Source organism: Phyllostomus hastatus, unplaced genomic scaffold (genome assembly GCF_019186645.2).
Source record: "Phyllostomus hastatus isolate PE091 unplaced genomic scaffold, TTU_PhHast_1.1 phas_contig_40, whole genome shotgun sequence".
NCBI lineage: Eukaryota > Metazoa > Chordata > Mammalia > Chiroptera > Phyllostomidae > Phyllostomus > Phyllostomus hastatus.
In genome coordinates, this window is record NW_025333872.1 from 56,891,124 (window position 1) to 56,944,340 (window position 53,217).

Sequence of the window (53,217 nt, forward strand, 5' to 3'; positions counted from 1 at the left end):
CATGCCTTCATTCCATTCCTTTTTCTTTTTAAGCTGGCAGTATTTCTGATGGTAAAAATCCCATTTCTATTTCTGTCTTTTGATGAGGTGGCTGATTAGATCCATGGCTTACACCCACATTAATCTCTTTATCAGAGTGTTGTTCAGCCACACCGTTAGCGTTTTCATCAGAATGCCATCATTTTTTGCAATGTGGGTAAGCTGAGAATTTTCCAAATATTTAAGTTTTGATTCTTTTTTGCTTAAGGATGACTTCTTCAACTTATCTCTCACCTCTTTTTTTTTCTTTCAGTTTTATTTTGTATTAGTTTCAGTTAGAGAGCTTAGGGGTTAGACAATCATATACTTTACATAGTGTTCCTGCCAAAATTTCCAGCAGCCCAACTGGCACCGTACATAGTTATCATCATCTCTTACCCTTTGCATTTTACTATAAGCAAGGAGGAAGACTAAAGCCACACCTCCAATACTTTGCTTAGACATCTCCTCTGCTAAATATCTAATTTCACTGTTCAGAAGTTCAACCATCCACAAAACACTAGAATACAGTTCAGCCAAGTTCCTTGCCACTTTATAACAAGGATCAACTTTCCTCCAGCTTTGAACAATCTGTTCCTCGTTTCTACTTGAGATCTCACCAGAATAGCCTTTAACATCCCTAATTCTGCCAACATTCTCTTATGGGTATTTATGTATTTCCTAAGAAGATGGGGGTTTTCTCTCTAGCTCTCCTCTTTTCTTTCTGAACCCTCACCAGGATCACCTTTTACATCCATGTTTCTACCTACATCCCTTCATGGCACTATAGACTTTTTCCAGCACACACCTCAGAACCCTTCTAGCCTCTATCCACTTCCCAGTTTCCAAGCCACTTCCATATATTTAGATATTTGTTGCAGCAGCACCCCACTTCTCGGTACCAAAATCTGCATCTGTCAGTGTTCTCCAGATAATTAGAGCCAACAAGATGTATGTCTCTACAGAAGGAGATTCATTACAAGGAATTCACTCACATGATTATGGAGGCTGACAAGTCCCAAGACCTGCAGTCAGCAAGATGGACCCAGGAGAGTCAGTGATGTAGTTCTGGCCCAAAGACTCAAGGCCCAAGAAGAGCTAATGTTTCAGTTCAAGCCCAAAGGCAGAAAAAACCTCATGTACCAGTTCAAAGGCAGTAAGGCAGGAAAAGTTGCCTCTAACTCAACCTTTTTGTTTTATTCAGGCCTTCATCTGATTGGATGAGGCCCACCCACATTAGGGAGAGCAATCTGCTTTACTCCATCTATGGATTTAAATGTTCATTTCATTCACATATACCCTCACAGACACATCCAGAATAATGTTTGACCAGATGTCTGGGCACCCCACAGCCCAGTCAAGTTGACACGCAAAATTAACCATCACAGTTCTCAACCTAATACATCACCTTAGGTTCATAAGGTGGATTAGAATTCCACCTTCTAAATTTTAGAATTCCCTGGGGAACTTGAAAAACAAACCACAGTGTGGACTTACCCCCAGAAATCCTTGTGTAATTGTTTAAGATGTAGTTCATCTTGGGAGTCTTAAAAGCTCCTGGGGTTATTCTAACATGCAAAGAAGGTGACCAGGCAACCTCAATAAGCAAATTTAACAGGACAGAGAGGTCACATGGGAGCATTTAATGTGACTCAGCCCAGAGCTACCACCAACTAACCACTAAGAGTCTCCCAACTCATTAGCTGAGGGCCCTGGGCTAACTGCAACAGCAAAGCAAGATCCAGTGTTCAGGCAACACAGGCACCAAGTGCACACGATGAAACCAAAACCAAAGGCACAAGGCCTCTGGGGGCAATAGAGGTCCTTTAGATATAGGAATGGTGAGGTTTTATTTTAAACTTTGGTGTTGGTGACACACAGCCTTGGTTTATGTTTCATAATTTGTGTAATTTTGATTTCATGCACTTTTAATCATTTAGCTGATTTTTGATGTTCACTACTTTTTTTTTTGTCTGGGAAGTGGGGGATACATCACTCTCACTTCTCCCAGTGCTGTGGGCACCCCCAGGAGAGGAGAAATGATGCCTGACTTAAAGAGGTTTCTGGCAGGGCCTCTGTGGCAGCTGCTGTCCCAGAGCCCAGACCTAGGCCACGGAGTTGGCCTCCTGTGGGGAGGGGAGGAGGGAGAAGGCTGGATGGCAGGAGACAGAAATGCCTCTCCAACCTGGCCAAGGAGGCAAACTAGAGCCTGGGTGTGGGCGGACAAGACTTTATGTATTTGGAATAGTAGTTCTGGTCTTATTAGTGAGGCTCAGGGCTGACAGCCACATCTCCCTCTTCTCTGAGGGGCAGCAACTCTTGCCCACTCTGCCACGGGGTCCATAAGGCAAGCCAAAATGACAATTTACTGTCTGAGTAAGGTTTTTGTACAGTATTTGTTTAATTAGAATCTAGTCAGAGACAAAAGAACCTAGAACTGTCTTGCATGATAAAGAAGGACTGCATTATATCAAACCAACCTCTTAAAAGATACTGACTCCTTAAAGAGGATTTACTGGTAACCTGAAAACCGGTAGGACCAACCTTGCAATGTAGATTTATAAACGAGTCCCACAACACAGTGTCAATTTGTGAAAGGGGATAGTGGTGACAGTTGTACGGTGGAATGTACTTAATGCCACTGTACTGAACACTTAGAAATGTTTTTGTTAAAGTTCCACATTAAAAAATAAGGCATTTCAGCCCTGGCTGGTGTGGCTCGGTGGATTGAGTGCCAGCCTGTGAACTAGGGGTCGCTGGATCCATTCCCGGTCAGGGCACATGCCTGGGTTGCTGGCTGGTCCCAAGTGGGGGGCACGTGAGAGGCAACCACACATTGATGTTTCTCTCCCTCTCTTTCTCCCCCCTTTCCCCTCTCTTTAAAGGTAAATAAAATCTTTTTTTAAAAAAGGCATTTCATATTCAGAATTAATACCATCTTTAAATATGTCATATCGAAATTGAAACCCCCCAAAGCTTTAGTAATTGTGCATCAGAAACTCTAGGTTCAAATACCAGAAGGAGAAAGATGCCATTACGTAATGGCAGAGAGGTTGTGTCTGCACAACCTCCCACAAACACCCAGACTTGCTCTTCGCTGGGTAGTTCTCAAGATGGCAAGGAGCTAATCAGACTGAAATTTTCCCTTAGAGTTGAGCTGGTGTTTTAGTGGCAGAGCATGCACAGGAAGGGAGGGAGGCAGGGAGAAATCTTCCTCCTCAAAGCAATGAAAAAATGCTGGGCTGCCAACCAGGGCAGGACCGCCACCCCCACCCGGAGCAGCCCACCCAAAGGCCAGATGGCCTTCGCCTTCTCCGCCGCAGGGGCCCCGGGTTTGGCTGTAGAGCCAGCGCTGCGCTGCGGAGACCGCGTCTCGGCCGGAGCAGCCCACCCCGCGGGCCGCGCTCATAACTCCCAGGGCCTCCTGTGACTGCGAGGCGGGAGCGGCAGCTTCGCCCTCCTCCCTCCAGCTCCCTCGGCCTCCAGGTTCAATAGGATTACATCATGGAGCAAGTATGCGGGGCAGCCTGAGAATCAAAGCCATCACAATCAGCGGCTGGTTAACTGTAATGTTGCTGAAATACATCCTTCCCACCCACCCCCTCTCCTGTCTCTCCACCCCAGCCCTCTGCTTTTGGTACCATTAAGGGTAGCATTATTGGGGAAAGGAAAATCTGATCAAAACTGTCGACCGCCAACGGCAGATTTTTCTATGGATTCTATAAAGGCCACCTTAACGATTTCCCTAATTAATGGATGACATCTTTGGCTGAAGGAGAGGCGATGGATTCGACTCTGTCTTCGTCTTTGTTAACCTTCTAATTAACTTTCGTAGGTCACCCAGGTCTCCCAAACCTAAAAAGTGAAGAGGCCCATTGTGCTAGGAGCAGTAAACTTACTTTTTCTGCTGGGGTACTTAAAAGGGAGAATGATTATAGGCTGAGAAAAATAACTCCATTTAAAAGCTTTGTGGCCCAAGAGAATGCATAGGTCCCTCCCTTAGAAAATAATTGAAACACCTTTTATACTAATATTTCTATGCATAATAAAATAAATCAGCAAAATGCACCTAAATTTGGCTTTCAAACTACTTTTTTTTTTAATGTAAGCCTCTGCAAGTCAACAAAAGGAGTGGGGTTCAGAGAGAAAATTGCAGCTGCCACAGCTACCACCCTTTCCGCAGAGTGAGCACAGGACAGGGCCAGCGGCTCAGATGCCAAGTCACCTCCCCAGGAAATCTTCCAAGTATACCTACCGCCCTTGCCCAGGCCGGGGATGAACTGCCTCCCGGACCCAAACACTATCAGCAAATGAACAGATCTTTTTCTGGATAGAGTGGTTTGGGGGTGGGGAGGTTCAGAAATATTTTATATCTCTGAGGTCTCAGTGAAAAACAGAAACCATGATGGTAGAAGGTCAGAAAGTAAGGTGAAACCCCGCTGTGCTCAGGGAAATTGGTAAACCAGAACAATTTTTTTTAAAAAGTAAGGCATAATTTATGTGCAGGAATTTTAGTTTTGGTAGATTTGCCAGATTGTACAAATGAGTTGTGGCTGCATCTCCAGCTCCTTGGCATCTCCGACCACGCAAAGGAGACACCCAGTGGAAGAGCAGGTGCTCAGCCTGAAACAGAGAAGAGATGGAGGCCCCTTTAAAGCAGGGTTTCGCTGAAAGGGAGCTCCTCTGAGAGTCCCACCCCAAGGACAAAGGCAGCAGTGATTTGGGTATTGTTTTCTGATTATAAACACATCCAGAGCTAATTGTAAAAAAGCATGAAAACATTACATACTGTCAAGATTTTAATTATGCCTTTCCATTTTTTCTATGCACCCCAACATTTTTACACAGTTCAGATTTGTATCATTCTGATTGTTCCTTTAATATCATATGATGAATATTTCTCTGTGTCATTAAAAGTGGGAACAAGATCCTTTTGGGGTCCTGATCACACACCCAGGTTTAAAGTGCAGGGGGCAACTCTATGACATCTCTCTTCTGGAAAGCTCCCACTTGTGGGAAAACAAGTGCTCACATGTATTGCTTTGGTGGGCTAAATTGCTACCATCTCTCTGGAATAGATGGCAATTGGCATTATTTATCAAATTACAAAACATACATCTTTTTTTAATCCTCACCCAAGAATATGTTTATTGATTTTAGGGAGAGAGGAAGGAGAAGGGAGAGAGAGAAACATAGATGTGACAGAGAAACATCAATAGGCTGCCTCTGGTACATGCCCTGACACCCCTGAGACCTTGAACCAGAAACCTAGGTATGTGCCCTGACCGGGAATCAAACCCACAACCTTTTGGTGCAAGGGACAATGCTCCAACCAACTGAGCCACCCAACCAGAGCCAAAACTTACATCTTTTGATGTAGCAATTCCTCTCTAGAAATGTTCTCTAGAGATATACTTGCACATGTACACAATAACATATGTATAAAGTTTTTCTTTGTAGTACAGTAGAGGGAAAGCACTATAAATGTCCACAGATAGGAACTGGTTAAAGATCCTATATTTAGAATCTTTCCTAAGATCCTAAGTGGCACATTCACACAGTGGACTATTATGCAGCCATAAAAAGAGATGAGGATGCTCATTATATACCAATTTGGAATGGCATCCAAAATAGCCTGTGAGGTAAAAAACAAACCAACAACAACATGAAGAAGGAGCAGAACAGGACGTAAAGTATGCTAACATTTGTAAGGAGAGGTGTGCTTTGAACATTCATACACATTCTCTTTTAGTTGCAGTCATCTTGGAACAAGATCTGGGTGGCTGAGGAAAAGCTGTGAGAGGGAGACTCAGCATATACCTTTTATATGCTGAACTTGTGCTGTGTGAATGTGTTACCTATTCAAAAAACCCCTAAATTTAAAATTTTGAAAGAGAAAGTTTGCCATTTTCTAATTTGCTTTGGGCACAGTTCTGTACAATCCAAGGGTAGCCCAGTCTTAAAATTACTCTATTCATTTCCATATCCTTGTTTGAGATTTCTCAGAGTCTGCCTAGATGAAAAGACACCCTTAAAATGGAAGGTACACAGTCACTCTCTCTTTGGAATCTTTAAATGTTTTTTTAATGAAAACAGAATAATGCATTCTGTGATTTAATTGTTGAAAATTAAAATTCAGCAAACTGTTAAGTCTGTATAAATAAAACATTCACAGGCTTCATCAGCACGTGCATCAGGACAAATGCTTTGGGCCTTGGAATTGCGGAAATATTTCCTAACATTTGAGATGTGCCAAGAAAGACATAAAGAAATCAAATAAGATCTCGTATTACACAAATTCTTCCTGCTCACAAGAGTCTGATTTACTTGTATCAATCAATTGAAGTGATGCACAATTTATGAGCTATTTTAAGTGATTGAACTGAAACCTGGAGCCACATTATCCTCTCCTCACTCTTCAGCCTAATCTGTCAAAATGGCATGGGAAATTATTAGGTCAAGCCATACAAAATTAGTGTTGCATCAATGGTCCAAAAGCAGCAATTCCAAGATTCAACCTAATATTTTTTATTATCATGATGCCGTAACCTGTAGCTGCATAACAGAGACACTGTTAGTTGCCTGTCCAGCATCTATTTCTTTCTTCTCTCCCATTAGCAGAACTGCCATCTAATAATCACTTAGGGAGGCAGTAAATCTCACTCCAACTAAACCACATACATGGAATTCCCATCTATTTTGCTTATGATTGCTTTAGATTTGGGCCAATGAGATATAAGAAAAGACAGCTAAAATCTTCTGAGAAGGATTTCTCTTCCACTGGATATTTTCAGGTCCCGCAGGACTACCCAGAATTCCAGTAGTCATCTTGTTACTCCAAAGAAAGCAAGCGTGCAGACAAAATGAGCATGTTAGTTAGTAGGAAAAAAGGAAGTTGTGTATTCATGATAGTCCTAAGTGCTTGATAACTCTTTTCCTTGACCTTGTACTTCTCATTGTGTGAAATAATAATTTTCCTTATTGTTTAAGCCATTTTGAAGTGCTTTTCTATTACATTCCAAATATCAATAGACCATCCTGGCAAATATTTTCACCACTTTAAGTGGTGTGAAGCCCAGGTGGTTTCCTGTAAAAGCTCCTCAAGTAGTTCTGTTGTGCTCCTTTAGTCAAGATTATTTTAAATCCGAAAAATAAATTCCTCCTCAACCTCTTTAGTCCTTAAGAAAATGCAAATGAAAACCACAATGAGATACCACTTCATACTACTAAATGGCTATAATCAAAAAGATGGGCAATAACAAGTGTTAATAATGATGTGGAGAGATTGGAACCCTTGTGCATTGCTGATGAAAATGAAATGGTACAATCACTTTGGAAAACAGTTTGGCATTTCTTCAAAAAGTTAAATATAGAGTTATTGTATAACCCAATAATTCTACTCATAGATATATATCCAAGAGAACTAAACACATACATTCACAAAAAAAACTTAGACAGGAACATTCATAGCAGCATTATTCGTAATAGCCAAAATGCAGAAACAACTCAAATGTCTACCAACCGGTAAATGAATAAATAAAATGTGGCATATCTATACAACAGATAGTATTTAGTGATAAGAAGAAATGAAGTACTGACATGTGCTACGACAGGGCCTTGAAAACACGCTAAGTGAAAGAAGCCAGGCACAAAGGACTAAGTAGCGTGTGATTTCACTGCTGTGAAATGTCCAGAACATGCAAATCCATAGACACAGAAAGTAAGTCGGCGGTTTCTGGGGGCTGGTGGGAGGGGGAAATGGGAAGCAACTACTAATGGAAATGGAGTTTCTTTTTGAGGGTGACAAAAATATTCTGGAATTTGAGAGTGTTAATGGATGCACAACTCTGAATATACTTAAAACTACTGAACTGTACACTTTAAGACAGTGAACTTTATGGTATATCAATTATATCTCAGTAAAGCTGTTATGAAAAATTAAAAAAAAATGTCTTCCACAATTATAATTGTCTTAAAAGGTCCCAGAATTGCCCTGGCTGGTGTAGCTCAGTGGATTGAGCATGGGCTGTGAACCAAAGCATCGCAGGTTTGATTCCCAGTCAGGACACATGCTGGGGTTGCAGGCCACGGCCCCCAGCAACCGCACATTGATGTTTCTCTCTCTATCTTTTTCCCTCCCTTCCCTCTCTAAAAATAAATAAATAAAATCTTTTTTAAAAATCCCAGAGTTGTCATATAACTAAAAGCCAACCTTCGAAAATATATATGACCAATTCATTAAAAGAAATACTATTTTTTACCTTATTGGATCTGCAGTTTTGCAGCCATTTAAGCAAAAACTGATTGAAGATTCCCCAGTAGACTGTACTTCATGAGGGCAAGGTCCACACCTGTGTCTCAGTGCCAGCGTGTCCAGCTGGGTAGCGCATGCTACAAAATGAGTGAATGAATGGATCTTGGTGCATTTTCTTGTGAAAACTCCTGGGTTTAGTCCCTAAAATAGCCCTCTGTTAACTTACCTGTAAAATGACACTGCAGCAGTAACTGCCTTATAGGATGGGTTAAATGAGATAAGGGGGCTAGACTGCAAAATTCTTGGAACATATAAGAGTCAATAAAAGGTAGTCACTGCTGTCTTGTTTTGTTGTTGTTGTTGTTGTTGTTGTTGTTATTATTGTATTTTGGGACCTTATGTCTGCTCATCACAAGAGATAGAAATTTTTCCTGGCTGGTCTGGCTCAGTGAATTGAGCTTTGGCCTGAGAGCTGAAAGGTTGCTGGTTCCACTCCTGGTCAGGGCACATGTCTGGGTTGTGGGCCAGGTCCCCAGTTGGGGGTTTACAAGAGGCCACCAGTTGATGTTTCTCTCCCTCTCTTTCTCCTTCCCTTCTCTCTCTCTAAAAAATAAATAAATAAATAAAATATTTTTTAAAAGGTAGAGATTTCTTACCAAAATATCAAATGATTACTTTTTAAATATATATTTATTCTTTTTTAGAAAAATATTTTATTTCTTTATTTTTCCAAGAGAGGAGAAGGGATGGAGAAAGAGAGGGAGAGAAACATCAAAGTGTGGTTGCCTCTCACATGGCCCCCACTGGAGGAGACCTGGCCTGCAACCCAGGCATGTGCCCTGACTGGGAATTGAACCAGCAACCCTTTGGTTCACAACCTGCGCTCAATTCACTGAGCTATACCAGCCAGGGCAATATATATTTATTCTTATCACAAAGTTGAAGAATGGATTAGCAATTTTCAGATTCTGAAATTAAAATAATTAGAAATTTGGATTCATTAATCACAAGATTTTACAACAGTCTATGAGTACATGAAAAATATCCACTAAGCTATAACAGATTAGAATTTCTATAAATGATTTAGAAACATCATTTTCCCAAACTTCTACTATTTTTTGTTATTCCATTAAGCTTAAAATACCAAAGGCCTTTTAGTTAACTGGTCAGCTTTCAGCCCGTGTTTACAAGTTTTTAAATTGTCTCCCTCATCCTCCCCTCTCTCCACTTACCAATTTGTAACATGCACCTTTGAATAAGGCAATATTTTTCACTTTGTGAGAAGTTTAACATACACCGCTAAGATATGAATTGAGTCAAAAATTGTTTTGAGGTAGGTGGGGGTGTACCAGTGGCCAAACTTTGGTCCTCCCAGCTCAGTGTAGGTAAAGGATTTATCCCGCATCCTTTAACCTGTTCATAGGACTTTGAAGGGAAAGCCCAGGACAAGTTGCTCTTTTTGCTGTTGCTACAGCACACAGAGCCCCTCTATCACATAACACATGGGCAGGCAGAGGACAAGCAGCAAATCATCCTCCACTAGCCATGACACCAAGTATTATGAGAAATGGCAAGCATAGAGAAAATGGAAAGTGCATGGTTTTCCAGTGCATTCTTCCAGGTTTTGATCCAGATTTTGAGCATTTATGGTCACAAGTTTCCATTAGATCAATATGCTTTACCAGTCTTCCTGTTTGTTCTTTTGAAAATAAAAATACAATCAATGGCCAGGAAGAAGTGGGAAAGAGATGAACAAGTGAGTGATTTGGAGAGATTAGGAAACCTGTTAGAATCAATTCTGTGTCTTCACACCAACCACCCAGACACCCCTCACCTCACCTCACACAAATAGAGGGAACAGAGGGTGGGACAGAAGTAAGAGAGTCTTCTAATACCAGGCATTAATAGAGCTAGATATCACCACCCTGGACCAGAAATAATGATGACAGCCTCACTGTGGCACGCCATCCCTAGTGTCAATGCCTTATTCTTTGTTCTCAATATCAGTAAAACCCACCCATAAGAGGGAAGATTTCTTCCCAGTGTGAAGTCACTTCCTAACAACTAAGAAAGGGAATGTTTTCCCTGCTGAAAGGTTACATCTTATTTATGGGTTGGGTTCTCTATCCTAAAATGGGGAGAGGGGCTCTGTGAAGATGTATTATGCCCCATCCCTCCCAGTTTAATCTCCTCATTCAGTTCACAGTTTCTAATCTTCCCCCTTTACCTAATTTTCACATTCCTCTCTTGTCTCTTCCATTTTATTCCTCTTAACTCTCCTCCCCTTCTTTTTTTATCACATTCATCTTTTTTCCAGTTTTTATTTTTTTAAAAAGTTTTCATTTACAGTTTACATTCCATATTACTTTGCATTAGTTTCGGGTATGCAGCATAGTGGTTAGACAATCATAGACTGCAAAGTATATTTCTCATATCTACCTGGCACCTTACACATCGCTATTACAATATTATTGACTATATTCCCTGTGCTGCACTTCCATCCCCACGACAATTTTCTAACTGCCAATCTGTACTTCTCAGTCCCTTCACCCTTTTCGCCCAATCCCCCAACCCCCTCCCCTCTGGCAACCATCAGTCGGTTCTCTGTACCTATGAGTCTGTTTCTGTTTCATTTCTTCATTTATATTGCTCTTTAGAGTCCATATATCATAAATCTTTAGTTGTATATTTGTTTCTCACCAAAGTGACAAAATCTTGATTCTGAAATTCTAAAGTCTTAACTCTGAATTTTGTTTTACCTGATGAAACATCAGTTTAGTGTTGAGAACTACAGGTGGTCCAGCATTCCTCCTTACATTCATGCACCAAACAAGGAGTTTACATGCGTAACAAGAGATATTTTGTAGAGCTTAAGTCACTATACAGGCGATTTGTGTATGCATATACATTAAAGAATTTTCTGGATCTTTGTAGGGTACTTTGAAGTCGCTTCTGCATGCTAATTTCCCTCCTAATCCAGATGCCACTGCTCTTTGTGACATTTCAGAGAGGTCACTGAGCACCATCCTTATAACCCTTCAGAGAAGAACAATGGAATGTCAGTGCAGTACCACTTTTTTTTATTACCTAACCTTTTAGTATTCTTTTTTCTTTTCAAGAAAAGCCAGTCAAGTCCTAGGAGGTCTTACCACTGATGCTAATTTCTCTCTGCTCAGTGAGTCCTTGCCCTCTGCAGAGAAACTTACCAATGTATCTGTGCTCACAGATTTACACATTTCCTGTTTTATGTGATTACTCCCCAGAAGGAACTACCATGAGTCTTTCTGCTCTAAGCTGATCTGTCTGGCCTTTCCATGATTTTGTAGTTCAACGAATCACAGTTTTTACAAATGAGCTTGCCTCCTGATTTGGAATTCTAAGAACCCTAACTATAGTTAACCTGAATATAGAGTATATGAGTTTGAAAGAAGTAACAAATGTTAGAGACTGCAGCCTTTTAAGCTATAAATTTCATAAACAAGATGCCAGCTTAAGTTAGAAGCTGGAAAAATATTTGTTTCAGTAAAGCAGATTTTAAAAATCTGCTAATAAAGTAAAAATTTAATAAATTCTGGGGAAATTCATCTAAAATGTTAACCAATTTATCAAAAAATCTGAATGTGTTACCATTTGGTGAGTTTTAATTTTGCTAGGATGAAAATAAGTTTTTCAACACTGGAGTAACTTACGTGGATGTAGCTTTATACAGTATAAAAGGTTAGTACTATACACTGTGCATAAGGAAAATCCATTTGAGTTTAAAATGTAAATTCCTCAAGATATTTTAGGTTCTTGCTCTATAAAGTATATTTAAAGATAATTTACATTTGAGTATAAAGTTATTTGTGTTTATTGTAGAAACTTTGAAAAATATGCAGGAATATAAAGATGAAAATAATTTAGAATTCCACCATCCAGATAACCACTGTCCATTTTTCTTCCAGGCTCTTCGCTATGCATCTATTTTGAAATTGCTTTTTTTGGACTTTCATTGTTCTGTTTTAAGCAATAATGCTTCATGCTGAGTCATGGTTTGACTTTTCATGACCCAGAGAAAAAAATTAAGAGAGAGGGAGAAAAAAAATAAGAGAGAGAGAGAGACATTGAGAAAGAACAGGAAGGCTGCAGGATTCTCTTGCTCCCTCTCCTCCTGGCTGTTTCCTCTCCTCCCCCACACCTTCCTCTCCCAGAGGCATCCCCCAAATTCTCAGATAGAACAACAACAACAACAAAAAGCATTTCCAGCATTACCAGTGAGCTTACTGCTCCTCACTGTGAAGAAAATATCAACATTCTGTATGTGGACAGCTAGGTGATTAGGTAATTTGTGGATTTTTGCATCTCTATCATCATCTGTTTCTAGGCTTCTAAGAAATCATGAATAATGGTGGCCAGATGGGAGGGGCAGGTGAAGAGGTGAAGGGATTAAGAACTACAAATAGGTAGTTACAGAATAGCCATGGGGATGTAAGGTAGAGTATAGGAAATGGGGCAGCCAAATAACTTATACACATGACCCATGGACACGAACAATGGTGGGGGGATTGTCTGAGGGAGTGGGGGGTGTTGGGTGGGGGGAAGGGGAGAAGTTGGGACAACTGTAATAGCATAATCAATAAAGTATAATTTTAAAAATCAGGAATATGTAGGAAAGAAGAAGGAGGAGGAGGGGGAGGAGAGGACAGGAAGCGAAAGGAGGGGAGAAGATAGAGAATCTTTTTAATCACTTAAAAACACCCTTTAGATTCTAAAACTGGAATGACCATTATTCCTTCTCCCCTGCAATATAGTAGTTACTCTCCTCAGTTTGTCCATCTTTATATTTTTAGTTTAAATACTAATAAACTTTGGGCAGTTTGAGTAAACGATACAACTTTTTAGAACAGCTTGTGTTATTATGGCCTAGAACTTAAGGCAACTAAATGTTTTCTCCTTTTCCTGTAATTTTGTACAGAAGAGCACGTTTGTCACAACTTACAGTACCCACGATAAGCAGCAGACTATGAGAACAGAACAGTCTGTCGGCCTGCTAAGAGGATGTTCAGTGTCTCTGTAGAACTATTTTCACCGAAGCCTCTAAGCATGGCATTATTGTGCCCTTAGGTTGTGCTATCATTTCACCATGAGAAATTACAGCTCTGGCTTCTGTTTCTAGCACTTGGGTAAATTACATGTTGCAGTGGTTAATTATATGTGGCAACTTGGCGAGGCTATGGTGCCAATGTTTGGTCACACACCAGTCTAGATGTTGCTGTGAAGGTATTTCCTAGATGTGGTTAAAGTAGGTTTTTTGTGAAGCAGATTACTCTCCATAATGTGGGTGGGCCTAATCCACTCAATTGAAAGCCTTAAGAGAAGAGACTGAGGTCCTCTGAAGAGGAAGAAATTCTGCCTCCAGACCTGCCTTTGAACTGAAGACTGAAACATCAACTCTTGTTGGAATTTCCAGCCTGCAGGCCTGACCTGTGGATTTTGGAGTTGCCAGCCCCCACAATTCCATGGGCCAATTCCTTAGAATCTCTCTCTCTCTCTCCACACACACACACACTCTGAATGACATTCTCAACTAAAATGCTTATAACATATTCTTAAAACATATGTTTAAATATAGCACTGGCACAAAAGGGAGGTATGTTCAGATCCCGAAATATAAGTGAAATCCGGAACACCAGTAGGCAAGCAAGTCCCAAAGCCAGCTTTCACCCTGAGAGTTTCTGGCAGACTCCGAAGACCCTAAATCTCAACTCAGAGATGATGGCCAAGAATTGCCCACGGTGGGAGGCCTGGTAGGAGAACCCTTAAAGTTAAAACACAAAGGGCCACATCCTCAGTGTCAAGATATGTTTTAAAAATAAACCCTGCCCTAAGGAGGAGCCATAGCAAGGACATGTGCCTATCTTAATGTTGATGCCGGGAGGATAAAAAAAAACTTGCTTAAGAGTTAGAAGCACAACTAGACCCTACACAGTTTTTCTATCTGGATTCACACCACATGAAATTTTTAAACAATAATAATGGAGTATTTCACCCTGACTGGTGTGGCTCAGTGGGTTGGACCTAGCCACAAACCTAAAGGTCACCAGTTCTCTTCCGAATCAGGGCACATGTCTGGGTTGCGGGCCAGGTCCCCAGTTGGGGGCGTGCGAGAGGCGATGGATAGATGTTACTCTCTCTTGCACATAGATGTTTCTTTTCCTCTTTCTCCCTCCCTTGCCCTCTCTCTCTAAAGATAAAGAAAATCTTTAAAAAGTAATAATAGAGTATTTCAATATAAAAGGATCCCAAGTTGGTAGAACAACCAGATGATGTGACAAGAAAGAGCAAATGCAAACCTTCTCTACACAACTTCACCTTCAACTGTGGTTTCTAAGAATCCCCACAGATGAAGTGCCAAGGCAGAAGCTCACTGGAGAAAAATACCACAAAGCCGAGGGAGGAACATGGCACCAGAAGGAGCAAGCAGAAGACACCAAAAATAGTCTCTCCGTGACACCAAATATTGACATTATTAGTGACCAAATACAAATTTTATATGCATAATTAAGTAAAAAAGGAGCTTGAAAATATTTGCAATAAATAAGAGACTGTGAGAAACATCTAAGCGGAACTAAAGTGTAACCAAAAACTACTTCAGGAAATTAAAAAAAAATAAAATGATTAATTTTTAAATAGGAGAGGGGGATTAAACAACTGTTTAGACCAAAAAGAAGAGAAAATGAGTGACTAGAATATAAATTTAAAGATTATTTCCAGAATACAGTCCAGAAACAAAGAGACAAACAATCTGAAAGAGATATTAAGAGTTTTATATCTTTTAATCAGAGCTCATGAAAAAAATAATAGCATAGGGAGAAGGCAATTTCCAAAGAGATAATAGCTGAGAAGTTTCCAGTATTATTGAGGACACTAGTGCTCAGATCCAGGATGCCAAGTGCTTCTCAAGCAGGAGAAATAAAAGAAATCCACATGTAGAACTATGACTGTTAAAAACGCAGAACAGGAACCTGGAGGGAAAACTGAAAGAATTCAGAAAACAAAGATGGATCACCTGTGAACATGCAACCTCTGACCAAATACTGACTTTTCAACAGCAGCAACAACTAAAAACAAAAGACAGTAGATTCATGCTATCAACATGCTGAGAGAAAATAACTATTAGTCAAGAATTATACCTGGGTCAAAAGGAATTGAAACAAAATATTCAAAGTGATGCAAAGCAGGAAGCTATAACCAAGATGACTCTACACAGCAAGGCTATCAGTTAGAATAGAAGGGCAAATACAGTGCTTCCCAGACAAGAAAAAGCTAGAGGAGTTCATCATCACCAAACCAGTACTACAAGAAATGTTAAAGGGACTCCTAAAAAGAAGGTAGAGGGGGATCGAAATGCAAATACTAAAATGGCAATAACTACATACCTATCAATAATTCCTTTAAATGTAAATGGATTAAATGCTCCAATCAAAAGACATAAAGTAGCTGAATAGACAAGAAAACAAGACCTATACATAGGCTATCCCTAAGAGACCTACCTTAGATTGAAAGACACAAATAGACTGAAAGTACAGAGATGAAAAAAAGATATTTTAGCCCTGGCTGGCCAGTAGCTCAGTGGATTGAGCTCGGGCTGCAAACCAAAGTGTCTCAGGTTCGATTCCCAGTCAGGGCACATGCCTGGGTTGCAGGCCATGACCCCCAGCAACCACACATTGATGTTCCTCTCTGTCTCTCTTTCTCCCTCCCTTCCCTCTTTAAAAATAAATAAATAAAATCTTTTTTTAAAAAAGAATCATCAGTAAGGACAATGATTAATTATTGTTTAAAAAAAGATATTTCATGCAAGTGGAAATGAAAAAAAATCTGAGATAGCAATATTTTTATCATACAAGGTAGACTTTAAAGAAAGGCTGTAACAAGAGACAAAGAAGGAAGCCCTGGCTGGCATAGCTCAGTGGATTGAGCGCGGGCTGCGAACCAAAGTGTCGCAGGTTCAATTCCCAGTCAGGGTACATGCCTGGGTTGCAGGCCACAGCCCCCAGCAACCGCACATTGATGTTTCTCTCTTTCTCTCTTTCTCCCTACCTTCCCTCTCTAAAAATAAATAAATAATTTAAAAAAAAGAGACAAAGAAGGGATGCAGCAATTCCAAGTCTGGTTATTTATCTGAAAAAACTCAAAACACTAATTTGAAAAGACATATGCATTTCTATGTTCATTGCAGCATTTATAACCACCACAGTATGGAAATGACCTAAATGTCCATTGATAGATGAATAAATAAAGGAGTGGCGGTGTATATATACACAATAGAATATTACCTGGCCATAAAAAAGAATGGGATCTTGCCATTTGCAACAACATGAATGGACCAAAAGGGTACTATGCTAAGTGAAAAAAGTGAGACAACTACCATTTGATTTTACTTATATATGGAATCTAAAAACAAAATAAACAAAACAGAAACAGACAGATACAGAGAACATTTTGATGGTTTGGCAAATGGGAGGGAGGTTTTGGGGTTGGATAAAAAGGGGAAAGAGGTTGTGATGTGCAAGTTGTTATTAAAAACAGTCATGAGATGTGAAGTGCAGCACAGGGAATATAGTATAATATAATACTATATTATAGTATTCTAGTACTGTATGGTGACAGGTGCTACACTTAATGGGGGGGGTTGTTTTGTAAGTTGTATAAATGTCTAATCACTATGTTGTACACCTGAAACTAAATTATATTGTATGTCAACTGTAATTGAAAAATAAAAATAAGTTTTAAGAAAGAATTATATCCCCAGTGAAGTATCTTTCAAGAAGTGTAAAATATAGATATTTTTAGTCAACCAAAAATTGAGAGACTTTAATACAACCAGACCCTCACTAAAGAAAATTACAAAGGATATACTTCAAAAAGAGGAAAATAATCAACAAAGATATAGGTAAATATGTGGATAAATCTAAAGAAATTTGTATTAATAGTAGTATTTAATCCATGTGTATGTGTGGGTGGGGGGGGTATTAAACTAGAACTGGATCCCAGAACTATAAAAGGATAAGAGGAAGGTACTCTTTCTAAGGTACTCATATTGTTCAGGATCTGGAAGGATATTGATTAACTGATTGCCAAGGGGATGGGGTAGAGAGAGGTGGAGGAGACCATGGGGGGATAAATGGTGATGGGAGGAGACTTGACCAGGGGTGGTGAACACACACTTCAGTGCAGAGAGGATGTGTTATAGAATTATGTGCCTGAAACCTGTATGATTTTGTTCACCAGTGTCACCCCAATAAATTCCATACAAAGGAAAAAGTTTTATACTATTAAAAATAACTAAGTAACCACTAAAAGAATAGACATACAAAGAATGTAACTTCCAAACAAGAACAGGGGGAAACTGGACTGAGGGGAGAATCCTCAATCAATGCAAAAAAAAGCAAAAGGAAAGGAGCAAACGACAGAAACATAAAGCACCAAAAAGATGGTAGTAATAAATCCAAGTATACCAGTATTTACAATAATATAAATGTACTAAAGGCTCCAGTGAAATAACAAAGATTGTCAGGTTGATTTAAAAAAAAAAAAAAACAGTTATAAGCCCTGGCTGGCATAGCTCAGTGGATTGAGGGTGGGCTGTGAACCAAAGTGTCACAGGTTTGATTCCCAGTTAGGGTACATGCCTGGGTTGCAGGCCATAACCCCCAGCAACCACACATTGATGTTTCTCTCCTTCTCCCTCCCTTCCCTCTCTAAAAATAAATAAATAAAATCTTTTAAAAATTTCTTTAAAAACAGTTATATATGGTTTATAAGAGCTTTTTAAAACATGAAGTTCATAGAAAAGTTGAAGGTCAAAGGATGGAAAACTAAATATTAACAGAAGAAAGCTAAAGTGTGGCTAAATTCCTATCAGAGAAAACAGGCTCTGACCAAGGCATTACTAGGAATGAAGAGTTGTTACCTAATTCACCAAGCAGACATGACAGTTCTGTACTTACATGTACCTACAAACATGTTTCCTTTTAATCAGAAAAATGTGAAGTTACTGCCACCACCACTGCTATTCAATATTGTATTTGAAGTCCTAACCCATATAAGTATGACAAAAACAGAAAATAAATCAAAGGTTTGATTAGAAAAGGAACATTGTCATATTTGCACATGGGATTATTGGCCACTCAGAAAACTCAATAAATTATTAGAATTAGGAGAGTTTTTCAATCAATATACATTTTCATTCTGCAAAAATCATCAATAAAGAGATACAATTTTAAAATAATGCCATTATAATAGCAAAGATATATGATAAATCTAGATATAAATCTAACAAAATTGTGTGCCTCATTAATAGAGGAAAATTCTACCTTACTGAAAAAACATTAAAGAAGACTTAAACAAATGAAGAAATATCAAATTGTTAGCAGGAAGCTTCAATAGCATGAAGATGGCAATTTTTCCCATCTTGATTAAACCTAACTCTAGCAAAAATCCTAACACTATTTTTCATGGAACTTGACAAGCTAATTCTAAAATTGAAATGAATGAGCAAATGGTCAAAAATGTTCATGCCTCCCTAAAAAAAGTACAAGATAAGGAGAATTCCCCTCCCCCATAGTAAGTCAGACAGTGGGATGCTGGCAGAGGACTAGACAAAAGAACTAAAGGAGTATGATAAGGAACCTGGAAACAAATTGATGTATATAGGGAGATTTGCTTTTATAATGTCATGGGCACCAGGGTTAAACAGAGAAAAGATTCAATCAATGGTACTAGGAAAATTTATTAAACAACTGTGAATAAACTAAATTGGAACCCTACCTCACACCATATATAACAACCAATACCATTGGATTAAAGACTTAAATGTGAAAGACAAAACTATAAAACTTTTAGAAAACAATTTAGAATACCTTTACGAGCTCTCAATAGAGAAAGATTCTAAAACAAGACACAAAAATATCAACTCATGAAGGAAAATATTGATAAATCCTACCATACAGGATTAGAACTTGGGTCCATCAGAAGACTTTAGCAGGAGAGTGAAAAGACAATCATAAATATGCTGTATACATAATCGAGACAAAGGATTGTCCAAAATACATTTTTAGTATCTTTAAAAGACTTTGTTTATTAATTTTTAGAAAGAGAGGAAGGGAGAGGGAGAGAATGATCAAAGTGTGATTGCCCCTTGCATGCCCCCTACTGGGGACCTGGCTTGCAACCCAGGCATCTGCCCTGACTGGGAATCAAACTGGCGACCCTTTGGTTCATAGGCTGATGCTCATTCCACTGAGCCACACCAGCCAGGCCACTTTTAGTATTTTTTAAGGCTCCTATGAATCAAAAGAAAAACAATCCAGTGAGAAAATGACAATTGCAAGCAGGTATTTCATATAAGAGAAAATAAAAATGGCCCACAGACACCTGACAAAATGCTCAACCCTATTAGTAACCAGAGAAATGCAAATTAAAACTACAGAGATATTTTTCCATATGAATAAAAAATTTTAAGTAAGTCAATAGTAAATGTTGACATGGATGGTGAACGACAATGGCTTTTATCACCTCCTAGTGGGAGTATAAATTAATACAGCTATTGAGGAAACGGATAGTACAGACTAAAATTGAATAAGAAAACAATCCTGTTCTGGCTGGCGTAGCTCAGTGGATTGAGCGCGGGCTGTGAACCAAAGCATTGCAGGTTCAATTCCCAGTCAGGGCACATGCCTGGGATGCAGGCTAGGTCCCCAGTGGGGGCCATGTGAGAGGCAACCACACATTGATTCTCTCTCTCTCCCTCCCTCTCTTCCCCTCTCTAAAAATAAATAAATAAAATCTTAAAAAAAAAAGAAAGAAAACAATCCTACTGCTGGGTTAATACACTAGAGAACTTCTTGCACGTGTGTACCAGGCTGCATTGAGATGCTCACAGCAGCATTTGTCGTAATTACAGAAGAAAGAAGGGAGCCCTGGCTGGTGTGACTCAGTGAATTGAGTGCTGGCCTGAGAACCAAAGAGTCACTGTTTTGATTCCCAGTCGGAGCACATGCCTGGGTTGCAGGCCAGGCTGGGGGTGTGTGAAAGGCAGCTGATTAATGTATCACTCACACGTCGATATTTCTTTCCCTCTCTTTCTCCCTCCCTTCCCGTCTCTCTAAAAATAGGCAAATAAAATCTTTTTAAAAAATAAAGAAAGAAGGGAGGAGAACCCAGATGTCCATTCATCATGAGGACCAACCACACATGACATGCTCACACAGTGAAGTACTATACAACCATGGCAAGGAGGATGCCACATTGTGTGAAGATAGTAATGCTAATTTAACACCAACCATTAAACGTAGTGTTGGGAGAAGATAACAAATCACTGAAGACTATGTAATGCTTACCTCTGTTTATATAAAGTTTTTTTAAAAAGGAAAACTTCACACTATAACATTTAGGGATACATACAAAAGTAGTAACATTTTAAAGAAAGCAAGCAAATGAGCAAAGTGCAATGCAGGGTGGTGCTTATTTCCAGTTTGTGTCAGTGGGGAGGGGAGATGCAGTCCAAGAGGGCACTACGGAGTCTCCTTACAGACAGTACTGAGATTTTTTTAATGTGGCTGTTAGAATATGAGCATTCATTTTATTTTATTCTTTAGAATGTACAGATACATTCACACAGTATTTCATATGTGTGGTACATTTCATAATCAAATGTTAGATATGTTGTTTCCAGGATGTTGGCTAACATAGCAAGACTCAGCCTGTCTCTTTTGCCTTTCTTTTTTATAATTAATTAATTAATTAATTAATTAATTTTAGAGGGGGGAGGGAGAAAGAGAGGTAGAGAAACATTGATGTGGGAGAGACACATCCAATCTGTTGCCTTCTTGCATGCCTCCAACTGGGGACTGGCCTGCAACCTAGGCATGTGCCCCAACTACAACCAGTACCTTTTGGTTCACAGGTTGGCACTCTATCCACTGAACCACACTAGCAGGACTCTTTTACCTTTCTTCTTCAAGGAAAAGTCATTAGAAAACACCATTCTCTTACTGATTTAGATAGAATCCATCTCTGAATCTAGTGTTCCTTCTTTGTGGCTCATGACTACCGTAATATGGATCTGGTACTGTACTTGTCTCTGTTCTGCCATTATCAGGAGTCTTATTTCTGTAGTTTTCTGGCAAACTAAGTCCGGGCTTAGCAAGATTGTCATCCTCCCTTTCCAGCAATGTTTGCTCAGCCAGCAGTGTAAAGGAAGGAAGAAGGAAGAAGAAAGAGGAAGAAGAGGAACAACAACAACAACAACAACAAACTTAATTAAAATCAGATCCCCAGGAGCTTCTTTACTCTAATTAAGTTCACTTTGAGTGAGTCCAAAAGAATTCTTTCTGAAAGACAGTAACTCAAGGCCCTGAAAGCTAACCAGAAGTGATGGTAAGGCCTGATTCAGTATGTCACCCTTTCATGGGTGGACCTTGTCAGAATCACCTACTGTTCCGCTCTCTCTGAAGACCTTGATCTGTACAATAGAAATGATAAGCAATCATGCTGATCGTTCTTAGAAGCTATGGTCATATGCTTTCTACTAATAGAAGTGCCCATCATTGATTCTGTCTAAACCTACACATTGCTGTTAAATGATCCTTTAATTTGAACGTCTCATCACTCTGACCCATATTTGGATTTTCTTTTTTCTTCCTAATAATGCAATATTTCAGTCTTTACAGCCTCACTCAACTTTTGCTGGCATGGACACACTCAGCATTGTCATACTTGCCAATAAAAGTCAAATACTATATATTTTTGGTAGGCTTTAGTAAGTTTCATATAAGCAAAAGATCCTGTCATTTATTTGATTTAAACTTGCAAAGACATCAATAAACTAAAAGAAAGCACACTGGGTATTGATGGAAGAAAAATATTGATTCCCAAATTTATCTTCTGGGAATTCAAAATACACAATGGAGTAACAGCTGTTTTAACATCGGAGATTAGTAGAAAGTTATTATTGAAATTCAAAGTTGTGACATCTTTAGATAAATATTTGTCCGTGTTTTTCACAGCCTCTGACTCAACAGAAATCGGAAAGGGTTCATAGAGTGGCCCAGACATGATCGTTTTAAATCTTCAGCTGTGGTTGCAAGGGAGCCCAGGTCGGATTCTGCGGGCAGGTCATCTGCTGCTGTTGCTCCCTGATGCCAGCGTCTAGCTCTGCCTGCCTCCAGCCATGTTTCAGCCTGGCCTGGAAGGCTTTCTTCACGCGTCCTACTGAGCCTGCCGCAGAAGGAAGCTTTCCTCTCACTGCGCCCGCCCGCCCAGAGGGGTGCCAATACTCTGGCCTGAGGCCGTTGCAGGGAGGGTCCCTCTAGTACCTCCTAGCTATGGAGGACTTCGGTTCACAGCCTTAGAGCACACAAGAGTGTGAATTGAGGACAAACTCGCTTTTGTCTGCCTCCTATCGGGAACATAGTAGTTGTTCAATTAACGCCTGATGAACAGTCACAACTCGGGCAGCCTAGAATACCAAGGGGGAGTCTGTTTCCGTTCTTCCTAAATCAACTCTACCCCCTGGTGCCCGCAGCCCTCACCTCGGTCTCCGTCACCACCCTCCCCTTCAGCGTCTACGCGGCCACCAGCCCGGGCAGGGACCTCAGCTCCTGTAGGCGCGGCAGGAGGGCGCAAATGTCGAACTGAGGGTGGCGGCGGGGGCCGGGGCAGGGACTGCCAGACTCGCGTCCCTCTCCACCGCAGGCTCCCCCACGCCCCTCTTGCTCCAGCTAACCACAACCGCCCCCCAGCCTCCAAAGCACAGGGAGAATCTTGGCCGCGGCCCCCTCCCCCGTCTTATAAAAAAGAAGTTGACTTTTGTTTGGAGTTTGTGAAAAGTGGGGCTCCGGGCCCAGTCAATGGGGCGCCCCGCGGCGCGGGCTGAGTGGAGCCAGCGCGAACCGCTCAGCCGCGGCCCCAATTAATCCGCCCTTTGTGCGGCCCGCGCGGCCGCCCCCGCCGCAGCAGCACCCGCGGCCCATTGTCCCGCCGCGCCGGGCCGCGGGATTTACCATTTTCAAACAGCCGGTTTTGTCCCGGGCAGTTCGAGCGGAAGTTTCTCACTGACAATTTGCCCCAAATAGATAGATTTGTCAGAAGCGACCTTCGGGAAAGAAGCAAAAAGCCACTGGCCTAGAGATTGGTCCGGAGACGGGCACAGGGCGTCCGCGGCCCCCGCGGCCCCCCCCCCCCCCCCCCGGCATCCCCCGCACCCCCCGCACCCCCCGCAGGGCGTCCCGCAGCCCCGCGGGGGCCGCAGTCCCTGGCCCCTGCGGAGCCCGACACTCCGCGGGCCTGACCTTCATTTACCCGTCTGTAAAATGGGACAGCTGGGAGCTTGCAAGCTGGATATCCAGAGCTTCAGCTCAATTAGGGTGGAAGACGTTGTTTCCTCCCTCTCCGCAGCCCCTTTAAAAAAAACTGTGAGCAAAAACCCCGCGAGGCCTCAGCGCCCAGTGACACGGCCTCGAAGGTGGGTCCAGAGTAGCGAGTCCCGCGTGGCGCCCGGGCTGCTTCTCCTCTGCCCTCCGGCTCCTCCGTAACAAAGACGTCAACCGAGCTGCATCACAGGTGGTGCCTTTGAAAGGCTGGCTATTGTGCCCTCATAAGTCAAGATATAAAACGCTTTGTACCAAACCGCTCGTGATCTGGAGCTCTCAACTTGGGAGTCGGGCTGTGATTTTTTTTTTCCCACCCACCAGAGCCGCTCTTCTCCCAAATGACCTCACTTAATAAGCAACATCCAAAAGCGGGGGTGGGGGGTGGAACTCACATGCTGTTGATGAAAAGAATACTTACCGATTTCTTCATACTTCATGGCAAGTGTGAGTCCTTTAAAATACAGTCTCATAGCAAACTGAGCTGTGAATTTTAAGCAGAACTGAATTGTATTAATCAATTGATGGCTTGATCACTGGAGTTGAAATACAAAGGTTGGGACTCCACAGCGTCTGTTTCTGCTGCACTCAGGCAATCCCTTTCTTTAGTCTAGATTGAAAGTCCTCTGCTAGTTGCACACGAGAGAAAAATTGAAACAAAAAAAATCTGTTTTTTGTTTATCTATCAGGTGAATACGCACTTCAGCATCTCACAGAGGAAACCCTAGGTGGTCTTTAACAAGGTTTCAGTGGTTAAGAGCTACAATTCAGAAGAGATGACAATACATACACAGTGTCAATAGTATTTAAACAAACATCCCAGACAACAGAATGATGGTTATTAACTATGATGCTTTGGGCTTCTGACTAATTTCCCATGCCTGTCTGCAGCCAAACAGCTGCAGGATTTCCCCCCACCCCAATAAACTGTTTATGTGCATCGTTTTAAAAACTGCATTTAACAGTAATATCCTTCAGCATAGTCCCTCTGTGTGGAACAGAAGTGAATAGTTTAGTAATAGTGATGAATGAAGCCAGTAGCAAGAATGTCTTTCATGCCAAAAGAACTCTAACCACTCTGCTAAAAACCAGCTCCTTGAAAAGATTCTACATTTCCCAGATGCTGTGTGCCCTGTAGTACATCCATTACATACAGCACATGCAGTACATACAGTCTAAATAAATGCAGTTTTTTAGTCCTACTCACACCTGTGGTATTTTCAAAATCAATTAAATTGTGAACTGTACTAAAGTGTACCCTCCTAGGGTTTGACAATATTAAAGAAATCCAAAGAGAAAGTAAGTTTCTTTTGCATAATTCCTTCCTCACTTGCAGACAGATATTAAGTTTTAAAAATTACTTTAGTAATCAGGACATTAAAATGAATGCATTCCTTCTACACTCCAAACATGCAACTCCAATCATTATTCAGCTAATGCAACTGTAAATAAATATACTTAGGGATTGCATATTAGGGACTCCAACTATATGCAATTATGAATACTTGGGTAATTATACATTATTTTAGCTAATCACAAATGCATGGGCTAAAGTTGAATTACCTCCAGTGTTTTTATTGTTGTTTAGCATTTATTAAGCATTTGCTTTGCACTAAAAATGGCCAAAACATACCAAAGAATCTCAGCCTTCAAAAAGAAAGCATCTAAATATTTGTATCTTATCTATAGAGCAATACACATATGTTGGGTGTGGTGCATGTGGGTATTTCAACTATCTCATTATTCAATGTCCTAATCTGATAGAAACATTAGATTTCAAATCACTGTTTCATCTATTCCAAATTCATGTCGATTACACCTGACATCTTAGAGACTGGGAGAAGTGTCTGCAGCCTACCTCCTGAGTAGTGAACTGCTATACCTGAAAGGCCAAATCCTCCTCCTCCCACCAGGCAATCATCTTATGCCCTGAAGCATGAGATCTGATTACCCCTATCATCATCTTAGCTTGCATAGATACAGATGTTATTAACGGCTGTAGTTTATCCAACCCTTTTTTGAAACGCAGCTGCAGCATTTGACTTGGGGACCTCCTGTGAATCCCACTGGTTGACTCTGTCTTGCACAAAGCACGTGGGGTTTGGGGGAGGGAGAAGCGAGGGGGGGTGGGGAGGTTTGTTTTGTTTTGGAGGGTTTTTTTTTATTTGAATCACACTTCTCTAAATAGCCACTCTGCATCTTTGTAAGTGATATGAATTCTGAAATTACTTACTAGGATAGGAGGCCAACCAACAGACTACTGTGAGAACTAGGTCATTTAGAAACAAAGCATACTAGAATCTATGATGTTTTCACTGCAATGGCAGAGATCAAATGTAAGGTCCTGATATACTTATTCATGGGAAAAAGCATCATAACTATTCTCAAATATGTTAGCCACATGTATATTATACCACATTTATATTATATTATAGTATAGTATACACATTATACCGGGCTACCCTGTTTTATATAACAACTGTTTCTACTAGTGTTGAAACAGTAATCTGGACAGAGTAGGGGTGTTTTTACAATGTGAAAGGCCCAAATTGGCCATCCACACTGATCAAATTCAGTGATTAATCTAATCATTGACCTTTTTTCAGTATTTACTATTAGTGACTCTAAGCAGTACCTGTTGTAACTCACATGATCCCCTCTACAAAACAGAAAGAGACCTTAGAGGTTTTCTATCCACTGGCACACAGAAAAAAATTTTAAATATTGGCAGCGAGGAAATTTGAAAAAATGAAAACCTGTAATGTGAAAGAGTTTGAGGTTTCAGAAATACTGTACCATTACTTCAAGATGCACAAAACGCTTTTCTTAATTCTAATTAATTCACTCCTAAGAGAGTGAAATTACCTTAATTGGAGCTTCTAGAAGTCCTTCTGGAAAAGGGGAGGCAGCTCAATGCAGTGCGATTAGTATTTCAAAGAGTATGAGATTCCGCATCGAGGATTCTGGCTCCTGTGGTTGGCCTCTGTCTCTAAATGAGTGACCTAGGACCAGCTTTGTCTCTGCAGGTCTCAGTTTCCTCACCTGTAAAACGGTGGAATTAGATAAGTATTGATCTCTATGGTCACTTTTGACTGTGTGCTCTGTAATCCTGGGTCAAATGGAAGCCAAGTCAGACCGTGTAATTCACAGGAAATTGGGAGGTTAAAGAAGGCTTGCTGGCCTATCTCTCCCTGGATGTTGTCAGCTTTCTTGTTTCTTTGGTCATTCTTTTGTTATAGCCCAAAATGACCTGCACTGCTTCCTAAGATTTGGCGGTCTAGAGGACCTGTTCCTAATCCCTCTGGGGCACAGTAAAAGAAAGCCAGCTCTCCCTCTTCAATACCATCAGGGTGGTCACTCATACATCCACATTTATAAAGTGCTGCTGCGTGCCAGAGTGCTCAATGCTGGGGATCCAAACATAAACCCACCTCTGCCTCAAGAAGCTCCCTGTCTTGCTGGGTATCCCTCATGTCTCCTTTTTACTCTTGCCATTAGGAAACAAGAAACAGGCGGCTTTGTCTCTGTTGACCTATCTTCCTGGGAGAAGAGAGGGAAACTACATTATTTCCTTGCTCCTGGTAATATCTCTGATTGTTTTTGCTTTAAATACATCTCAGGTGAATCATCTGATAGGGAGGGAGCCCAGGTCCCAAATTAAACCAATCGGACAGGAGAGCCATGGTACGTTCTTCCTGGAACAGGGCAGGATATCAATAAATAAAATATTTCATGTAAGAAATAAAGTAACAGATGAGAGAAGATATTTCTATTTGATTATTCTTGGGGCAAAAAGCATGTCAAAGCTCAGAGATCCTGTAGAAGGTGCCAATCAGCAGTCTGCCCTTGGACCTGAGTTTCTGCTGCTGATGTGACCTTGAGGGACAGCGTGAATAAATGCAGGGGCATGATTTGTTATTTGTTAAGCGGTGAGGGAAGGAGCCTCTCCCACATACTGTGGTCTTACTACTATTGCTCTGAACAGTGTTGTCTTCCCACTGGTGGGGAGTAACAACAGCTCTTAGTCACCACGGTCCTGGAGAGTGTCAAGGAGAAACTATGCTACTCAGCACTCTTGGGGTTCTAAAACACCTGTGTTTCTCTTTTGGACGGTTCTGTTTCTTTTCTGAGCACAGTTATACAGAAGCCAAACAGCTTGAAAAGAGGTTCACAGCAGAATCAGGAGCAAGCCTGAGGAGGCCGTTTCTTGTTGTCACTTAGAAGCCCTCACTGAGCGCCTGCTGTGTGCTAGACACTGTGCTCCGTGGCCCACCTTTTTTCTCACTCTCCATCCACTCGGGGAAGCAACAACCAACCACAGGTCAAGTATGCCTTGGAAGAAAATGAAAACCAACTTTCTCCTTCGTGTAAATAAACAAACGAATAAAAACTTGTACCAGTGTCTTTCAGAGATGGAACATCAGCCCTCAGCCAAGCTCAACTGGTAGGTTTCCCCAGCCATTTTCTGGTCTGAATATTTCTCAACTCCACTCAGCAGTGAAGTGAAGGCCATTTTAAAGGAATGCGGCTCTAGAGGTTCTAGAATGGCCTCTGACAGGGAGTCATCGCTGGTTGGGAAAGGGGCCTCTCTTCCACACCAACTTCATCAGCTCTGCTTGCCGGTGAGAAAGCTTTTTCCTTCTTCTTTGCTGTCTTAATTTAGAAGCATCAGGGGGACAGTAACAGAGAAAGATGACATGTTAGAGGAGCTAGTGAACTGAGAGCTATAGGGGTCAGACCCAGATATCGTGGTGCCCTGCACTCCCGTGCCTCTCACACAATCCAGTTAAAAGGACTCTACTTCCCTTTTTAACTGGATGTGAAATGGCTTTAACCGGAGAGTAAGCTGCAATACAACACAGTTTTCAGAGGCAGTAAATTTGCCCCACTCAAGTCTGGCTTCCCATGGCACTCCCTGACAGCCGGCCCTACTCCACCCTGGTTTAGGATCCCTTGTATCTTTCCAGAAAGTTCTGCATTTTAGTCTACTCCAAAGCTCTTACCATCTTTTATGTGCCTGGTCCCCCTGTAACCTCCTTGAGAGAGGGGTCATGTCATTAATCTCTGGCACATAAGGGGTGCTCAGTAATTGACAAAGGAGGTGGATTGGGGGATGGACATAGAGACCCCTAAATTCCATGGTCCTTCTCCTGTTCTTATTTCTTATATCCTGGACCAAAATGTAAACATCTTGGAATAAAAGATTCCTTCCCTGTGTTTTTGCCTTTGGTTTGTTCAAGAGCTAAGAGGCTCATAAGAGGCTACCGAGGAAGTCAGAGGCTATGTTTGCACTTAGAAGGGTGTAGGAACCTGTTGGGTATGGTTCCACTCACTTCCCAAGCCGACTCTATAAACCAGCAATTTTCGGCCTTTTCCACCCCATGGCACTAATTACTAAAATTCTGAGGCACATCGAAAAATATATATTTTTGCCAATCTGACAAGATGGGTATAACTTTGATTCCTTCATACAGATGTCATTTTTTAATTTGACAATCAAAGGGAAAAGAGGTCAGTGCCCCTGACTGAAATAGTCAGGCACTGCATATATTGAAAATTCTTGTGGCACACCAGTTGAAAATCACTGCTATAAACTGAAGATCTTGCCTCTGTCAAAAGGTATATATCTGAGATAGGCAGCACTGGTTGCTTATCAACCATTTTTCTTAGTGGACTCACAAGAAAAATCTTTGAAAGTTAAGGTTGAACAGGGCACAGTCCTCTTACATATAAGGATCTGGCACCCAGAGAGGTCTAGTCACTTGCCCAGATTTACACAGCTAGTTGGGACAGAATCTGAACCCCCACCTTCTGGCTTCCAGTCAGCTTGGCCTTACTGTGCTTCCAAAAGCTTCTTGGGAAATCTGCAGGGGACGTTCCTCCTTCATGCATTCCCCCACCATTTATGCAAGCAGTGTACTGGAGCCTGCAGGTGGGAGGATAAAAAGTTACAGTCCCTGCCTTACACAGGCTGTAGACCCTGGGGGTCTACTCCAACCCCCCAGGTCTCTACACCTTAGATCCCAGTTCCCTGTGGCCGGCAGCAGTTCTCATCAAGGGAGTGGAAGCAGGCCAGCACTCTGGCTCAAGGCCCCTCCTGGACCTGGTGGGTTCCAAGCCCCAGCCCCTCCCGCCTACCCTGGATCTTGTCGCTGCCATTGCCACCAAACCGATCATGCCAGAAAGTCATCATGATGATTTCAGAACTGCATTGTGATTTATGCAAAGCGCGAGGATAATTACAGCTGGGAGGGCAGAACGCAGTAGGAACATGCTGAGGGTGTGTGTATGCGCCTTTTGCCAGGGCTGGGGTGTGTGTGTGTGTGTGTGTGTGTGTGTGTGTGTGTGTGTGTGTGTTTGCGCTCGCGCATGCGCCTATGTGTTTCTATTCAGTGGACTTATTGACATTCTGCTTGATTAGGTGCTGGTATCAGGAGAAAGAGGAACATTCCCATTTTGATTTTGAAACAATTTGGTGAGCCTCAAAAGTATTTCCCCAAAGTTTTGATGCCTACAAATACACCAGCAGGGTAAAAGTGTGGGAGAGTATGGCCAGGTGTAGTTTGGACCCCTCAACAGCCACAGTCCTCCTACCTGCCAGCCCCTGCACCCGCGAAGCGACTTCTAGATTTCCTTTTCACCACAGACTCCTAAATGTTTCCCGCGAGACAGGCCAAGGTCTACTGTGACTCCGGCCTTCTTCTTCGCTCCAGATAAGTTACTTGGACTCTTGAAGCTCTTTGTCTTTAACCCCCACCCACCCTCTGAGTCCACGTGATGATGGTGGCGGTGATGGCGGCAACTGGGTTTCTGGCGGGAACCAGAATGCCCGGTGGCTCAGCGGTAACTGAGTCTAAAACCCCGCCCGGAAATAACTTCCTTCTCTGAGTACTGGGTTCCAGTGTGCGCTGTGTCGCCGGCGGGACTAGCTCTGCTCAAGCGTCTGCCCAACTTGGCTGTCAAAAAATGTTGTTTTCTTGTCCTGCCTCCTGGAAAACAAACAAACAAACAAACCTCATTTATGGCTTTGTCCCATCATTCCCTCATCTTTTTTCAATTCAAAAAACCGAGGATAGGTAATTTAGGAGATAGTCGTCCGCCTTCTTGGTCTTTCTGGATGTCCGCAGCCCTCGAATCCTGGTGGCTGCGCGACACTAGAGAGGACCGCGGGCTTGGATGTGTTTGGTGTGCGCGGCCCGGCGTTCCAGGCCCAGCCCAGGCCGCTACAGAAAGTTGCAGTCACGTGCTGCTGCTGCTGTTGCTGCTGCTGCTGCTGCTGCTGCTGCTGCCGCCGCAGCCCGGAGCGCACAACCTGTGCCCTGAGCTGCCTTTGCCCCGGAGCTGCTGCGCCCTCTGAGGGCTGAGGCTGGGGAAGTGGAGGGGCGGAGGACACCTGCAAACACTCACTTGTACACGCCTACTCTGATCAAAAGACCGGTTTGACAACGAGTCTGAAGACAGTGGGGCTGAGGTTGAGCGGGCAGAACTGCAGAGTACTGGCTTGGGTTCTCCTTGAGCCCCCGCCCCCGCCGCCTCGCGGGGGGCCAACGCGCGGTGGAGGACTGGCGAGCACAAGGCGTGACCCCTGACCTCTGGCCGGACCTACGCCCTGAGGAGAGGCTGGAAAGCCCTAGTTCGACAAGTTCAAGCGTCTGGGAGAGCTTAAATAAGAATTAATCTCTAGGCGATCAGAATCTCACCGGCTGCTTTGGCGTGCGCTCTCCCCGCGCTGCGCAGGAACCAGGACGCGAGAAGCACAGGAATTCCCGGCAGGCGGGGATGGGAGAAGCTTGCTGAGGCGAAGGAGCGCTTCACAATCCTTTGGCCTGGAGAGAGGGAGCCAGCAAAGCCCACGGGGAACAAGCCGCAGGAGAAAAAGCTTTGCCCTCCAGCCACCCCAGTGCAGATAGTGGAGGTAACAGGAGTTTCTCCTGGCTCCGTAGGGACTCTGCTCTGGGAAGCGGGCGGCACCCTCCCCGCGGCTGGTGCCCAAGCGGACAGCGCGAAGGCCTAAGGAGCTCGAAGCCTCCGGCAGACGCCATCCCAGCCCCAAGTTCCCAAACGGCGTCCTTAGCTTTAACTTTCCATAGATAGTTACAAATGAATAATTACTCACCTCGGGCCAGATCCAAGTTTTACCCAGCAGAAGGGGCGCGGGACCAAGAAGGGACCAACTCACTTCACCACATCCGGCGCGCCCCATCGGACTCAAATACACGGCCACCCAGTTTCTTCCATGAATTTGTCTGGCACTCTGGAGAGAAGGGGAAACGGGTTCTGAGAAAGCTCCATCTCCTCTCCCCTTCCCTTTTGCCAGGAAATATAATAACTCATTTTTATTACAAGAGCAGCACCTTCTTCACCATCATGCACACACAGAACCACACTCCTATATTCACACTCTAACTCAGCCTCAAGAGTGCCTGCATTTTCTTCGGGAGCCGCTTGGAGGTTCATTAATATCATTAGCATTTAACCCCCTCCCTTTTCCCATCCCCTCCCCGCACATGGCTGACGTCAGACCCCGCCAGGAGTTGGGGGAAAAGCTAAGTGGGCCAGGGACGCCCTATTCCCCTCCCCGCGGCTGCCTGTCAGAGCGCTTCTGGAGATATTACAGCGGACCCAGCCCGCCGCGACGAGCACAAAGTCACGGGGTAATGAACTTCGGGGACCCTATGCCGCTGAGAGAGCGGCTCTCCCGGGAAATCAGGACCTGGCCGCCTGTTCCTTCGGAAGACTTCCCGGCAATCTAGTTTTCCCACAACGCGCTCGGGTTTGGGCAGCGCCGAGCCCATCTGCCTGAGACTGCGGTTGTGTTTTCCTTCTTTCTTTAGAAGACCAGCGGTCTGTAGAGATCTGTCCACACTCTTCATGCTTAATGTAGAGGGAGAAACTGAAGACTGAGAGACAGGAATGGGGAAAGAGAGGGATTTTGCCATTCTTGCTCCGTAGGAAGACCATTTCCGTGTCTCCATCTCTGTCCTTCAATACCCCTCTCTTGTTCTCCCTTCTTTCGGTCTGCTTGTCCGCCTCTCCATTTGTTTGTTCATGCGTGTGTCCCTATCAAGCAACATTCCCAGCAGCTGCAGTTTTGCAAGAGCCGGGAAGAAACTTAAGGATGCTTAAATTTCCACTGTGGAACGAATTCTGAGCTCCCGGGGAGCAGCGCAGAGCGCGATCGACATCCACCTGTCCAGCCCGGGAGCCTCGCAGGCTGGAGGGCGGCTGGAGAGTGGCGGAGCCCGGCGGCGAGGCGGACGCTGCCGGCCGGGACTCGAGCAGCGCCCACCAACCGCTCCGCCCGGGGACCGCAAGCATGAGCAAGCCGGCCGGATCAACAAGTGGGTACCTTTAGGGCCGCCGCGGGGCTCAGGCGCGCAGCCTGGGGCGGGCGGGCGGGGAGGCCTTGAAGAGCCTACCCAGAGCGCAGCCGCCCCGAACCCCAGAGAGGTACTCCGTTAGCGTTGTGCGCTTTGGCCCAGCTCCTTGTAGACTGTGAGTCGGAGCGTTTGGTGGTGAAGGCAGAACAATTTCGTTACCCCTGAGTTTCTTGAGTCTGTCCCCTACCCCTTTCTGGTAAGGTGGGAAGGATGCGGCCCGTGCAGCCAGCCCACCAGTATGGCAAGTTCCCCCCACTTGGAGGCCAGGTGTGGGGAGGAAGGGGCGATGGGGGCGGGAAGTAGGCCCCAGCCCCAGGCAGCAGCACGATAACACGCTGGCTCAAAACTCAGAGCTCCGGCGCACAGAAGCAACTCTGCGAAAAGCGGATTTTGAATGGAATGCTTTGCACCCTGTTCATAGCTTTTGCAAATAATCCTGCAAACTGGGAAGCAGAAACAATTTAAAAGTCACATTTTCCTTAATCCTAAATCCGCGTAAGTCACAACTGGGGAATTTAAAGTATGGCGAACCGTTCTTGCAAAGAGAGGACCAAATCTCTAATCCCAAGGACTTTTCGAGCAGGAACTCGGCAGAGGCAGGAGGTGCGGCCTGTTCCTTTCGCGCGCTTCTCTCCTTCAAACTTGCTTAGCTGGCGGCTGTCCCTCGGCATGCCAAGCCAAGGCTGATCTGCAGCCGCCCCTAGACGCCCTAGGGCAGGACTTAGTGGACGTGCAAGGGCCTTTGCGTGAGCCGATACTGCGGAACCCAGGACGTGTAGCCAGAGCCAGCGCTGGGCGGCAGGGCCGCAGTGCTCGGGTCTCCCAGAGGCATTTCAGCTCCCGCCTTCTGGTGTCCCGGGGCTGCAGTTTCCAGGGTCCGAGGGTGGGGTCGGCTGCCGCAGCGTCTCCGTGTGCCGTAGTTCTGCTGCACTTGCTGTTTTCACCTGTGGCATTTTTGGCGATTCGTGCTTTCCTCGACAACATCCTCTTCTCCCCTCCCTCGCCCTTTTTGTCGCGACTCTGAAAGTTGGCAGAGTCGGAAACACTTCTTAGAACTGGTAGTCAAGTCCCACTGCTGTGGGGTGCAATTCCGCCCCCACCCCCAAAACGTGGGTTGTTTTCACTTTGTCCGATTGTTTTGATGTGGTCGCTGACGTTTTAAAAATTAGAGTAAAATGAAATTGGACAAAAAGAGAAAAGGAGAAATATTTAGATTTAGGCCGAGGGAAAAGAGAAGGAAACATAATCGCAGTCCGCATCAGAGCCAACACTTGAAAAGGACTGGCGTTTCTAGCCTCGGGCCTATCCTGGCCTCCTGTTTGACTCTCTGGGAAGGGAGGCGAGCTCGGGGTTTGTGGCCCATGTTCCCTCGTGCGAGGGTCCTTTCCAGGAGGCGCAGAAAGAAACCTTTCCCGTTGCATTCCCAGACTCATTGCAAAATCCCTAGCCCTGGCAGGCGTCGGCAGGCCTCCTGCTCGCTCGCCCTGTGACAGGCCCCCTCGCCTCCTTCTCTGGAAGTAACTAGTGTGGGACTCTTGCACCCACTTGGAGGGTGAAGGGCCGCCGTGGTTGAGGGAGTGCGTGAAAGGTGAGGCTTCGGATGCGAGAGGAGGGGCGGGCTCGCAGCCGGTTCCCTGGGGGCCCGCCGGCGTGCAGAGGACTAGGACGCGTCGGACCCTCAGAGCTTTCAGAAAAAAAAAGAGTGAGCGATGCATCGGGGAAACTTGGAAGATTTCCAACTTCCCGAGAGCCTGGCAGGTTTGGCCTCGGAAGCCTCGAGTCCCCCTGCGCAGGTCCAGCTGCTGCTGTTGAGGTTTCTCTGGCTGGAAAGACCGAAGCTCCCGCCCGTGGCGCCGCTGCAGCCGGGCCCTCGCAGAGCAGTGGCGGCAGCCCTGCGCGAAACCTGCGGCCCGCGGGCCCCGGGAGGCGAGGAGGTCGGCGCACAGCGGGCGAGGTCAGGGCCCCTCCAGGCCGCGAGGTCTGCAGCCCCTGCCGCGCGCGGCCTTTCGCGGCTGGAGAGCAGTACGCTGTCAACCGGGAACCCCGCCTGGGTGGTAACAAGACCCCGGTCAGTCACCCCTGCAGCCCGGACTAACTTCTTTCAACAGCCCCTGATGGTAATTACAGTAATCGAAGCTGCCATATATCTTTAGGCAATTATGACACACAAAAAGCCTCGATGGGACCCCTGGGGAGGGAAGTTAAGAACGGTTTTGCAGTTTCAGGAAACTCCCGCTCGCCTCACGTCGGAGCTCGCTCTGTTTGTTAAATGAGAGGAGTTTCGCAAGGGGGTCAACCAGCTTGTCTCGTGACCCCAAATCACCTTAACGTGGCAGGGCAGCGGAGTCTGAAGCGCAGACTCGATAGGCTCTGGAATTTTTGCGTCCCACCCTCCTGTGCCCGGCCCCAAGAGGGCAGCGGGGGTCTAAGCTGCCCTAGTCTACGCAGAAGCAGGGCCGACCCGCAGCCGCGGTGGCCCCGGGGGACTACGGTCAAGGAGCCCCGCCAGCGGGAGCCGGCTCCTTCTTCCACCCCGTCGGGGTTCTCTAGAGAGTGTGTCCCGACCATTGCTCCTCCTGCGCGCTCATCTTGGCATCAACAAAAGTGCCCGGGGGACGAAGAGGACATCTGGGGCGGCGGGATTCCAAACGTGGACCCTAGCTCTGGCAGGGGGGTGTGTTATGCACAAGAGGATGGTTGCAAATTATGGAAACCAGATTTACTGCACCTGGGGACTGAAGCCAGAGCAGCAGAGCTCGAGTCCCGGCCCGCTGGGTGGCCGTGAGTTGCCTCGGGCGCAGTGACAGGCCCAAGGGGTTGAGGGACAGGACTCGCTGCGGCCGCCCAGCGGTCTCTCCAGCCCCTCCTCCAGCAAATCTCTCCTCCCACCCTGCGGGAGAGGGGGCGCACAGGCGGTGGTCGCCGCGCCGCGCGCCTCCCCTGCGGGCCTTTGTCGCCATCCGAATTCCCATGCTACTCTTTTTGACGGGTCACTGGTGGCTCTATAGGCAGGTGCTTCGGCGGGGTTGTAATTACCCCGGCCGAGCCTGGTGGTTACCGAGCCCCCTCCCACTCCACCCCCCCCCCCGCCCACTCGCTCCTCCCTCCCTGTCCAGCCTGGCCTCTCCAAGGCCACCGCATCGGGTGCGCGCTCGCCCAGACGTCTCGGAATCCTCCGGCAAGTTTCCACCTTCGACGTCTCAGGGGGGCCGTCCCCGCCGCACCCTCTCCACCTCTACTCCTCCCGCCCGTTCTCACCCCTGCCCCTCTTCACTCCAGCCTGAGCGCCCCAGGGGGCAGCGGTCAAGTTTCACCCAGGCCTGAGGCTGCAGGGGTCCGGACAGGCCTTCGTGTACCGAAAGGAAAATTAAATGTTAAGAAGTTAATTATTATTAACATCATTATCATTAAAGTGTTAATTAAGTTAACACTTTATTTAATACTCCCTCTGTAGGAGGAAGGGTTTCCAAGTTCCTGTAAAGCACTCCAGGCTGGTTGTACTCTTCTCTACTCTTAGAGAAAAATAATCCCTTCCCTACTGAATTTTCGAATATCATGTCATCCCTTACATTCCGCCAGGGCCGCAGCCACCCCAGGCTTGAGGGAATTTCAAGGAAAGTTCTCTTAAACCTGGCGACTCTAGAGGTCCATGGGAGTGTGTGTGGAGGGAGGAGGCTTTAGAAAAATCAGTCAGACCCTGTAAAACATTAGCCTCGGACAGCAGTGGAAAGACAGAAAGGAAGAGATCCAGAGGCTCCAGAAGGAGGCGGGTCTTTCGGGAAGAAGCTGGGAGATGGAAGGAGAAAGGGTGCTGTCCCTCCCACCTGGCCAGGAAATCTCACACGCTCATCAATCACCCTTCTCCGACTTGCCTCTAGTCCCATGCTCTCTAGTTACTTTGGGGAGGAAATTTTTTCCTAAACGACATAATTTCTCAAAAGCAGTCCACCAAGCATTTAAAAAAATAGGTAAAGCGAAAGTTGGGCAATTACCACTACCCTTATTATCATTAATAATCCTAGTATTAGCATTACAATAATAATCCTCATAATAACAACCGCCCGGCAGCTCAGAGAAAACTCGATTGCCTTCCAGCTGCCATCCCTGGTTCCAGCCGTGTTTGTTTTTCTTCTGGTTCCTTTTACATTTCAAGTTTGTCTCCTCGCGCGCTTCACTAACAACTTTCTCTGTTAAAAGCAGGAGCGGGGGAGGGAGGCGACCAAACTTTCCGCGGAGCAGAAAGGCAGCGGCGGGCAGCGCTGCCGCCTCGGCCTGCTGTAATCTTTTATTCCAAAATGGGTCTCGGCGATTAGAGGAGACCCAAATACACGTAGCGGTGCATGAATAATGCTCATTGTAGGAAACTGACACTTGCTCAAGGAAAAAAAGTTTGGCTATAAAATCACTTCATTATTTGCTTTTACCGCAGCTTCGGTGCTAATCCCTTCAGAGGTCAGATTGCTTAGCATCTCTCTCTCCCTCTCCCCTTTCCTCCCTCTCCTCCGCCCTCCTCGCCCCTTCCCCCCTTCCCTGTCTTCTGTGCGATTTCAGGCCGCATTTTAGATATCCCCTGTAAAGTGTGTGGCGACCGCAGCTCCGGGAAACACTACGGGGTCTACGCCTGCGACGGCTGCTCGGGTTTTTTCAAACGGAGTATCCGAAGGAATAGGACGTATGTCTGCAAATCTGGAAACCAGGTACCTTAGCCAGGCTGCATTACCCAGCTCCCCTTTGCTGCCTCCCCCTCCTTTGTTTGTGCCAAAGGGCTCTCCTCGGAGATTCCAGGCTGCTCCGGAGAGACCAGACCTTGACCTCTCCCTTCCTCTCTTTCCTGACTCAACTCTTGGAGGCCCTTCCCCTTGGGTAAGGCAGGGCAGTGTGGGGGTTTGGGGGTGGTGGTAAGGGAAGACAATGAGTTTACAGTGGGAAGTCTGAAACCCCAGTGTCACCCCCCCCTCTCTCTCACACACACACACACACACACCACACAATTAATCCTCTAATTTTGACACTAGTTGAGGCCCACACTCAGTAACTATAAAGCCTGACCAGGGGACCTAAGGAAACTAAGGACTTGAGAATCTACACTTCACGTGTAAGCTGGAGAGAAAGGGCTAGGTTGTGCCGTGTGTCCACCACGCCCCCATCCTAGCAGCCCAGTGCCTCGACCACTACCTGGGATGACAGAAGTAAAAGGCACAGGGCATCCTGGTCAAGGTCAAGACTCAAAGTGAGTTTTAGCCACTGGAACAGAAAGGATGTGCTCTGTGAGGGGCTGTGCCCTTTCAACTTTGGAGACACAGGGCTGTTCTGACTCTTGCTGAGCCTTGTCAGAAAAGGGCAGACTGAACAGAAAAGAGATGGCTCCCAAGGAAGGAGGAACTGGGCCCTTCTCTCAGGTCCCCATATCTCCTCTTTCTCTGCTTAGAAGACGTGCCTGGCTGGTTCTGTTTTGGTCTTAGGCAGGCTGAATTGTCTCAAAGAAACAGGTGAGTTGGGGCTTGTGCTGAGCATGAGCCAAAGCTTCCCGGATGAGTGAACAGAACCCCTTGACTCATGTCACAGCTGAGTAATAAGCTTATTTCAACCTAGGGGCTCAGGCTTCCGGTCCCACACTTTGCCTTCTCCTTAGCCAGGCACACAGACCCTCAGCACAGCGCCACCCGCCTGACTCTTGAGGAGGCGGAGATCTGAGGAGATCCCGGAGAGCTTTTTAGTCAGAAGTCATCCTTTGGTAACCAAAATGGTAAAACATCTTCACTAGTTAACCTATATGTATAAATATGATACACATACATACTTAGACATACATGATGTTAGTGAATTATTCTTTTGCTGAAGCCATGTCTGCTTGTATCAGTTTCTGGTGGATTTGGATTATCAACAAGAACAAGAAGACATCTATCTGCATTTGGGAAACGAATTCGGAACTTTCCAGTCCTGTCACTTGTTTAATTGGGTTCACAGCTCTGGATCAGTTTCTAGCTTCACCATGTGGGTGCACCACACTGCACACTCACAGGCCTGCATCCCAGTGGCTTTGCAGGGATTTGGGGTCACTGGGGTCATCAAATTTGAGCAGGCTTCCACTTAAATTGTCTGTTACTTTTATGCAATGCGCTGAATTGGGAAATCAAAACCTCAGATGTTATGCTTGATATTTTCAAAGAAGTTGGCTATCAATTTATATTGATGCCAGTCCAAGTGTTTGTAAAGGAGTGATAATAGACTCATCAGGCTTGGTGGTTCTCTCCTTGTAGAGAGAATGAATGGCCCAGGCTGAGGAATTCATTTTTCTCTCCCACTCTAGATATTCACATATATATGATCTGGTTTGAAGACACTCTTAAAAACTAACGAAGGCTTCCATTTTGTACTAACATGTCAATAGAACACTAGGGGAATAATGTGTGAGGACAGACAGATGACTACATTCAATAAGTTCTTCAAACCTCTTTACAGTGAGCTACTGCACAGGCCAGCCAAGATGCCCTAAAGAATTCACTCGGGAACCAAAAATTATTTTCTTCTCACCTTTATTTGAAGATTGAGTGAATAGTATTCCAGGTTATTATTAACAGCAGTGAGGACATTTAGAAATTGTCATGAATCCATGCCCGACCTTTATTTAAATAAATCTATATTTTAAATCAGAGGGGTGTGATATTATAAAACTGTGTTTTCTAGTGTGTAATTTTTCCAAAGGGACATTTTAGAAAATATACTTAGTCCAACTTCAGCATATATGAAATTTTGATATTATGAAGCAAAATAAAAATGCATTTACTTCACTATATTTCTTCCCATTGCAAATTTAACAGTATCATCTCATAAGCACAAGAGAGCATCTAACTTATGTATTTTCTGTATATAAAATATATATGCAGATTTTTATGTGTTTTCTCAGGAGTAACACCTAACACTGAATGAATTCCATAAGAAACTTTCTCTGTAAATTTCTTCCTTCAATGGCCAGCATTTTCTCATAAAATTGCATTTGGTAAAATATTTATTTTCTCACGTGTCTCAGATAAATATGTCCAAGGCAGCAACTGCCTCATTTTTCAGTTATCCTGCTAATACTCTCAGCCTGTATGGTCCTTTTGTTAGACAGGCCGTCACAGTCTCTTCCTGGTCATATTCCCGTGGTGGGCACTTCTGGGTTTCATCTTAGCCTTGGCCTGCTCCCTTCCCACCCTCTGCTCTGTGGGTGCTGCCCTCCTACGCACCCTGGCTTCTGCCTCAGCTTCGGGGAATGGTTGTGCGTGCACGGTTCAGGGCTGAGACTAGGCTGTAAGACAACGCTCGCCATGCTGGTTCTAAGGATGGCTTTCAACACAAAGGCAAGAGTTCGGAAACGGGAGAGTAAAGAATAAATAGGAGATACTTATGTGACCCAGAAAAGTAGACTAAGACCGGGAGCGGAAAGTTAGCTCGCGGGAGGGGGGGCAGTGCCGGGAGACTGGCGGACCAGCCAGTCCCCGACGGAGCGCTGGGGCCAGGTCGCTGTCTTTGGTCCTGAAAAAGCCGCCTCCTAGCGTCACCACCCTCTCCCCTCGCGGAAGTTCCCCTCCGCAGCTTCTCCGCGCACAGCAGAGTCTGGCAAACCAGGAGAGGTGACCCTTCGCCTGCTTGGAGAAGGGTTTTCCTCCTTGTCCACTTTCACAGGGTCATGGGCTGGGCCTCTTGAGGTAATCCCGGGAATCCCAGCCCTTCCTCTACCAGGTCGTGCTGGTGCCCAGGGACCTGGCCTCACGGCCCCAGGGGTCGGTGGCCGGATCTGTTCCCGCCTCCTCCCACCCCCACGCCAGTTTCCCCGGTTTCCCCGGCCCAGCGCCGGCCTCGCGTCGCCAGCCTGAAGGTCCGGGGCCGCTGACAGCCTGCGCTCTTTTCTAGGGAGGCTGCCCGGTGGACAAGACGCACAGAAACCAGTGCAGGGCGTGTCGGCTCAAGAAGTGTTTGGAAGTCAACATGAACAAAGATGGTAATTAGTACATCTTTTTACTCTTCTTACGTTGATTAATAAGTAAATTGTACGTACAGAAAATACACGGCACTCTTATGCTTGTAAACCATTTCCCAAGCACTTCTTTCTGGATGCTAGGAATTGGCTTCAGGCTTTCAGCCTCATCCTTATCCTTCCCTATCTTCCAGCGAGAGTTCCTTCCTGACCCCGATGAACTGCCTAGGGTAAGGCTCATGCCCACATAAGAAACCTGTGCCCCACAATCACCCCCAAGAAGGCAGCACTCCTGGGACCCCTCTCTGCTGTAGACACAGGCAGTATTTCCTGCCTCCCATCTTAATTCCTCATTTCACCTCTCCTTACAGCCCTTTTGTAACCACCCCCGGGCCTGTTAGCCTCCTGCAGGATCTCGAAGTCTGGATAGTCTCCAGGGGAGGAGGAGGTCGTGGGGACTAGGAGACGAAGTGTGGGAGGTGGGAGGGTCACCTGGAATTTTGAGTCCCTATTTGGAGAATCAGCAAGATTCCAAAATTGGGACCCTCGTTGTGGTAACCTGGGCTATTCCGAGGCTTTCTCTTGGCTCTGCAGAAAGGGGCTGAAAAGGTTGGGTGACACCTGTGAGTGCCTCGGACACCCAGCTCCCAGAAAGGCTCTTAAAGGCGTGTGCAGCAAGAACTAAGGCATGTGTTTGCAGTGTGATGGCCTGGCTAGGGCATCCCAGGCCGGGCCAGGTGGGGGAGCAAGGGCCCTGAGCGAGGAATGGGGCCTCAGCTCAGGGTGCAGTCGCAGTGGCCCAGGTGGCAGCCCTAGGAGGCACAGTGCTCACCCGGGAGAGCGCCTTCCTCCGAGGCCCAGGAAGCAGGAGGGAGCGTCCAACCTGTTGAACTTGTGTATTGACAAGTTGTCAAGCTAGGCGAGGGGAAGATTGCCCTGAATTAATTTGTTTGTTTAAACTGTTGGTGGTAATTGTCACATCTCCCCTGCCTTCCTCCAGCACACTCTGAGACAGGCTCTCACTTGTCCCATCCCCCAGTGTCCCTGAGCTCAGGTCCTTTTTCCCTGCAGCCCTCAGAGGCCAAACAACATTTCCACATGGGCGGGGTGGAGGTGGGGAGAACCATCCTTGGGTCAATTGGGAAAGGTCGGTGCAGAGACGTAGTGCCCCTTTCTCCTCTAGGCCGTGGACCAGGATACCCAGCTAGTCCCTCTTGTGTGTGCCTGAGACCCCCCTGTGTGGGGAGGAGCCTTGAATGGACAAAGAACACACCTAGTCTTGCTGGAGACATGTCGTTATCCTGATACTTTGTGCTGAGCTCCTCTTCGCAGCCTCCCCAAAGTGTACAGTGGAGCTTTCAGATGATCAAAGAGGGCCCATATTCCTCTCCCTCCTCACCTCTCCGGTGGCCTTGCCTGCCCTGACCTGGTGTTTGGCCCTGCAGCACAGCAGGGCTAAGTGTCGCCAAGACTCTGATCCCAGGTGTGTGTCCATTTGTCTCTGCAGCTGTGCAGCATGAACGGGGACCTCGGACGTCCACCATCCGCAAGCAGGTGGCCCTCTACTTCCGTGGACACAAGGAAGAGAATGGGGCAGCCGCACACTTCCCTTCTGCAGCGCTGCCCGCGCCGGCCTTCTTCACCACAGTCACGCAACTGGAGCCACATGGCCTCGAGCTGGCCACGGTGTCCACCACCCCGGAAAGGCAGACCCTTGTGAGCCTGGCTCAGCCCACGCCCAAGGTTAGTGGCCTTCCTGGGAGTCTGGTGACAAGGGGAGGGAAATGAGAGGGGCACCCATTCCTTCTGAACTGGGATGGGGTCAGGCAAAAGATAGAGAGAACTTGAAGGTTACTGATAGAGCCCTGCAGGGAGCTCTGGGCCTTTCAGCTCTTCCCGGTTGAGCTGAGGGTGCTCGGACTTTAGTATATAGTAAAGTTACTCTCTGGCTGTTACAAATATGGACTTCCAGTCCTATCTGCCAGAGAGCCCCTTTCAGCAAGCTTGATGTGAGTGCAGGGGAAGGAAGATGCACTTTTGGAAAACGCGCTGGTGGGGAGCCCTGACTGAACTGAGAGGGCAGCCTGGGATCTCTCCTGGGGGCCAGAGAGCAGGCATTTCTTTGGAGAAGAAAGGAGTTGCTTAGAGCTGGCAGGAGAGTCCCTGAGTTGCAAATCTCAGGGATTTATTCTCTTGGGAAAAACTGTGGGTCCCTAACATAGGGGAGGAATCTGAAACTCACCCTGTTGGGACAGTTTGAGGAACCTTCCTTCATTTCTCACTCTCCCCTCACTCTCTTCTGAGCAGCATGGATTTACTCCAGGACTGAGCCTCTACTGGCAGGGCCGGAGCCAGAACCACCTAAAAAAGCTGCCACCTAGGGACTACCCTTCAGGCTTCCAGCTGGTACCTACCCAGAGGCCCCACTCCAGGCCAAGAAGGGCTCTGGATCTCCCCCCAGGAGGGCCAGCTGCAGCCCCACACTGCAGGGAAGCCAAACACCTGGGCAAACATGCACGCAAAATATTTAATATTGCTTCCTTACCCTTGATGTGTATAATAAGCTTGGGAAAGTAGTGTTATGAATATGTTGTCAGTTATGAATGGGAATGTTCTGTGAATGATTAAGATGTCTAATTGAAATATTTCCATAATATACTAATCCTTTCTAAAAATACTCATATGCATATTTGTGTTTGGGATGCTTATTAATTTATACTTTTTCACATCTATTTTTATTTACACAAATGCAAGCAGCTCTTGTCTAAATTGGGAGACAGGCCTGGCACTTGTCTCAGCCCAAGGAAAATTTGCTACAGGGGATAGAAAAGCCAGATGCCCCTCTGGAAGGAACAGGCCCACAGAGAGTGGAAATAGGTCTCTCCCAGCAATTTCCCAAACTCTGTAAATGTAGACGTTTGCTTTATACCCCCCTATGGCAACTGCCCATTTGAGCCGAATATCCAAATTCCTTTCTCCTTCTGTGTTCAAATTAGAAAATGAAAAAGTTGGCTCTTCTTGCAAAGCTGTGGTTTCCTCACTCTCTGGTGTCTCTGTTTCTTCCCCACCCAGTACCCCCATGAAGTAAATGGGACCCCAATGTATCTCTATGAAGTGGCCACAGAGTCAGTGTGTGAATCAGCTGCCAGGCTTCTGTTTATGAGTATCAAGTGGGCTAAGAGTGTACCAGCTTTCTCCACCCTGTCTTTGCAAGACCAGGTATGACCAAGAGGGCCTGAAGGTCTTGGGGGACGGAAGTTGGGAAGAAGCAACGGGGGTCAGTCTTATGAACCTGTAGGTTACCTGGATAAATCGCCAAGGTCAGACATCAGATCTTAAGAACAAATTTCTTCTTACTAAGAAATATAATTATGCTGTGGTTGGTGTAGCTCAGTAGATTGAGTGTGGGCCTGCAAACCAAAGGGTTGCTGGTTTGATTCCCAGTCAGGGCACATGCCCGGGTTGTGGGCCAGGTCCCCAGTAGGGGATGTGAGAGACACAACCACACATTGATGTTTCTCTCCTGCTCTCCTTTCCTTCCGTGCTCTATAAAAATAAAAATAAATAAAAATTTTTAAAAAGAAATATAATTATGTTAACTCAGAAAAGTTGGATCTGGTCTATGTAAAGCAAAAGAACATCATTATTTTTTTAGTTTAATTGAAACATCAAATTTAATCACAAATTCTTAATGATTTTTAAAACTGTTAATAAAATATTGTTTCCTTAAGTACATTGGAACTGAGAGTTCCAATGGAAATGGAAGAGTATTCTCCTGTGAGATTTTTGGAAGTAGTTTTAGTATTCTCTAATCACAGCTCTGTATTGTCCACTGTGATACAGTTTTGGCCACTAATTTACCCGAGTGTAGGATGAAAGGGCACATTGCGCACTTCCTGTGAGCTGAGTTCTCCCTTGATGCTTTCAGTGCTTTCAGAGGTTCATTAACAAATAAGCATTGTGCATAATTCTGTGCTTGTAAATGACATTCTGAGGCAGTAAAAGTTTGTTGTGCTAAAACCTGCAGTGTCCCGACACCCAGAAATTTTGTTGTTCGGGGTATCCGAAATGGCCTCTGCCGGAGTTTTTCTAACCTTAAAGGAATGGAAGAAAATGAAGTATTCATAGCCATGGGCTGTTACCAGCACATTCATGAGAATTAATGACAAATTTCCCAAAAGGCTAATAAGCAGTTCTAAAGGGATTTATTTCTGTAATTCATTTTATACTTAATTAAAGCATAATAGTGCCCCTTAATATGAAGTACGTTTCCTACAGAGAGACCTGGCAATGTGCTAAAAACATCTAATCTTCTAGCATGGAACGTTCTTTTTTTTCAAGACCTGGACTTTCAGATATGGCCAGAATTAGATACTGTTCACCTTGCATTTTTAAATCATTCTTTTTTTAGTGCTCAATGCAGTAAAAGTAAAAATAACACATTTTGAAAGTTAAACCTTTTAATTTTGTTTGCAAGCCTTCATAATTTAGCTCTTAGCTTCCAAAAGGAAATCTTTTCACATAAATCATCCAGATTTGGCTGAATTTTTATAGATTTTTCAAAAAACAGATTTTTCTAGATGGTTAGGTTCTATCCCTGACCAGGTTTACTGGTTGGCTCTATCATTCCCTGGTGTGTGTGTGTGTGTGTGTGTGTGTGTGTGTGTGTGTAAATGGGCTATTTTTCCCCTCAAAACAAGTATTTGTAGACTCTTTAATTCAAGCAAAATTTATTTGCTGTCTGCCACTCAGCCCTCCGATAGAAACCCTCTGACAGCTAGCAAACTGCCGTGAAGTGGAACGCAGTACATCCATGTGGAAAAGGAGCCACATTCTCATTTTAAATATTCAGTAGCACATTTTATTAGAATGAGAATGACAAGCACCTTGATGCTGTCCACTTATGAGTCTCAGAAAAATCAGGCAGTGAGATGAGGTAAACTCAGCAAAACCCGATTAACATAATTACACCCTGATTTCCCTGCATGCCTCTTGGGAATTAATGATTTTTTCTTTCTCTCTCTCTCCCCCACCCACCCAGCCCCCTACACCCACCAGGAAGATAGGGGCCCAGATCTGCAAGCTTAGTCTGGAAACATCAACCCTGATCATAGCAGCATTTTATACGAGGGGAATCCACCTGCTGAGATGCCAGTGGTACCTCATTGAGCCTGGGTCTCTGGGAGGAGTTTCTAGGTGGTTGGGAGCAAAAGGATGGGAAGACCAGAAGGGTAAACCTGCTCCCAAGGGAAGCAAACTTTGGGCAATTCAAATGGCTGACTCTCCAGTGCATGTGCTTCTCTATAGGCACCTTGTCAAAAAGAAGAACAAGGGAGAGCTAGAGTATTCAGAGGAAAAATTACCGAGACAGGCATTTAAAGCACTTTTAAAATAATAGAAATTTACATATTGAAATTGTTTGTAAATTTATAAATTACACACTATATTATATTATACATCTATTGTATGACAGCTGATGCTTTTGGAAGATGCTTGGAGAGAACTGTTTGTTCTAGGAATAGCACAATGGGCCATTCCGGTTGATGCTAACACTCTACTGGCTGTATCTGGTAAGAATTGCACAATTTAATGACTTTGTTGTAGAAATTACCATAAAAATACATTACTGAAAAAAGAACAACATGTAAAGAATAACAAATTCCTGCTGAACAATAGAGTATACCTGTCATTTATAAATCTATATTTAAATGCAAATAATGTTGTTTTGTTGTATTCATGACTGCTTGCATTGTTATTTAAATGCAAATTACTGTGTTTGTTATCATCCAAAAGAAGATTTTATATTAACTTTCATACAATATAACCAGTTTACATGGAATCAGATATCTTAGAGTGACAATTGAATAGATATTGATATGCAGAATTTTGTCAAAAATCAATATTAAATTATGAAAATGCCTTCATATTATAACATTTATTCCATATTTTTATTCTAGGCATGAATGGTGACAACACAGATTCCCAGAAGCTGAACAAGATTATATCTGAAATACAGGCTTTACAAGAGGTGGTGGCTCGGTTTAGGCAACTCCGGCTAGATGCTACCGAATTTGCCTGTCTAAAATGCATCGTCACTTTCAAAGCTGGTAAGCGAACACAAACCCCCGTCTCTTCTTCCCCAGTTTCACCACCTCACCAGTTCAGCTACCTCAAAGTCCAGACTTAGCTTTGCAAGAAGAAGTGACAGTTTTCAAGGGAGCAGAGACTCTTAGTCTGGCTCCATTTTAGTAGCTGTGGTGATCTGTGTGTTCTCCTGCTAGCTATCCACTTCCAGACAAGCACTTTCCCCATCTGCATTTCCTGTGCTGCCTCACAGTTTGCTGGTCTTCATTTCTAGTTCCTACACACAGTGGTTCTGAACTGCGAAGTTTCCGGAATGCTGCTGCCATTGCAGCTCTTCAAGACGAGGCTCAGCTAACTCTCAACAGCTACATCCACACCAGGTAACTCTTGTTTGCCTTGAATGTGTCCTTAAGAAAATTGCTTCCATTGTGAATGTGTAAGCAGAGGGTAATAAGCTAGTTCAAACATTGTGACTAATTGTTCTGTTGCCAGCAAGTTAATTTACTTAGAATTTATGTCCTTACCTATCTCTCACAAGGTGGGTGAGAGGAGCAAGTCGAATTAGATCATCACTCAGATGGCCAGATGCCTTATGGCTGACCTGGTTGAACAAGCTGATTCATAAAATAGTCAAATACATTTGTATGGATGGATCCAGATATAGGAAAGATAAAAAATGAAGGCTAAGTGTTATAATTGATATAGTGCAAAGTAGTCAAGTCATCCTTTAAAAGAGGCAAGTGCCTTTCTTTGGATGCCAACCCCAAATAGAAGGACTAAAGAACTTTCTAGAGAGGCTATCTCTACCCTCATCATAACTGCTGACTGCTATCTGTTGAGTTATGTGGAGTCTTAGCACCCACCAGGTATGTCTGGCCAAGCAGGGCCCATTGGCAGAGGCTGTGCTTGTCTGTTTCTAGAAACTCTCAGCCTCTGGGCCTCCTGCTGGCCCACCAATGGGCAAGTTCACCAGGAAGTACAGACTTTCTGTTCCCATTTTCAGAGGGAAAAAGGCAAAACTTTAAAGAGGTATGGAACATTGCTAGGTCTGTGGTGAATCTGAGGTTAGAATAGAGTTGCTATTCTTACTTACTCTCTAGGTTGGTCTTAAAGGGAAGTCCATGGAAGCCTGTCTCTATTGTCTCAGTATCACCAGAGACATTGCTTTGGAATAACTAAATCAGACGACTAGAGGCTGTGAACATCCCCCTTATGTGAGGAGTGAGAGAAACCCCGAGTCAACTGTATTCATTTGGAGTAATACCTGTTTGTCTAGGATCTCCTTATTTTTATTACAAATCCTCTTTTGAATACTATTGAATAAAATTGTTCCCTGTCCATGGAATACCATTGAAACTGTGTTGTGTGATAGTGCAATGTGCCATGGTTTATAAACTTAAAATCCATGTTACATTTCAGTATGTATATAATAGGCACTGAGTATTTGTTCAAAATTATAAAATGGGCCAGCACCAAATTTCCCCACTTAAAAACTAATTTGTATATTAGAACTGGCCTTTGCTATTGAGAGCCATTAAGGTGTAAAGAACATTAAACTGAGAAGAACATGACACCCTGTTATGGATGCAGTCCCGCCTTCGCTGAATGCTGGCTCTGTGCTGGTGAGCACGCGGGACCCCGGCCAGCAAGACACCGCCCCTTCGTGCTCCATGAAATAGGTAGAAGTGTTGCTCCGGTTCAGACCCGAGAAGAGGGAAAAGCCAAGTGGGGAGAAGGAGAGATGAATTCTAGCTGGGGGAGGTGGGATGAGGGAGAATCTGGAAAGGCTGATCGATGAAGGAGACAACACATGAGCTGGTATCCTTGAATGGCAGGGAGAAGGGGTGTTTGTTAGATCCAGGAGAGGGGCTGGTAGAGGTGCTGTGGGAGGTGCCGGAGCGGTGACTGGGGAGAATCTGAGAGAGCCTGAGAGAATTAAACCATAAATTAACAAAAGTCTATTTTAGAGAAGTAGCAAGTATAGTACTTCTTCCCCACGCTCAAAACAAGAAAATTATTCATGTAGGGACCTCACCTGCTTTATTCTTGTTTCATGATTCCTGCTATAGTTCTAATTTTTTAAAAAAGATTTTATTTATTTTTAGAGGGAGGGGAAGGCAGGGAGTAATAGAGGAAGAGAAACATCAATTGGTTGCCTCTCACACTCCCCCAGTTGGGGACCTGGTCTGCGCAACCCAGACATGTACCCTGACTGGGAATTGAGCCAGTGACCTTTTGATTCACAGGCCGCTGCTCAATCTACTGAGTCATAGCAGCCAGGGCTATAATTTAATATTAAGATATAGACTCATGCATGTGACAAAACTGACTATTCCTTATTTCTTAGGTCCTTCAAATCAGTGAACATTTTCCTCTCACACTTTCCCGTCTAGAAAAATGAAATCGGAAATCGAAATGAAAAGTTAACATAGCAACCTGAACTACTTGTCCATTAGTTGCTGAGATTACAAACTGAGCTCATTGTTACACCTCTCTAAGCTACTTCTCCAAATACCTATGATATAAGGAGGAAGCTAGGAATGGGCACTTCACACGAACCATATGTTACAGTCAAAGATCGAATACACGGATCTGTGACAGACTCAAACACACCTGAGAGAACACTCCCAGTTATTTTTGCCAGTGGATGAAACCAGGGACACAGCTATTTTTAAAAAAATAATTTTGAGCTATCAGAGACACACACTCTCTCTGTGTCTGTCTCTCTCTTTCTTACACACACGTTTTTATTACTTCTCGGTAGCATAGTACTTCGCATATAAAGGACAATTCTTATTGAATGACTAACCAGTCCCTCCTTAACTGGAGAATAAAATAAGTGGGTGAGAAAGTGAATAGATCACTTATTTATAGAAAATCAGGAGTTAAGTGTCTATGGATTCTCCAAAATCCATCCTTTTTAGGAGTAATCACTTCCCACAGTTGTTTCTCACCCTGGGAACCTCCCAGCTGTTAGGTGGATGCTGCAGACACCGAGAGGCTGGTCTCAGCAGCTGCTGTGTCCCACCCACTGCAGGGAAACTCCTTCCGCCTGGTGGTCCTGGGCAGGGAAACAGAGCTATTAAAGAGAGTAAGTGTCCAAGGCAAAATGGAGATGTGGGTCTTGGGATTTCTTCCAAAGAAACATAGGAGGTATTTCTAGTAAGGAAAGTAAGTGATGGAAGTTAGGCTTTAAACAAAATGTAGATAAGCCTCACCATTTCCATATTACATTATTAAAGGTGATATGGTGTTCCCCGTCCATGGGTGCTCTTGAGGCTGGCGATGAAAGAGCCAAGTGAGATTCCCAGGGGCTCAGAATGAACTACCAGCCTCGTATCAAGTTGCAGAGAGGAACCCTCATGTGCTCAAAGCCAGGAGACAAGCGGGAAAGTTGCTTCCCTGGACTCTAGTTTTTGTAGGGTGGAGTTGCGGGGCAGCTAAACTCAGTATTCAGCTAGCTAAAGCCTATGGAGGGATTTCCGTATCTGTCAGTTTCTAACACCTTGTGGCTGTTGGCTGAGCCTGGGCCATTCACAGATATGTGACCCCAGACTTCAGTATCTCAGGTCATTTGTTTCAGTGAAGGGAGCCCCCCAACCCCTGTGGAGTGTATGGATACCTGATTCCAAGCTACTGATTCGGAGCTGCAGTGAGGAGGTGACTTATAGGCATCAGAAGGCAGTAGAAAATTGAACTTGCACATCTGAGCACTGATGTGTGTTGGACATTAAGAGAGGAAATTGTTAAGCAATTTCTCACATCTTTAACTACATGTCAATTTCATTGACATGAAAGTTGGGTGGCGCTGCCACCCAACAGAACTTAGTCTTTAATTTTCAGTGTAATAAGGACAGAATTATTCCTGAAAGTGACTAAGTATAATGCCTGAATAATAATTTTGGAGAATTTCCTAGAAAAGGAATCCATTTTATTTGAGGGAAATTGCCTTGCAAAGAAGGAACCTCGAAGATCAGAAGACATGGATACTACCACTAGCTCCTATACCAGGAGCCTTGCATTTACTATTTAGCTTAAACTTAGTACTGTGTTTCTCAATTTTTTTTCTCCAAACAAAATGCAACCCCTTTGCTAATGTTGAGACAATCATCATGTCATTTGGACATCATTTATGTTCCCTAGGCTGAGATTATCTTTGTGCGAAGCAAGGACAGTAGTGCCTGTCTGGGACTCTGCTGCATGGACAGTGTGCTACTAAAGAGGCCCCACCAGGACATGGTGCTGGAGAGGGTGTGTGTTCAAGTATATGTCAGTTCCCAGTGGTAATGGATCTGACCTTGCTCTCATGGCTTCTATTCCAGATATCCCACTCAGCCCTGTCGCTTTGGAAAACTTCTGCTGCTTTTGCCAGCTTTGCGTTCCATTAGCCCATCAACCATAGAAGAAGTGTTTTTCAAAAAGACCATCGGCAACGTGCCAATTACAAGACTGCTTTCAGATATGTACAAATCCAGTGATATCTAAGCCCTTCAAGTCCCTACTGTTCTGTATGGGACAGTCCCCATGGAGGACAAGCCTCAACTAACAAACCCTTCAGGAAACATACATCTGGGGATGTGGAGCCTTCAGGAAAAAAAAGTCCATTGACACAAAACAGTTCCAGGAGCTTTGACCTGCTGCCTCACCTAGGGTAGGGCAGCCTGAAAGGAAAGGGGGTATAACAGGACCACCTGAGCAGATAACGTGCTGCTGCTGTGCCCTGGGAGGGGACCAAATTGAGGGTTGCCGTGGGCCATGCCACTCTGCCTCTCACCTGGAAGATCTCTCTGAACATCATATGCTGAAACACAAGTAGAACTTTCTTTTCCTTTTTAGCACATAAAGTTGGGTAACCAAATACAGCTCTGTGCGTAACACCATGCAGCAGCCCTTAGAACCATCTTATGGTGGAGACTTCATTTTAAAAACAATGGTTAGGTTGAAAATCAAACGTTTTATCAAAAGTTTCCATTCTATTGTAATGCATCATTAAGTGACCTTCAGAACTGAGTTAATAAGTGAAAGGTAGCTTATGCCTTGAGATTGGCTTTTTCGCTTTTTCCTTTCTCCTTTCTTTCGTTCTTCTTTTAATACCGTAGGCCAGGCAACCTTGTCAGAAGAATTGGTGGATGAAAGTGAAATTCTCACCAGGACTTCAGGTTGGATAACATCTCAAAAATAGAAGAGCTTTACTAAAAGAACAGAAGGTGAGGGAGGAAGAATAAAAACAGCAAAACCAAATAAAGTAGAGGTGAGCGACTGAGTGAGGCAGGTTGCTGTCCCATTGAAACAGTGCTGAAACCAAAGGCAGTGAGGGTCCAAGCTGATGTTTCAGTGAGTCACACCACCCAGGAAACGAACACAGACGTGATGCCGAAGGGACCTCAAGGAGGTGAGCACTACGCGGTTGCTCAGCTGATCTACTGCTAACAGCCTGAGACTCTTAAATGCCTTTCAGAACACTGGTTTCTAGTAAAGCCTTGACTGTGTGCATTGTACACACACACCCCATGCTACATTACACGCTGCTCCTTTGGTATGAACCTATACTTATGGAAATGTAGAAACAAACATTTTAAAATAGCTGCTGTACTTTTCACATTTTGATTTAGTAGGTTCTAGCACTGAGGAAAAATATTCAGCACTTGAACTATCATAGGTTGAGTAAAACTTTTCTTGTACAAAGTGAATTAACTGATTTGTGAAGTTAAAAAGGTTGTACTCATTGTATTTACAAAGAATAAAAATATATTGAATCTAAAGGAACTGGACTCTGTCTGATTTCTTAGCCTCCTTCCCTGGCCAGGTCTCACCCAGCATTTACAAGGTGGCGGCAGCAGCTGGTGTCGAAACTGAAGCTCAGAGCTCTCCAGCCTGAAGAACTGAACTACAAAGGCAATTTCCTTTTTACAGTGAATCCCATTTGTAAAATGATGAATAAAGAAATACAACATAAGATTCCATTCTCTGCAGCTCTCAAATGTAATTGCCTCTGTTAGAAAAATTGCTGTGTGAGGAGGAAAGAGGACGATTAACAGAGTCTTCATTCACTTACTCCTCTGTTTCTAACTCCTTGCCAACATTTCAGTCCTGACCAGGAACTTAAAA

At 44.6% G+C, this 53,217-nt stretch overlaps 1 protein-coding gene across 3 annotated transcripts; it reads left to right on the forward strand.

Annotated features, from left to right (window-relative positions):
* Positions 1 to 32,295: 32,295 nt before the first annotated feature.
* On the forward strand, positions 32,296 to 52,769 carry NR2E1 (nuclear receptor subfamily 2 group E member 1). Of its 3 annotated transcripts, XM_045843468.1 has the most exons (10): positions 32,296 to 33,026; positions 37,617 to 37,762; positions 40,962 to 41,049; positions 42,533 to 42,768; positions 43,333 to 43,431; positions 44,098 to 44,244; positions 46,499 to 46,595; positions 46,983 to 47,132; positions 47,384 to 47,489; positions 51,432 to 52,769. In XM_045843468.1, the coding sequence occupies exons 1-10, from the start codon at positions 33,002 to 33,004 to the stop codon at positions 51,592 to 51,594; spliced, it is 1,257 nt and encodes a 418-aa protein (XP_045699424.1). In that variant the 5' UTR covers positions 32,296 to 33,001; the 3' UTR covers positions 51,595 to 52,769. The 3 variants fall into 3 exon arrangements, with proteins under 3 accessions (XP_045699424.1, XP_045699425.1, XP_045699427.1); XM_045843469.1 differs by lacking the exon at positions 43,333 to 43,431; XM_045843471.1 differs by lacking the exons at positions 43,333 to 43,431; positions 44,098 to 44,244.
* The last annotated feature ends 448 nt before the right edge of the window (positions 52,770 to 53,217 follow it).

Coding starts and splice junctions, on each gene's coding strand:
- NR2E1 (XM_045843468.1), top strand. CDS start 33,002: ATGAGCAAGCCGGCCGGATCAACAA. Junction 41,050..42,532: donor AGTCAACATGAACAAAGATG/GTAATTAGTACA, acceptor TTGTCTCTGCAG/CTGTGCAGCATGAACGGGGA. Junction 47,490..51,431: donor AACAGCTACATCCACACCAG/GTAACTCTTGTT, acceptor CTTCTATTCCAG/ATATCCCACTCAGCCCTGTC.